Source organism: Acipenser ruthenus, chromosome 4, assembly GCF_902713425.1.
Source record: "Acipenser ruthenus chromosome 4, fAciRut3.2 maternal haplotype, whole genome shotgun sequence".
In the NCBI taxonomy this organism is placed as follows: Eukaryota; Metazoa; Chordata; class Actinopteri; order Acipenseriformes; family Acipenseridae; genus Acipenser; species Acipenser ruthenus.
Window position 1 is genome coordinate 14136608 of NC_081192.1, and position 72089 is coordinate 14208696.

Genomic DNA, 72089 nt, shown 5'->3' on the forward strand with positions numbered 1-72089 from the left:
GGCCAGCCACCTGACCTTCAGATGTAATACTGTGTAAAGACAGCCAAGATATGTCTGCGCAGCTACCTTTGTTTAGTTATCTTTGAGAACAAGTTTGTAAAGAAGGAAATTAATTGTTACAATCCATTTTCTAATTAATGTTTTTCCTTAACAAGACCGTGGTTCTATTTTGTGTTGCAGCTTCAGAAAAGACCTCCCCATTTTTTAATTCCATACACAGGGTGACGCAAACATCACAGGACAAGTACCAAAGCTTTATTATGTATTTAAAGTATTTTCAATGGATTGTTAATCATTCACCCACTAACTTAAGGCTTCCCAACCCTGGTCCTGGGGACCTCATGTGTCTTCTGGTTTTCATTCCCACTGAGCTGTAAATTACTTAACTAAACCCTTAATTGAACTAATAATTTGATTAATTAGACCTTTTATTTGTTTACAGCTCTTAAACAGTTTTTTTTTTTTTAAACTTTGTTTTATTGGAAAACGGTTGCAGATTTAAAGTCAGCGATAACATTTTATAAGTAACTTGAACTCTTCAACTTTTTAGGAGCTGAGAACAATTGAAAAGGTCAAATTAAGCAATATATTTGTTCAATTAAGGGTCTAGTTAAGTAACTCTCAGAGCTCAGTTGGAATGAAAACCAGAAGACACATGGGGTCCCCAGGTCTGGGGTTGGGAAGTCCTGCACTAACTCTGGAAGTAGCTCAGCCTACCTATATAAGATGTTTGAACTGCCACAGGGTTTGTCAATTATTTAATGTCACAGTTAATAAATCTACATTCAAGTTACCCTATCTATGCAAACCCAGTAAGTTATAAATTGAGGTGTGAGTTCTTTGAGTAAGATTTTTTTTTTATAAAACAATAACCCACAAAACAGCATGCTTATGTCAATTACTGCTGTTTTTTTTTAAAAGTATCTACCTAATAAAAAAATGTATGTATGTATGTATATCTATATATCTATCTATATATATATATATATATATATATATATATATATATATATATATATATATACACACACATATATACACATATATATGTACACACACACACACATATATATATATATACACACATACACACATACATACATACATACATACATATATATGACTTAGGAAATATGGAATTCAAACAAAAAACGAAAAACCCATGACTTTCACCTCCAGCACATTTTCTCGGTAACGCGCCCCACACACTCCCGCGTTAGTATTCGTGTGCTCGTCCCTGAGGTTCAGTCAGTGACTCAGTGCTGGTCTTGGTTGTCAGATTAGGAGCGACTGCTTGGCACTTTCTGCTCCGCCATCACCGACTTTCCAGCAAATATGTCCAAACTGGAGCAGATCCTCATCCTGGAACCTCCGGTCGACCTAAAATTCAAAGGTAAGGACACGCCGTTGCAGTCGTTGTGCGAGACGACATTCATAACCGACCTGAAACTGGGGAGTAATTCACTCCCCCCTCCTCCTTCTGTTATTGCTGGAAACGGCCATCGCCATTTTGAGAAAGATAGTGAGAGTCGGGGCAGGCCTCAGTTGTGCACCGGACTCCAGTAAAAGGTATGCAGGACGGAGAATTCAGCGTCAATGATTAAACGGAGGGTGCAAGTTTGACGAGGGAACGCGTCGTGGTTGTGTGAAGTGTATTGCCGGGTAGCTTGCGTCTGAACCGGCAAATGTATGACCAAAATACCTTCCCTGTCATGGATTAATCAAAGTACGTTGAGCGGTGACTTTCGGGGATGGGATACCGGCACTGAACAGTATATTATTAAATATTTATTACACTAGTTTTGTGTTTGCAGCAGATTACCGTATATCACACTCTCATTGATAAAATATACTAACTGTCTGCTTGCTATTTATTTTATGTTATGTGCATTTTTTTGTTTGAATGCGGGTCCCAAGCAGTACGGTAGCGGTAAACTGTGTGGCTTATACATTTTATGTTTTCTACAAACATTATTAATTATTTAATGCAGTATATCATTGACATGTTTTTTTTTGTTTTTTGTTAAGTAGTTAAAGTAGCTTGGAACATGTTAACATTAACAAATTATTATTATTGATGCTAAGTGCCATTGAATGGGGTAAATTGATAAAGCGATGATGACATGCATGCGATAAGTTACAAAAATATACATTTATGTCTGTAATGTTATTAGTAAACCGTATACATTTAAATCACCACATAAATGTATGCCATGGTGTCTGATCAATAGATAGATTAAAAATTACTTCTACGCCAAAATAATAATAAAAAAACAAAACCGTGTTGATGTAGGTAGTAACTATTTTTTTTTTTGTTGTTTTATTTATTTATTGCCCCATGTTTTTTTTTTTTTTTTCCGTAGAGCAGTGGGCACACCCTAGGGTGCCTATTACATAAATAATCGTGGTTGAAAAAAGGCTGCAGCTGTTCAATAATGTGGTCAAGTAATTGGTGGACTGGTTGAGGTGCAAACACACATGTTATGTGCGCAAACCAGGGCCTAGATTTGCTTTCTCTACTCTTTTGCCACAGTTTCCCCACAGTGATCATGCTGGGATAGGAGTGGTTTTCCCTCAGTGGTATATATGTATCTTTATAAAGCAGTGATGCATCTTTTCATCAACATGCATCTTTTGTCTAGGATTGCCCAGAAATCACACAGTATTGCCACTTATTCTTTCGTCTTAAATACTTTCATCTAATATAAAATGTTTTTTAAGGCGTCATTCCCTTTATTTTTGGCTGATTTACATGAATTCTCTTGCTTTTAATAGGGTGTTCAGGGGCAACAGGTAGTAAGCTAAATGCTAAATTTTTAGAATGATATCTCTTGAAAACACACTATTTTTATTTTATTTTATTTTATTTTTTACAACTGTAGATATATTGAATTTAAGACAATTGTCAACCGAACATTAGAAGTAATTTGTATCTCACAAGGTGCACTGTGTTTGCTTACTCTTGATTTTGAGTTGCTGTCCAGCACTCAATCCTCAATGTGGATGGAAATGTCTAGTTTTCAGCATGGCCAATTTAGCTGTACACGGTACCTGCTGTCTACCAGAGGAAGCCAAAGTGTTCAATAATCTTTGTTTTCACAAATGCCACAAAAATAAATGTCTATGCTATGCTTTCTGTGTGTTGGTATTGTACAGTCTAATAACGCATATAGTTTTAGTTAGGGCTTCTGTTTTTATTTATTTATTTAATTTTTCGGTTCTTATTTTTTAGCGGTGTAAGATACCCGGAAGACGTATTTGTCCGGGCTTTCGCTTTTTGTATACTGTATGAAATGATTGTTTTCGGTTACTTTCCAAATTTGCTTGGGCAGTTTTTTTTTTCTGTCACAATATGTATAGTAACTTGACAGCACTTGCACACTTAAGTTGTACCTTCTTTCCTTTGCTGTCTTCCACAACGAAATCCTTATGGTCATGGGCACATTCTTCTGGGGTTTTTGTGTGTAGGCGGTTTTTTACATTTTGCTACAATTTGTAATTCTGTTTTAAATCCTCTGTATCCTAACTGTAATCCCATGAACAAGCCTCCATTCCTAATTGTAATCTAATTTTAAATCTCGCAAGCGGAGTCTCCAATAGACATGTAAGAATTTGCTGCCACTCAGTAGTTGGGGTGGGTTTAAAGTATTCTGAACGAATCAATGATAAATACAAGTCAGGAAGGAAGGACATTGCCCAGCTCCACTGGAAAGGGCATTTTTTTGTTGTAGTAGTTTTTTTTTTTTAATGGGAAAGGGGTGAAGTCATCGTGAATTGGGTAACCATTTCCAGTGTTTATCTGGTGTTTATTGGCTATACACCAATTTTCATTTTTATTGTAGACCAGAAGGTCTAATTATAGTAAAAGGGTGTTGCTGTTATTTAGCCCACAGTGTTTAGATAACACAAATCTGTTTTTTGTGTTTTGGATGCTGTTCTAAAACTGCAATTTTCTACTTTTTGACCTTGTCCTTTTATGATTATAATAATAATAATAAATGTTGACCTATCAAAACTAAAGGCATGCACTCATAGACCACATATCCCAAGATGTCTATGCATTCAGCCATATTTTTAATTCTGTCGGCAGTTAAGAATCATTGTTTGATAATATTTGTTAGGTACTGACAGCATTTGAACATTTGAAAGATCCAACCTTTTATTTTAGATTCAATTGCTTGTCTTTTCTAATTCCTCAGCCATTATGAGATGTTATATATTAGTTTGTCCCAGGGATAATAACCAGCAGTGGAGAAACAATATAATGCTACAGTAAGTGGCTATGAACTCTGTGTGTAATAGCAGTTTATCATGTGAGTTACACACATCCTGCCAATACCAGAAAATTATCCTCTCGGACACTGATGCTTTCATTGCTCATTTGCTGCAGCCTTAACTTTTGTCATGATATAGTCGGATGATTGGATGACTCTCGAACAAATTGATGCCTTCCTATGAAATAAACTACCTGACTGCCATGATGGGCAAGTTTAGGTGAATGCAAAAAACATTCTGCTACAAACAGTTGTTGTGTTTTTTTTATTTTATTTTTTTATTTGTCGATCTATAAAGCATCATGCATGCCAATATTTAATGCACTGCAGTAATTTTAACTCCATTAACTTGCCTCTTTTTTTTAACCTCTTTGTAAAACTGCACAGATGAAATATTGTTACTGCTTGTTACTGAATTGCATGGCAAGATCAGCTGAAATTCTCCTGGAAGACTGTAGTGTTCTCAGATGTCCGGCACTTGCTGGTCAGACTTATATTATGGTTAGATTATGGTTAGAGTTTATAGTGGACATGATGTGGCTAATATTAATGTGCAACAAGACCCCAAAACTCTGTAAATGAGTTGTTTGTAATGGCAAGTGTGTGTATATATAATGTTTGTGTGTGCTGAAAAAATAACATGTAAAATGTCTTGGAATTTATCAAATTTAAAGCTATATATGACAACTGCCTCTACGAGTTTAGAAGAAATAAAACGAGACATCTTTAATAAAAGTTATGAAACAATGGTTGGTTACAAAAAAGCACAAATAATATAACTAGGGACCTACCTAATTCGCGATTTCGCGGAAATCGTGAAATTGAGGGGTCACCGCGAAATTCACCTCTTAGGGGCCAATGCATACAAACAAGTACGGTGAGGAAAAAAAAAGAAAACTTGTTTAAATGAACTACTGTACAACACAAGCGATGCAAACTATGTATCTTCCTTCTGTAGATAGCCCATTTTTATTCCTTCGGCGTCCCGTGTGCATTGCACTTAAGCAAAAAAAAAAATGTCCACAAGTAACATTTACAAAATAATTTCTCCAAAGCAGTTAACGTTCTTGTTTACTATTCAAATGACAAAGTTTTCAGCCTATCAGTGCGTCTTTACTGATTTTATGTGATCTGTACTGTGCAGGAGGGGGCGGGACAAAGTTGCATTGTTTTCATTTAGGTTGCTAAAAAAAAATCTAGTTTTCAGCATTGGAGGGAAAATAGTAGAAATGGACGACAAAAAAAGCAAAGTATATTTCGGCTGATGATCGTTTAAAGATATTTCACAAAGAAACTACATGCAGACTGAGGTAATTGTTTTCCATATCTTAATGTGAATTTGGAGAAAGTACGATCGATCGCTATATAGCTTCAAAATCACACATTAAACAAACGGCTACTTCAGAGGCTGCTGAACAAAACGTAAAATAAACAGCTTTCAGAAACCAAACTGAAAAGTCAGTGCAGACAAGAAGTATTCCTGTCTGCAAGTTAAATCAGTACTAAAACGATCTAGCACAGCCACCTCGCTTCAACCTGCTGCTTACATACAGTTGGAAATTTAGACCCGAATAGCCACGTCTTCTTTGTTTTGACTCGGTACTAATAAAATAAATTATTGGGACAAATAACATGACAACGAACGTGCTGCATACATTGCCTTTATTAAAGTATGCCAGATGCCCTTGTGTAACTGAGTTTTGGGGCTGTTTCTAATTGATTTCCACATCTTTATAACTTGGCAGGCTTTGCCTTAACTTCCAGCAATTCAGTGGATGCAGAAAGCGCAGTCTCAATGTATGGGCAAGTCAACTGCAGCAGGGGGATGCTGCATACTCGCCTTTAACAAATGACAGCACTCTGTTTTAGAAATGAAGCAAGTACAACTATTTTTAGGCTTTATAGTGTTCTGAAATACTGTCTACTTGGGTTTATTTAATGTTTAAACAGGTCCGCGAAATGACCTCGAAATCCTAATTTTATTCTGCAACATAGCCGTGAAAAATACGTAAATTTACCGCGATTTAGTAGACCCCTAAATATAACCAAATCTTTAGTAGCTTTTAAACTTTTGAAATATAGGCTACTTATTTAAAAAAGTGTTTAAAAAAAAACAAACAAACAAATTATAAATTGCGATTAAAAAAATATCAGCTTTTCCATACTGCCTACAGACGGGCTTATTACCTTGCGGATCACTTTCTGTCACTCCAAAAAAACTGCCACACAGGACTGATGCTGTTTCTTTTTTCTAAAATCTTTTCGGAAGGTTTCGTAGTTTCTGTAGTTGCCATCGCCATTAGCTCAAACGTTTGCCTTTACTCCGTGAATCTTACGTCACATGTTACAACTTCCCACTACGCAGCGCGCACAGATCACGTGTTGCGCCTCACGCAGACAGTTAAGTCCTGTCTTACTGCTTCAATGCAGAGTTACTGTTACACACAAGCATATCATAGTGGGTAACGGACGATAAAATGATTATCGATAATTATTTTTCAACGCAATACAATTATCGATGCAAAAACATTATCGATAATATCACGATAATCGATTATTGTTCCAACCCTAATATATATATATATATAAAAAATTACACACACACACAGTCACCTCCAAAATTATTGGCACCCTTGATAAAGATGAGAAAAAACGGCTGTATAAAATACACAGGTAATGAGCTGTATTTTATGCTCAAATATATGGGAAAACCATATTCTTTTATTCTAATACAATTGCTCAGAGTTTTTTTTTTATTAACAAGTAATAATCTTTTCTCAAAGATAGGTGTCAGAATTATTGGCACCCCTAAAGATTCTTATAAATAAAATCAAACAAAATTAAATCTGAATTAACATTCTACTTCTTTAAGTTCATCTCAGTCTTAAGGAACTGTATTGTGGCCTTCCATGGCTTCCTGTTTCACTGGGGTATAAAAATGAGGTAACACACATATGAAATCCATTTGTCATCCGTCACCATGGGGAAAGACAAAGAACTTACAAATGAAAAGAGACAAATGGTTGTTGACCTTCATAAATCAGGCAGGTACAAAACAATAGCTAAAAACTAAATATACCACTTACCACTATTAGGGCAATAATAAAGACATTCAAAACCACTGGAACAGTAGTAAACTTGCCTGGTAGAGGACGCAAGTGTATCTTGCCCCCACACACAGTGAGGCAGATGGTTCGGGAGGCAAATGGAAATCCAAGGGCCACAGTTGGAGAATTACAGAACTTGATTGCATCTTGGGGTCACCAAGTCTCCAAATCTACAATTAGACTCCACCTCCATGCCAATAGGCTATTTGGAAGGGTTGCCAGAAAAAAGCCTTTATTGAGAGCAACCAACAAACGTAAGCGCCTGGAGTTTGCTAAACGGCATTGGCAGTTCGATTGGAACCGGGTACTACGGTCAGATGAGACGAAAATAGTGCTCTTTGGCCACGCACACCAGCGGTGGGTTTGGCTTCGAAAGAAGGATGCGTGTGCAGAAAAGAATCTCATACCTACTGTAAAATATGGTGGTGGATCTTTGATGTTATGGGGCTGTTTTGCTTCCACTGGTCCTGGGGCCCTTGTTAAGGTCAACGGCATCATGAACTCTACCCAGTACCAGGACATTTTAGCCAAAAACCTGGTTGTCTCTGCCAGGAGGCTGAAACTTGGCCGCAAATGGATCTTCCAGCAAGACAAGGGTGAAAACAAGGATGCCAATAATTGTGACACTTCATTTTTTTTTTTTAAATAAATTTATAATTTGAGAAATGTGTAATTTTGGTTGATTCCGTTGAATCATTAATAAAGTCAGATATTATTATTAATTTCTTAGTAGACTCCCTTATCTAGGGCGACTTACAATTGTTACAAGATATCACATTATACATTATTTCACATTATACAGATAACACATTATTTTTACATACAATTCGCCATTTATACAGTTGGGTTTTTACTGGAACAATCTAGGTAAAGTACCTTGCTCAACGGTACAACAGCAGTGTCCCCCACTGGGGATTGAACCCACAACCCTCCGGTCAAGAGTCCAGAGCCCTAACCACTACTCCACACTGCTGCCTACATTTATTGAATGTATTGTATATAGTTAATTAAATTATACATGTAAAAAAATTTTTTTTTTAATATGCGTCTGTGGACTCCCTATATATTAATTTGAACAACTTGCATTGTTGAAATATTTATTGTTGATGTTCTGTTTCTAATGTTTGGTGAATTAAAAAAAAAAAAAATAATTAAAAGATTAATAATACAAAATATAGTATATAACATAGTTTTCAAACACTATCCTCTCCTGAAGACATATGGTGTATAAAGTACTGTATAAAATAATTTATTAGGAAATTATTTCACATTTACCTATATTATACAGATTTTTACCCAGTTTTCCAATCATAGTCTGCAAAGTAGGGAATATATTATCCTTTTGTACTTTTGTTGTATCATTTTTTTTTAATTTTTAAAATGTTTTTTTATATTGAAGGATATATAAAAGCACTTACTAAATCATGCGGAATGTTGGTGAAAGACAACATTGTACAGGAAAACAATGTGGCATTCAAAGTGTTCAGGCCGGTTTATATTCCATCGCTCGACTGTCGTTGAAGAGCAAGGGGACCTGCTATCATCGCTGTTGTGTCACTGTGCAGTTTATACTTTCTACCGGCAATCGCCCTGCTCAAACTGCAGTCGCTGACAACTGAACTGACCGCTATAGTTATTACAATGCCAAAATGGATGACCGGTTGTTTGTCGAAGCTGCTCAGTGTTTATCCCTGCATATATGCAGTCGATAATGCTGATTATAAAGATCAGATGAAAAAGGAGAACGCTGAACAAATGCAATCAACTTGTGAGTATTTAACCTCACTGAAAGTGTAACCAGTTAAGTTGTAATTAATACAACGACTGCTGTTTTAAACACTTTGTATATTACGAAGTGCCCCAGGTCCAACACGTTGTTGTTGTTTTTGTTACAGATTTTTTTTTTTTCTTTTTTAAATAGCACGTCCAATATTTTCTAAATAATAATAATATTTTGCGCGCTTCAAACTCTGAAAAAGTGATTTCAAATGATTGCTATTAAACTATAATGCAACCATGTTAAAGTAAACTCTTATTTGGTATTTAAGATTCATTTTGGGGAATTTACTATTTACTGGAATCAATTGTATCTTGAACTGACTTGTTTTAAAGCTTGAAAAAACATAGTAAGTTAATGCTTAGCAGATCCTCAGTCAAAGTGTGACAATAGAAAATATATAATTTTATTTTATTTAAATTATTTCTAATGATATACGGTTGATGAACAGAAAGGGGTTTGATGTCAGATGGTTCAACCGATAGCACAGTCAGAGGAGCTAGTATATGTATGATTCTGCCAGAAAGGGCTGGTGACTGTGCAGTTTGTGCCCATGCAGTCTGTGCAGAGGGCAGATGCCCCACATCTCTCAGAAGCTATATCTTCACTCATGAGGCAGATTGTTTCAAACCCTGTTGAGACTGCTCAAATGTTGCTTGTTTTTGCATTTTCTTTTGTCTTCGTTGCACCCCGGAACGATGTTGGGCAGTAAAATGTCTGTGTGGCCGGTGGATTTTTCCATCCACTAGCCATGGTGGCTAGTTCATGGAAAAGTTAATTTCAAGCCCTGATATTGTATTAAACCACTTAACTGTACCAGTGTCAACAATTCTGTAGACCTGACACTAATGTAGCCTAAACCAAAGTGCTGTGCATGGCTTCTCATGAAATTTTTCAAAGCAGAAACAGAGATGCTTACTTGGCTTTTTTTTTGCTGTGAGATACCAGTTTGCTTTCTCTCAAATGTATTCAGATTGGTTTATTTATGTTTAGCTCTTTTATAGCACACGATTCAGTAGGGAGGATTGGTGCCAGGCAGTAGAAAGGGATTTTTGCTTCTCTAAATCTAATACAAAGAGACTGCATACTAAAGTGTTATCTTCCCCTATATCTAGTGCTGTTGGTCGCAGAGAGAACTTGGAAACATGTTACTTTTTAAAGTACATTTTGACTTTTAACAGTATAGGAAATAAAAACTTTATGTATCTCAATGATTCTCTATACTGTGAAGTCTAGTGTTTTAAATAATTGCAAAAAAAGTCGAGGTTCAAGTTTTTGTAAATTGCTTATCTTGCACTGGGGACAGTGAGTGGTTGATAATTTGGTAACCTTTGTATCTTGATGGCTTTTGTTAATCTGGATAGATTGAATATGACAGTAAAGACTGCCATACTAGTAAGCTTTTAATTTAACAGTGCAGAGCTATTTAAGTAACCCTCTTATGAATTGAGAAAATAACTAGGCTTTGTCATTGTCACATTGCTTACCAGATGTCCTCACTCGGGGACCCCTACAAACTTGAAACTTTTAATATAAATAGAGTATATTGACATATTGAAAAATTGGATAACATCCAAGGATTCATAAATGTATTATGGCAAAGGTGTTTCAGAGCAGCAACTCAAGAGTTGTATCATTCAGCTTACTTTCCTGCATGTGGACAAAATGTAATTGCTTGTTGCAGAAAAAGCCAGAAGAACCTTTATCATTTGTTTAAGTATTTCAGTACAGTCAAAGGCATTCTAAAATGCGTGTGTACAGATAAGGAGTGCCAAAAACAAGTTAATTTGAAATGTTAGGTATTTCAGAGGGAAGAGTGAGAAGCCAACATCAATTCCTGATGTGTCCTATGTACTCTGGAGATTATCACCCATCAAAATATTTGAGCAGCTGCCCCAGTGCACCAAGTCTATACTGCAATAAAACACGTAGGAGTCTTTTATTTATACAAGAAATTAACCCATTGAGGCCAAGGCCTCATTTACAATGGGGTCCTTTCATACACGGACACAATCATACATAAAACACAATTAATATTTGTGTGGTCCAGCCTTAGTCAATAACAACAAATAAACAAAGGAGAGGTAATACAGCGTTTTCTTTCTTTTTAATCCAATGTGGACTATAAGGAAAGCAATGGCAAGGAGTTTTGAGCAAATCCCTAATACGCTCTTTATAACCAAAACATGAGAGGTTATCAGATTCCATTCTTAAACCATGTGAAAAAGTGTTCCAGATTTTTGGGAGTCGATAAGAAAAAGCCAATTTTAATCGTGTCTGTATCCTTAGGACTACCAAACTACCAGAATACTGAGATCACAAACTATAGCCAGTATTGACCTTTTTGACCAAAGTACTAAGATAATCAGGAACCATACCTTTAGATTTAAAAATGAAGCAATACCATGACAAAGCCTTCGATTTGTCAATGAGAACCATCCTAGTGTTTTGTACATCTGGCAATGATGTTTCAAAAAAGGACACTCTAAAACAAAATGGCAGAATTAATTTTATATTACAAAGACTGCTTGGAAGCAAACTGATAGATAAAATCACCATAGTCCAAAACAGGTAGACTAGTAACAGTCACTAACTTTAATCTGCTAGCCTGAGAAAATAAAAAACATCTTATTCCTAAAAAGGAAACCTAGTTTAGGTCCTAATCAGCATGAAGTTTTAACATCTACTCTCGTGTAATGGAAATCATTTATCAATGTGATAATTAAATGTAAAATGCTCATTGATCCATATACATAAATATTTATAGAAGGAAACTTTCTTAAGTGATTCATCACACAAAGTAGTAATAGCCCAGGTCTGATTTACTAATTTTCTTCCTGTTAGAACAAAATAATATGGTGTGTCTTAGTAGCATTTAGCAGTAATATATCTTGGAGTAGTTGTTCCCCACCTCTGACTCCACCATCTCCTCCCATATCTCTACCTGTCTGTCTGCTATTTCCTCCTGGATGCACTCGCATCACCTCAAACTCAACCTCTCTAAATCTGACCTCCTTTTCTTTTCCTCCTCCTCCCCCTCCTCTGATCTCTCTATCTCTGTTCCCCTGGAATCTGCCACACTCTCTCCCTCTTCCTCCGCTTAGAACCTTGGAGTCACCCTGGACCCCTGCCTCTCTTATTCCCAGCACATCTCCACTCTGGCACGCACTTGCCGATTCTTCCTGAGCAACATCCGAAGAATCCGACCCTTTCTCACCAACTATGCTACCCAGCTCCTGGTCCAGGCCCTGGTACTCTCCCGCCTAGACTACTGCAACTCCCTCCTGGCTGGCCTCCCTGCGTCCGCCACCCGTCCGCACCAGCTCATCCAGAACTCTGCTGCCCGCCTGGTGTTCTCTCTGCCTCGCTTCGCCCACGCTACTCCACTACTCCGCTCACTCCACTGGCTCCCGATCACCGCTCGCATCCAGTTCAAGACTCTTGTACTAGCCTACAGATGCCTTGACCAGACTGCACCCAGCTACCTCCAGACCCTCATCTCTCCCTACACCCCCACTCGACCTCTCCGCTCCGCCTGCACTAGAAGACTAGCTCTACCTCCGCTACGCCCCCCTGCCTCCAGAGCCCGCTCCTTCTCCACCCTTGCTCCACAGTGGTGGAATGACCTTCCTACAGATGTCAGGACTGCCCAGTCCCTGACCACATTCCGGCGCCTCCTTAAGACTCACCTCTTCAAACAGCACCTGTAGAACTCCTCTGTTTGTATCCTGGGACACTATCACCCTTCATTTAAATGTGCTTTATTTTGCTCTTATCTGCCCCCTATTTTACTGCATTTAATCCTGTACTTCAGAATACTGTAATCTGCCAAGTGTTTAACCTGTAGTATTTTGTATTTAGTCATATCCTGATGTAACTATCACTATTTAATCATATCCTGATGTAACTATCACTATTATCTGCTGTATTATTGAATTGTGTTTTGTCACACTTGTACTTTGCTTGAACAAAAGTTATTGTATTTCTTGCTCTTATTGTATTACTTGTATTGTAACACTTGAAATGTATTTGCTTACGATTGTAAGTCGCCCTGGATAAGGGCGTCTGCTAAGAAATAAATAATAATAATAATAATAATATCGGTCACAGTGCTCTTTAAAATTCCAAAGTATTCTACTATTTTATCCCTGGTAATTGCCTTTTCCAGAAGTGAAAGTATTTCCAACTATATTATTAGGACTATATTATTAGTTCATTTTGAAGCGCTTATGTGGAAGAATACATACCAAAAAAATAGTTAAATGATAATTGTGCAGTATCATTAGTCTTATTGCTTGTCAGGTATATTGCGTACATTAAATGTTTCAGTAGGCTATTTTTTTATATATGCAATGCTTTCTTGTCACTAATGAGGGACTGTTTTTAACTGATATGTGAATGATGTATGTCATTTAAAGTATGCAAAAGGGTCGGACTACCATGTGCTGGTTGGATTTCTTGGTACAGATTTGCAAGTTTTGAAATACATTGTAGTTTAATGCTATTGATGTTTTTCAGCAATTGCAGTGCTATGTTGCCTTATTTTTCAGCCTTGGAAGGACTCGTCTGCAATTAGGCCTACAACATATGGAGCATGGGGAACACAGCTTATGCAGTTAATTTGATTCACCACAGACTGCTTTTTCAACTGAGCTGAGATAGAGAAGGTATGAAGGTATGGGCAGCAGTGTGGAGTAGTGGTTAGGTCTCTGGACTCTTGACCGGAGGGTCGTGGGTTCAATCCCAGGTGGGGGACACTGCTGCTGTACCCTTGAGCAAGGTACTTTACCTAGATTGCTCCAGTAAAAACCCAACTGTATAAATGGGTAATTGTATGTAAAAATAATGTGATATCTTGTAACAATATCTGGATAAGGGCGTCTGCTAAGAAGTAAATAATAATAATAATGTCGGTACTAGTGCTAACTGGCTTTTAAATTGCTGTGTGGGTCTATGTTCACTAGAGCACTGGTTAAAACCTGGTTTACATGGTCCTGCATGTTGATGTAGCAGGATGGTACAGGCAGTGCTTAAGTGCAGCTTTGCTGAAACCTTTTCATATTATCTGCATCCAGTTTCTGAATTTAGCTGAGTAAACAATAAGTTAATTTACACCGGCTGTAGATTTATGAACACCTACTGATAAAAACACAGTAACAATATTTGTTTTAAAAGTTATTGTGGGCAGGTTGGATCAAGTTTCCGTTTTGTGCTGTCCTCACAGCAAATGCAACAAATGCTTTTAGTATTATAAAAGGCAGTAATCCATCCTGTTTTAGAATTGACTTGTCTCCAGCCCAAGTGGACTTAAACTCCCTGAAACGAATGTCATAATAACGAGCTAAAGAGGTACTGAATAGTTTAGAAAAAATTAACAGCATCTGTGTTTGTTTTCTCGGGACATATGTAGTGTTCTAGAGCGATGGCAACACACCTTTTGTTTAGAAGTAACTTAACGACTACATTAAGAGGAATGTAATTATGCTTTATTTTTTATATGTTGGCTACCTGTCTTCCTCTTTAGGACAGTAATGCTGCTGCTGATCATTGCAGATTAATTAAATGGATCTGGGAGGGATTTGCATTTCAGTGTGTATTCAGAAGCCACTGTGTGAGGTCTTGTATCATCTCTCATGGAAAATAAAGTAATGTGCCTTGGTGTAATCTGAACTGTGTGTTTATCTCTAAGGCCTTCCTAGGTCAATAGAATACTGGGTTTTCTGTACCTGTTTGAACTTCAGTATTTATACTGAAAGAAACTAAAGATGTAATCCTATCATCTTTGTGTGTTTGGCCATGCCATATTTTGGCTGAGGAAGCTAAATTGCTAGTAAATTGTGGAAGCAAGATTGACAGTTTGACCCAAGCCCCAAGTATTCAATCCTCTTGGCAAGATATGGAGGTTAGTGCTTTCTGTACATTTGTTTTTTCATGCAGTCAGTCTGAATCAGATTGAAAAAGATGCCTTGTCAAAATGTTTACATGTCTGCAGCATATAATCCCATCTACAAAATATCTCCTCTGTGTTTTCACCTTGCAAATTGATAGTCTCCTGTTGACCCAATTTTGTACTCGCTGTTTTGTATCCAACATCAGCCACATGAAGTACAGCGTGCAGTACATTTCATTTCATTGTCAGCCATGTATGACAACATTTATCCGTATTCTTTAAACGTCCTTGTTCTTGAAGGTAGTGTTAAATGCTTTTCTTATGTTCTAATTTTATTCGTATTGGGATTATCATTTATGTGGCATGTAGAACATGATGTACCAGAACTGTGTGAAAGTAGCAGGAAATAAGTGCCATTCTTATAAACAAATTATAGAAAAGATAGTAGAAGTGTATGTTAAAGTAACTCATATTTTCCAATTACTGCAATACTGGAGTTTAAATACAGAGAACTCTGTAGCAGCTATTAGACAAGTAAAGTCCTAGCTGCTTAAGGTATGTTAAAAATAAAATCATGGCAAACTTGTTCACTCAGTTTTTTCAAGACTATAGTGTGTTTGTTTTGGAATTAAGATGACCCATTTTACTTTTATATACCAAGGTATTATGTACTGCAAGTAAATCATCCCTTCAAAGCTTAAGACTGGATCTTGTGATCTTAACTTTTTAATTTTTTTTAGTACCATTTGAAAATGGTCAGAGTGTAATAAGGATAGCCTAATTAATGAAGAACCCTTTCTGAGGTTGTTTTAATTTGCAGATCATGTTAAGCCATTGCAAATCAAATCAACAATATTTAAATAACGATAAATAAATGGAAGGTGGGTTTTAGTGCATCCGCCTTTTACTTCATGGTGCTGGCATTGTTTCTGGCTATACGGTAGACTACAATTGTCTTACAAATGAGGACTACAATTCAGAAGCACAATAGTTAAAATAAATGAATGAAAACCTATTGTGTTGCTGCTGTTTACATTTTTTTTGTGGTGGTGTGGCTTTCTGGCATTTTAGTGCATGTACTGCAAACAGTCTTCAAACCTGGAACCTCTATCCTGTTGTGTAATATTGTACCTGTTGCATTAACTAGTTATTGAGCAACTGCTTGAATTGATGGTTTTACTTTTGATCGCTCTCATGTTTGTACAGTTCGGCAATACCCCAAGGCTAGTAATACCTGCTTTACTTCATTCTATCACACCTCACTTGAACTTTTAACTCTTCGGGCCCTATTTAGCACATATGTGTGCAGCCGCTTCCGCTTGGGCAATAATGACAGTGTTTGTGAACTGTAGCGATACCGCGTGAAAACGTGATTTAGAAGTCGGGTCTCATGCGTGGGCCAATCAAAGCACAGTGGGGGGAGTAAGGTTACAACCAATAAGGATTCAGCATTCCCTTTAAGAGCACTTGTGCGTCTGCGACAGCGACGGATGGTATTTTGAAACAAAAAAAAAAAAGGAAATTAAAAAAACACAAAAAAATAAAGAATCTCCAGCAGCCAAAGTGAGGAGGATGGCCAAGCCCCTCAACAAGGCTATGAAAAAAAAAAATAATAATAATAAGAACATAAGAAAGCTTACAAACGAGAGGAGGCCATTCGGCCCATCTTGCTTGTTTGGTTGTTAGTAGCTTATTGATCCCAGAATCTCATCAAGCAGCTTCTTGAAGGATCCCAGGGTGTCAGCTTCAACAACATTACAGGGGAGTTGGTTCCAGACTCTCACAATTCTCTTGTGTAAAAAGTGCCTCCTATTTTCTGTTCTGAATGCCCCTTTATCTAATCTCCATTTATGACCCCTGGTCCTTGTTTCTTTTTTCAGGTTGAAAAAGTCCCCTGGGTCGACATTGTCAATTAGAATTCTGAATGCTGGAATCAGATTGCCGCATAGTCTTCTTTGTTCAAGACTGAATAGATTCAATTCTTTTAGCCTGTCTGCATACGACATGCCTTTTAAACCCGGGATAATTCTGGCCTCTCTTCTTTGCACTCTTTCTAGAGCAACAATATATTTTTTGTAGTGAGGGGATCAGAACTGGACACAATATTCTAGATGATGTCTTACTAATGCATTGTAAAGTTTTAACATTACTTCCCTTGATTTAAATTCAACACTTTTCACTATATACCCAAACATTTTGTTGTTGTTTTTTTATAGCTTCCCCACATTGTCTAGATGAAGACATTTCTGAGTCAACATAAACGCCTAGGTCTTTTTCATAGATTCCTTCTTCAATTTCAGTATCTCCCATATGATATTTATAATGCATATTTTTGTTGCCTGTGTGCAGTACCTTACACTTTTCTCTATTAAATGTAATTTGCCATGTTGCCCACTTCTGAATGCTGTCTAGATCATTTTGAATGACCTTTGCTGCTGCAACAGTGTTTGCTGCTCCTCCTATTTTTGTGTCGTCTGCAAATTTAACAAGTTTGTTTACTATACCAGAATCTAAGTCATTAATGTAGATTAGGAATAGCAGAGGCCCTAATACTGATCCCTGTGGTACACCACTGGTTACCTCGCTCCATTTTGAGGTTTCTCCTCTAATCAGTACTTTTCTGTTTTCTACATGTTAACCACTCCCTAATCCATGTGCATGCATTTCCTTGAATCCCTACTGCGTTCAGTTTGATAATTAATCTTTTATGCAGGGCTTTGTGAAAAGCTTTCTGGAAATCTAAATAAACCGTGTCATATGCTTTGCAATTATCCATTGTCGATGTTGCATCCTCAAAAAAATCAAGCAGGTTAGTTAGACACGATCTCCTTTTCCTAAAACCATGCTGACTGTCTCCCAGGATACTGTTACCAAATAGGTAATTTTCCATTTTGGCTTTTATTATAGTTTCCGTATAAGTTTACATATAATGGAAGTGAGGCTTATTGGTCTGTAGTTATCTGGTTTGGTTTTGTCTCCCTTTTTGTGGATTGGTATTACATTTGCAGTTCTCCAGTCTGTCGGTACAACCAGTGTCAAGAGACTGTTGCATGATCTTGGTTAGTGGCTTGTAAATAACTTTCATTGCTTTGAGTACTATTGGGAGGATCTCATCTGGCCCAGGGGATTTGTTTATTTTAAGAGCTCCTAGTCCCTTTAACACTTCTGCCTGTTATGCTAAAGTTATTTAAGACTGGATAGGAACAGGTTGACGTGGAGCACGTTGTCCGTATCCTCCTTTGTAGAAACTTGTGAAAAGTAGTCATTTAGTATATTTGCTCCTTTTTTTCTCTTCCTCTATTATTTTGCCATTTGTATCTCTTAGATATGAATGTTCTCTTGCTGTTTATAATATTTGAAAAACTTTATGGAATTGGTTTTATCCCCCTTAGCAATGCTAATTTCTATCTCTCTCTTAGCCTTTCTAACTCTTAATGTATAGGGCTTTGTCTGACCTGCCTGGCACTTGCAGCATCTGCAACCTCCACCACTGGGGCTTCAAACCCTGTAATCTTTCCTCTGTAAGTTCAACATCACATCCATTACGGAGAGCTATGTTATGTAAAACACAACCAGCCAGGATGATATAGATAACCTTCTGAAGAATGTACTGTAGTGTTCCCCCAGAGACATCCAAGTGTTGGAATCACATTTTGAGGATTCCAAATGCTCGCTCAATTACAGTACAAGCACGTTTAAAGGTATTGTTATACATCTGTTCGGCAGGGGCCGTGGGGATGAGCAGCAGTGTCAGTAGCCATCGCTTCAGTGGATACCTGTTGTCCCCTATCAACCAGCTTGTCGCTGTCATCCCCCTGAAACGCAGCTGCCACCTGCAAATTAACAAGGATAAACAAATAATGAGTGGAGCCAGGATGGTTTGCATGCACATCTTTGATGTAGTTGTTGGCATCACACACTTCTTGCACGTTGACAGAATAAGTCCACTTACGATTTATGTAGAGGTGCTTATTCTGTGTTGGTGCACATGTGTGCAATCGATGGCTCCCAGGATACCAGGAAGGAAACCCATATCTCCCCAAAAAACCCTGCTTTGTATTTTGTTGCAGCTCGTGTGAGACAGGGAAATGGATGAATTCTCCTGCCCGCTTTACTAAAGCTGCAGGTACATCTTGCTCTGCACGTGATACAGCCGACTACAGTATGCTGTAAAGCCATCAATATTTGCGAGCCTTTTATTGTGCGTTGTTCGTGTATGAAATCAAATTCCACTAATAATACGTACTTCGTATATTGCAACAGGTAGCCAACATTTCTGGAGCAAAATAGGTTTTATGGGTGTGATTCGCCAAATATTTGCCTTAACAGTAACCCAGAGTACGTTGGAACGTGCCAGTGGCATGAAACGTTAGTGCAGCGGGTACCCTTAGTGCTACAGGCAAACAGTGTGATCTCCGCATCAGGTCAGCCTGGGCAGATGTCAGTGATTGTTTGTCTGTTGAGGCAAAATTACTGCATACGTTTATCAGACTGGCTCAGAAAAGACAGATGACTTCTTAATATTTGGGGACGTCTAATCTTCTCTCTCCATCTGGTCATGTAGAAATCTAGTGTGCACTCTATATTTCTTTTATTTATCTTTTTTTTCTCTATTTTCTTTACCTGCTTCCCTGGTAGTTTCATCAGTATAGTTGACCATGTAATTTGCACATAGTCTAGACCTGTTTTTCACATGTCAATTGAAACGCAAACGATAACACCTTTTGAGGGTTTGCTAAATCGCAACATTTGTATGTAAATGAGGACACTCCCCCAAAGTTCAGCCCATGTCCAGTACTAACACTGACTTGCCGGGTGGGACATGGTTGCTAAATCACATAGGTGGGCAAAGTCTATTTGCCCACACATGCACCTGATTTTGGTACGCGAACTGTCTGCAAAAGTGTTTTGCAATTGCCTTAGGGGTTTGCAGACGTTGCTAAATAGGGCCCTTTGTGTTCACTGTTTGCACTGGCATTATTCAAATATGAAATGTAATTAGCTGCACTAGTTATACTGCACATTGCACTTTGTAAAAGGTAAACATGCTCAGATTGACAGATACTGTCTTCCATGCGGGTTGTAAATGAGGTATGATATATTGGTGCTGGGACAAATATCCGAACTAACCATTTATTTTTTTATTTATTATTATTTTTACATCGAAGGCAAAAAAAAAGTCTGTGTCAAATGATTTTATCTGTGTGAGATTTTATCGGTGGGATTTACTCTGCTGGAGCTGCTGCTCGCTTTCCCATGCTTGTCACTGTTGCTGTTGTGAGTCGGGGGTATGTCCTGCCGGCGCCCCATTGTCAGGCACGGAGCAGTGGGGGGTATTCTCCTGATGCGCTCTGACTGTCAGCTAAGATCAGCCCCACGCGCTGGTGAGTTTTGCTGTTCACTCTGTTTGCTTGGATTGTTACCGCCGCTACTATAATTGGGGTCTGTTTCTGTCTACAATATGATTACAGGTCATACTTGCAAAAGAAGTGACTCGTATAGTAATCAATGTTTTAATTTTCTTTCATGATGAAATCCTAGTTTTTGTTAAGTGGAATACAAAAAAGAGAAATAGAACAGTAAATATTGTATTTTTTCATTGTACAATGCCCCCTTTTTCACTCTTATTTTATTTGAAGCATTCAAGTTAAAAATGAATGTTATTATTTTATGAAAACGAGTGTGGCCACTTTGTTTATTGCGAAGACACAACAATGGCAGGGATTATTAAAAAAAAAAAAAAAATAAAGAAATAAAAAAAAATAAATAAAACTTAGTGTTTAGTGCTGGGACAAATATTTTGTATTCGTATACAAAAATCAGATGTACGTATTCACTAGAAATGACAAAAATACCTTGCACTTATTTACCACCTCACCAGAAATTGCGCAACAGATTCAAAAAGGCAAATGAAAAAGAGCTCTTGAGAGCTACTCGAGAGTATTTATTTATTTATTTATTTATATATATATATATATATATATATATATATATATATATATATATATATATATATATATATATATATATATATCTCACAAGATCAGCAGCAGCTTGAGCCTCTATTTAAAAGTTTTAGACAGAAAAAAGTAAAAAACCACATTATGCGTGCACACGCATAGTTATCTCTATGGAAGGCCATCTGGGTCAAAAATGAGTCGTGCTGGTTTAGAGCGAGTCAGAATCTCATGGGACAGATAAAAGGCAAGCACGTCATTCTGAAATGCCTCGCATAACACTAGAACGTCACGGCAGTCATTTTGACGGTTTGAGGTCTTCAAATTTAAATTACTGTGCATGACTTTTCCTAAATACATGTATTAAATACCCTGACGGTGTTTGAAAGACAGGATCGTGAAAATAAGGAAGTTATAATCCTGCCAATCTAGAACCGCCAAAGCAGTCATTTTGACTGCCTTTTACAATACATGTTTTTATTTTGAATATAACCTACACTATTCAATTTGTTTTATTATTCGAAGTGTTAAGTAAAATTTCAGTTTCCGTTTGCTTGTTCAGCTACAAAAAGGCACAAAAATTTGAGAGGCATTGTGCCTTCAGTAGTTTTGCATTCTGATATTTTATTGAAGCAATACAGCCGCGTAATACCCTGCTCCAATGCAGGGTGGCTGCGAATGCGTCAGCGTTTCATTGAATTATGTCTGTGTGATTTACTTATGCTATTCATTTATTCATCGCCAGTTTAACTGTGAACTTTCGCTATAAACAAAATGTACTTTTTAGACATAAAAAACGATTGCGACGCCCTCCCAAGACGATGATTCGCAAACAAGTAACCTGGCTTTCACAATTTGACTGGCTGCTGTAAGTCTACGCCTTCAGAAAATAAGATGTACTGCAAGGTTTGTGTCCAGTATGACAAAAGCCAGAGTGGCACATTTGTGACTGGGTCATCTACCTTTTAAGAGAGTCGATTTTAAAATGCATGAAAAATCAAGTAATCTTTAAAACTGTGTGAAACTGATGAAGGCAAAGACTGTCAAACAAGGCACATCAAAAGTGTAATAATTACTACACCCCATAAACACCTGTGATTTTAAAGCTAAATGTGTTTTAGAACAGCTCACGTCCTTGCAAAGCATGCACGACTGTATTCTGATTTTGAATGGATGTGTGACCTGGATGAGGCTAAAGGATTAAATGTGGGAAAAACCTACAGAAATTCTAAACCGGCACAGGAGTGTATACACACTATTGTCAGGACCCAGCGTCCAGCCCAGTTAACCAGAATGGGAACTGCTAAATATTTGTCTTATTTTGAGCGGTTCTACAGATAGTACCAGTACTGAGGCAGTGAAATGCTACGTGAAGTTCTCCACATATACTTTATTGGGGTTTGGAATGTGGGGAAGGCAGATGCAGAAACCCTATCGATGTATCTGAATGAGCATTCATGTTTATTGTGTCTTTTTTTGATACAATAAAAAAATCTACATTTTAAGTGATTTTTTTTTTAGGAAAATAACATTTAAGCCTATATTTTAGGACTAGTACCACAATTTTGTTAGTTTCTAACGCTGGACAGTTTTGAAATCCTAAAATCATCTTCAGTTTGTACCCATATCATTGTTCTGTTGCATTAAATTCTTCCATACAGTGAATGGTTTTTAAAGTCTGTTTGTTTTTTTTTGTTTTTTGACTGTTCATAAAATAAAAATGACAATGAAAGTAATTTGTAAACAAAAAAAAACAGTTTGACTCCTGTTTTAAACAAGACGAGTCACATCTTTTCTAATTGTCAGCCGTCTTTTTTTATTCTTCTATTCATGCAAACTTTGTTTTTCAACAACCTCAATTTCTGGATTTTATGTAGAGTAATCTGCACTCTTGTGTAACACATCTGAGGGATGCATGCTGCTTCATAATGTGAAATCCAGATGACCCCTAGGCTAGATTTCGGTGAGCTGGGTGTCGGAGCACAGCAATCTGCTTATTGGCAGACATGATTTTTAATTTTTTCTCTTGCTGCATCCCTGACCCATTCCTGATCACTTCACAGGTCCCTTCACAGATGTTGTCACTACAAACCTAAAGCTGAAAAACCCCTCAGACAGAAAAGTATGTTTCAAAGTGAAGACCACGGCGCCGCGGAGGTACTGTGTACGGCCGAACAGTGGGATGATCGAACCGGGGTCTTTCATAATCGTCTCGGGTAAGGAACAACCCCCCCCCCCCCATATCTATATGTACAGTGTGTGTCTATATATAGATACATATAGAGAGAGTGTGCGATATATATATATTGTTCTTTTAAATTTATTTTATAATTGAATAGTTACCTCAGAAGCAGTTCTCATAAGCCTGCTCATTTATGGAAAACACATGTTAGTCCCACCAGAAGCTGTGTTTTTTTCCACTGACTCAGGTACATGTATCCATACTAATCTTGCCTCCCTACTGGGTGGTGTACTGTTGTTTTGTAGATTTTGGTGGAAATATGCATGTCTCTCAATTCTGATCTACTTGCTACTGAATTCAAATGTGCATTTTATGTCCTAATGTAAGTTGATACATACACCACATTTGTGGAGTGCAGCCGTTTTTCCATTTGCTAGCATTACAGTAACATTAAGTTCCAGAACATGTTTAATTTTATAACTATAACGTTTATAATTTTATAAACGTTATAGTTTTAATGTTGCAAATAAGTACTATTTTTTCTTTTGCAGTAATGTTACAACCTTTTGACTACGATCCCAATGAAAAAAGTAAACACAAATTTATGGTACAGACCATCTTTGCTCCATCTCATGTTACAGACATGGAGGCAGTGGTGAGTAAAATAAATAAATAAAATAAACTTTCAGCTGTACTTGTTACATTTTAAATGAAAATAGCAACAATGATTAGTTGATCTTAGTTGGTGGTTCACATTCAGTGAAAGAATTGCATTTCATTTATATTTATTTATTTCTTTATTTATTTATTTTATTTAAGGAATTAAACTTTGGAAAAGAACACCTTTTTTATTTCTTAACAGGGAAGGCACCATGTTGTGAAGTTCAATTAAATTGCTTTTAACCACATGTGCTGTACATTACTAGGGCTTTAGTTAAACACTTGTCAGCGCTCCAGATAAGGTTTTGGATCATTGAGGAATTTATTCTCCAGTTTTGAGAATGCAACATTACCTTGAAGTCAGGAGTACTTTCAATACATACTAACTTATGAGGTATGCATTACCTACGTATCTGTCATGTTACTTTGAACAATTTCATTTACAAACATTCAACATGTAGACACAGGGCTTTCCTTATATTCTACCTGAAAACAATAATATTTATAGTATTATAGTCTGGGAAATTGTTGTTCTCTGAGTCTCCTCTCACTAGTACTACTTGGCTGTTTTATAGTTTTTATTATAGTTTGTTGTAGTGGGTGTGGTATGGCATACAGTCCACATGGTAAGAAAGTTAATGACAAGCGTTTTTTTTCTGACGTTTGTTATATATTTTTTAATAAATTGGCATCTCTTAACAAAGGAACGAGGCAAAGCCATGTTTGGAAGTATTTTGAGGCCCTGGACGAGAGGACTGTGGTATGTAAATAATTATGACAAACAAAATTGCCATACCACAAAAACACAAGTTCAATGCTTCACCATTTGAAATTAAAACATTCAGAAATGACTGTGGATGGAGCTACTGATGGCAGTAAAAAGCAAACATCCAGAAAGCTCTAGATGGCGACTGACTTATTTAGCCCTTGCATCCCTGTGAATACGTATAACAGGATCCCCCCCCCCCCCCCCCCCCCCCACCAATATTAATCCACAGAATGCGTAAGTGTAAATAAATTATGTATTGGCTTTAATTTACCAGTACACTTTTGTGCAAATCATTTGTTAAAAAAAAAAGTCCTTGATCTATGTAATTTGTCAACAGAAGGGGATATTATTATTATTATTATTATTATTATTATTATTATTATTATTGGTTTTGTTCTTTTGAATAGAATAGTTTAGTTTATTCGCTTTGTGCCCACAGGGCCAGCACAGGTACATCTCATTAGTGCAGCAGAAATACAGAGAGACATTTACTAAGATATAAATAATACAAATGCTTTTAAAAAGACCAAATTCCCAACAGGCTTATATTTTTCTAGTATTACTATGCAGGACCGTCGTTATAAGATTGTTACCTTTATTAAAAATGTGCACGGATGAATCTAACGGTTAATCAACCAATGCCCATAAATTAACAGATCAAAAAAATGTTTTTGTAGTTAAGTCTTTGCGATGTTAAAACCTTATTTGCTTATTTCTTTGCTTACAAAATACTAACCAGGGCTGTCAGTATACATCGTAATGTAATATGAAGCGTGTGTGTGTGTGTGTAGATATGGTTTAAATGCTGACAGCTGCATAGCATTTAAACATAAAAATGTACCCAAACCACATCTGTATTACTTAGGTAAAAATGTGAATACCAACTTTGTGTGAATTGGTATTTCACATTTTTCAAATCTTGTATATCCCTTTTAATTTCCACATATCATGTTTTGTGTTTTTAATTAGGATGTAGATTTGGTATATGAAATATGGGTTGGTTAATTGGCTCATTCAGTAAAGATAGACAATTTTCAAGTTTTCCAATCCTGTTTGGCAGTATGATTTTATGTTTTTGGTACAGCAGAGGGCAGCATTGCATGAAAAAATAAAAAAATAGAACTAAATTCAGCTACATTAAATGTACTCTTCCCCTGATAGCAGATTTTATGTCATTCATTAATAACACTGTGTAACAAATTTTATTTTTTTTTTTGGTTCCTGGGTAGTAAGTGTTATTTCCTAATTGCTTATGCCTCAAAAGTATAGAAAATGGCTATTATTCCCCACAAACTTTGCTTTTGTGACCAGGACAGTGATATTTTGAAATTTACCTATTTTCCAGAACATTCCAGATAGATTCAGTGCTGAGTAAACTTGGAGTAACTTCTAGAACTTTCTAGAACTTTCCAGTAATATAAATAGTAGTATAAATACAGGGGCCTTAAGCCCACCAGTTCACTTTAGTTCCAGCTGCCTAAGTGGATACATATCTGCATTTTTCTGAGATGGCATCAAGAGGCTGCAAGCATCCGGCAGACGCATTTTGCTTTGTCTGCGGCCAACTTATCAAGACAAGAGCGAAAAAGTACTCTGTGGAAGCATCTGCTAAGATGTGTGAGGCGGGACTGGCCACAGCGGACCGAGTTCTCTGTGGGGAGGAACAACGTCAAGTGGGAGCCACTGGTGGACCCCCGGAAGGTGCTGATGCCACCACTGCACATCAAATTGGGCCTTATGAAACAATTTGTCAGAGCTCTAGATAAGGAGTCGGCAGCCTTCAAGTACCTTCAAGACGACTTCCCTAAGCTGTCTGAGGCAAAGGTCAAAGCCGGTGTCTTCGTCAGACCACAGATAAAGAAGATCCTGGAGTGCAATGAATTCCCCAAGAAGCTCACTAGTAAGGAGAAAGCGGCTTGGAACAGCTTTGTCGCAGTGGTTCGGGGCTTCCTGGGCAATCACAAGGCCGAAAACTATGTAGAGCTGGTTGAGACTCTGGTGAAGAACTACGGCACAATGGGCTGTAGGATGTCCCTCAAAGTCCATATCTTTGATACTCATCTTGATAAATTCAAGGAGAACATGGGAGCGTACTCGGAGGAGCAAGGCGAGCGCTTCCACCAGGATATACTGGACTTTGAACGCCGCTACCAAGGACAGTATAACGAGAACATGATGGGAGACTACATTTGGGGGCTGATTCGTGAAAGTGATTTACAGTATAATCGTAAATCTCGAAAAACTACTCACTTCTAAATCTTTTGTAGTAATTTTGTATTACTTTAGTATAAATACATGTTAATTTGGATTCATATGTTGTTTTTTTCTGACTTTATGTGAACGAAAAGACACAAATTCGCCCGTTTTCTCATTGGAAATAGGTAAATTTCAAAATATCACTGTCCTGGTCACAAAAGCAAAGTTTGTGGGGAATAATAGCCATTTTCTATACTTTTGAGGCATAAGCAATTAGGAAATAACACTTACTACCCAGGAACAAAAATTGTGTTACATAGTGTAATGTGTTTAATGTGGCTGTTTTGAAAAAAGAATGCCTTTGTTGCTTTAATAATTGAATCACCAGCCTGTTAAAGTTGTAAAGGTCTATAAACGGAAACAAAATACTGAATAAGAGACAAGATCTGAAAATTCAAATTTTAATGTATTGATTTTTAGAGCATTTTAGAGCATTTTTTTCTTTCTTTTTTCTACAGTGGAAAGATGCAAAACCTGATGATCTCATGGATTCCAAATTAAGATGCATATTTGAACTACCTTCTGAAAATGATAAAGTGGTAAGTAAAATTCTTAGGCCCTGCAAAAGAAGTGTAACTTACTTTCTTGCTGCCTCGTTTTATACAGTGGTCCTTTATACCGTGGAAATGGGTTTCAGGTAGTATGGTGATGACTTCCATTGATCCATTTTATTAGTGCTGCATGACATGAATATTTAATTAGTCAGATTGAGCTCTCCGCTGAAAATCAGGTGCTGACTATCAGGTTAGTCATTGTTGTTGACTGGGCTAACTTACTATTAAAAAAAAAAAACAAGTGAAGAAACAGCTGCTTGGATCTGTTCCCAAATAGTAGTATTACAAAATATGAAGTACATTTTGATAATAGTGGTCACCTGGAACTGTCAGACTATAATACGATCAGCCTTTTTCAGTCCATTAGAGGCCCATCTTTGTCTTTTATAAAACATTTCAAATGCATATTGACATTCAATTATGAAAGAACTGCCAGTATAGAACAATAACACAAATTGCTCAAATCAAGAAATTGCTCTCGGAAAACAACTGTGCTAAGTGATGAATCACTCTTGTTACTGTTGTTCAGAATGAGCTTTGAGGATTAGGTGATTTGTCATTTGTATTAAACATGGTTTGTATAACACATTTTTGTAATCTATTGTAGTTTAGAATACAAACAAACAAATTATGAAATATTTATTTAGCTGATTCCTCAGTTAAGGGTAAAACATAACTGAAAGTAATTTTAATTAATTTAAGTGGCAACTTGTATTGTGGAATAGACCAAATAAAAATGAACTGAGAATTCTGACTTTCAACTATAGTCAGCTTTATGCGCTCAATACTGACTTTACAGACAACTCCAGGATATTAATTAAATAGTTCAATATCTTAATACTGAAAAATAAATGTATTTCCTATATCGTATACAGGACTGTAGTGTCCAGTACAGCACTTGGCTTGAGTGGATATCTCGGTAATGTCTATGAGAGATTACAGAAGAACTAGATGCCTTCAAAATTAAACTGTAAAACAGGGTTTTCATTAATGTCTAATTTACAGAAGGAAATAAAACAAAACATACAATAACCTCTTTACACAAGAGGGAATATAATATTAATTAGCATAACAAAATAGTTTGTCTCTGCACATGTCTAATCTGGTACTAATTATGAGGTAGTGGTTAGGGCTCTGGACTCTTGACCGGAGGGTCCTGGGTTCAGTCCCAGGTGGGGGACACTGCTGCTGTACCCTTGAGCAAGGTACTTTACCTAGATTGCTTCAGTAAAAACCCAACTGTATAAATGGGTAATTGTATGTAAAAATAATGTGTAAAAAATAATGTAATTATATGTAAAAATAATGTGATATCTTGTAACAATTGTAAGTCGCCCTGGATAAGGGCGTCTGCTAAGAAATAAATAATAATAATAATATGAATATGAATATAATTCCAGTACTCCCTCACATAAAATATACTACACCATACCTGCCCCTGGGCCCCATTGTAAAAACTATATAAAAAGTAGTATTAAGTTATTATTATTATTATTAGTTTATTTAGCAGACGCCTTTATCCAAGGCGACTTACAGGGACTAGGGTGTGTGAACTATGCATCAGCTGCAGAGTCACTTACAATTACGTCTCACCCGAAAGACGGAGCACAAGGAGGTTAAGTGACTTGCTCAGGGTCACACAATGAGTCAGTGGCTGAGGTGGGATTTGAACCGGGGACCTCCTGGTTACAAGCCCTTTTCTTTAACCACTGGACCACACAGCCTCCTATTAAGTGTAACTCATCCAGCTTGCTTGCTTGCTTACTTACTTACATCTTTCTTGTGCATGATGCTTCTTTCTCCTAAATAGAAAAGTAGAGTTGAAGAACAGAGACCAATAGTCAGTATTTTAGTGACCCCGCAATCTTCCACAAAAGCCTTTATGTTCAGTTCAGACAGTGAAGCTCGCTTGCTGCCACAGGGTGCCCCAACACCAGGGGATGCTCCTGAGCATCGTACCACCTTCAGCACCAGATACCTTCAGACCCCATTGACTGTTAGCAGCAAGACTGATCTGCAGGGATTTGTGTCAGCCCCCAGCAGTGAGATCAAAGGGGAGAAAATGCAGGTTTGTTGTTGGGAGAGTCAAGCTGTTCTAGGCATAAGCTTTGTTGTAGTGCTTTTAATGTAGCGCTGTAGGTGAGATTAGATGTGTACAACTCCTTTTAAATGTCTTGGGTTTGGTTGTAGAACTTAGTCAGTTTTACTTTGAGAAATGTTATCAATTATATTTCTCTTACAATATTTCCATCCATTCCTCATTTCCCATTGATGAGTTGAGCGAGCTAAAGCTTTATACTGTGTGTAAACTGTGTGTGTGTGTGTGTGTATATATATATATATATATATATATATATATATATATATATATATATATATATATATATAATATGTGTATATGTATGTATGTGTGTATATATATATATATATATATATATATATATATGTGTGTGTATATATGTATGTATGTATGTGTGTGTGTGTGTGTGTATATATATATATATATATATATATATATATATATATATATATATATATATATATATATATATATATATATATAATGTATGTATGTATATGTGACCAATTACTATTTTTATTTATTTTTCTCCCAATTTGAAATGTCCAATTATGTTTTTTCTCCTCACCGCAGCGGGTTCTCACACAGCACAGACATTCTGAGGGCATGTGAGCATCCTCCGATCTCACAAGCCTAAAGCCAGAATCGCTTTGACGCTGAGCAATCCAGAGCAGAGGTGGACGGGCTACTGATCTCGAAGAACAGAGCTTTTATCCACTCAATGTTCTTGGTGTCTGGCCAGTAGGGTTCGCTGTTGCGCAATGAGGAGAAATGGTCCCTGCTGGTTTCCCATCCCACACCCCGGGTGCGTCAAAGTCAATGTGACGCCCCCTTTGGAGTCCCCAGCAAAGTTCGGCCTTTTTGCACAGCCCAAACGCGAATTGGAGCCATCCGAGCTGTATGACTTATCCTGCGCTCCCAGCGGCAGCGCTTTAACTGGATGAGCCACTTGGGGACCCCCTGCAAATTATTTTTTAATGTGGCTATTTGAAATATTACGTGCTTGTTGAACCCTGTAGCTTTGAGATGTGATATACAATTGAAAATTTATAATTTTAAAGTGAAGCAGATCCAAAAATATGAGTTTGTTTATCACATGCTTTTCACTTCCAACGTGCAAAACAAAAATTAATTGGCTAATTTCCTACCCATTTTAAAATGTGCATTTTTGTCAGTACGGTTGTCTCTATCTTAATATGCACATAATAGAGTGTAATTTTGAAACTACATCCTTTAATTTGCAGAAGAACTGGATCATGTCATTTATTTGCTTTTATACGCTAAAGGCATTTGGAAATGTGTGCCAGTAATACCGATATTTTGATAGCATTTACAATATGCAAAAATGTAAACCACACTTGCCCTTTTAAAGTTGGTGATGAAGTAGGTTAAAACACTCATTAGTCTACTGCGCAACAACCAGGACATCTGTTTCCTTATGATTATACATTCCTGTGTAGGTTCCTTGTGCTATGTACATATCTTTTGGTGCACTGTCATATGCTGTAAAGCAGCTAATATGTCAACTCAAAAAGATACTTTTTTCAAACACAAAAAACAGCATTGCTTAAAAAGGATTGTAATTGTTAATAGAAACAGTACACATTAATGACTTTTAAGTAATGCTGTAGCTATTCAAATATTTGATTAATCGATTTATTGGTTGGTTGATTTGATCCATTTTGACATCGGTGTAGGTGTAACAATTCCCTTCTAATATTTGCAGAATGACATTGAATCAAGCAAAGCTACTCCAGTCCTTAATGCATCTAAGCAAGACGGTTCTTCCCTGCCAAAACCCACTAGCATGTCACTGGACGACACTGAGATGAGGAAACTCATGGAAGAGTGCAAGAGGCTCCAATCTGATGTGATGAAACTCTCAGATGAAAACCGGCAACTTAAGGTACATGGTTATTGCTTGTGTCAAATCAACTGTGTATACCTTTTGTTTTCTTATGATCAGTGAAGACCAGGGGCTGTATGTATAGAGGTTGTTATGGGGTTTGTGGTCAAAACCGTAGTGCTGTTCATTTGTCTAAACCTGGCTTGTTTTGGTTGCGACCTTCATAAGAAGTTGTGAAGGAATGCTACACAGCAATATTTTGTTTTCAGCTTGTTTTATTAGCATCTAGTATGTCGACGTGTGACCATTTTTGTATTCAAGTTCAAGTTTCCAAGTTTGTAATGTATCGCCGTGAGTTTTCAAACACGTAGGTTGTTAGGTGCTGGTCCCAACATCTATTTAATCAGAGATGAAATGTGGGCTGATTGGCGGTTTTCCGCTTTCACTCAGAGTGGTTATAAACATTCTGTTAAACAGTGTAAAATGTGAAAAAACTAATAAACCACCAGGGTTACATATGAAAAAAAATTGGCTTAACAATAGTAATTTCTTTCAAACAGTCCTTTTTAAAGTTTTATGAATAGGGCCCCAATTATTTACTGATGTACAGCACACTTTGTTAATGGTTGTTGTTTTTTGTGTTTATTTTTCAGGATGATGGTTTGAGGATGAGGAAGGCACCTAGGTCAGACAACATGCCAACAAACACAGGAGGCTTGATGGGTAGAGACAACAGTTCCAGCTCTCTTCCTTCTCTCCTTGTTGTACTCGCAGCCATTTTCATCGGATTCTTCCTAGGGAAATTCATCTTGTAGAGAAAAAGCATGCAAACGTGCTCATTTAGGCCTGGAATTGTTTTACCGTTGACCTGCCATAACATTGGTAGTGTGGCCCACAGTGACCATGTTTGTGTACAGCATCATAAACAGGCCTTGCCTTTAACAATATCACGCGGTTAGTACACACAAAAAAAAGAAAACAAGATTTTCCTTTTTTCAGTTCTTTGGGGGGGGAAATTAAAAAATTGTATGTTGTCAAAACATAAATAGCAGGTGTGTCAAGGCACATAGAGCCCTTGATGAAAATTCGTAAATAAAGAATTGTTCTCTTTCTCGCTCTGTGGTTTTAATAAGAGTTGAATGGAATGTTGTGTCTTGTAAATGTTATTTTAATCCTTTTAAAGACAAATTTTGCAACCTGTTGACTCTTGAAATTCGATGTTAGTCCAATTCAAGAGGTGTGCCAGGGAAAATGGTGCCTCTCCTTCCTTGTAAATCTCTCACCCCTTTCCTGTCCCTGCTGATACCAACGCAGATTTTTCTTTTTGTTTCTTTCTTTTCTTTTTCTTTCCTGCCACAGATTATAACCCTTGAGGCAATTGTTGACTGAAAAAAGCTCCATTCTTACAATTCTGTCTCATGGTATTTAACGTTAAATAAAAAAGAAAAAAAAAATCACTAAAACTGTTTGTATTTCTTTCACTAATAAAAAATAGTGCAGATGGTGCCCTATACTGACATAAAACATGTTACAAAACTAGAAAATATCACTGATTTAGTCATATACACGTGACCTACCTTAAAGCATAATCACTCTGCCAGTGTTGTATTTTGGGAGATGTATTTGTTTGAGTTTAATCAGAGGTTGGATCTTGGCCAGGACTGTAATCTCGCAATTCAATTTGTGCACATTGTGAGACACATGTCTATGGAAATTAGCAAATTGAAAAAAGATTTTATAAAAGAAAGGTAATACAAATAATTGCAAATAAAGAGTGGCTTTAGTTGGTTTAATATGCTTTAAACAGGTTTTATATTAAATCAGTGTCAAATTGTTATTTATTGGTACTCAATAGTTGTGTAGAATGGGGGCAAACAAGTGAAAGACTTGAAAAATCTTAGTATCGTACACCAGTAGTTTTTAAATATAATATCAACAGTATAGGAGTAATGTAAGGATACACGCAAAGTGATTTGCGGATGCAAACCCTCCTGTAAAACGTGTTTAGCAGCTGTAAAGTCTGATTTTACTGGCCACTAAAAATGCTGCGTATGTAAAGAATGGTGTTCACCTGGTGTTCTGCACCTGCTATGAAATTTGCACTTTACCATCATTAATCCATTAAAATGATATTGAAATGCATTCAAATGAAGAAAAAAGAATGGAATTGGGCTGGATCTGGATACAAAGCAAGCGCAAACATAATGTAATGTAATGCGATGCCTTGCACTTGGGCAATTGCTGACCCTCCAAAATCTTTACACCTCTTACAGGTGCAAACCATTGTAGAAGTGAGTAACTAAGCTGTATAAAAGCATACACCTACAGAGACCTGTCATTGGCTTCAGGATGCTGTGGTACACTTCCTGATGCGGCAACACCTGGCTCTTGTTGAGGCACAGGAACATGTTTGGAGAAGGGCAAGACGAAGAAGACCCCGCATATTCAATCCCTGAGACATTTTTTTTGGGGATTCCGAAGGATGCGGTGCTAAAGCATTATCGTCTCCCTCAGCACGTCCTCCTAGACTTAATAGCTGAATTGAAGTATGAGGTAGACCTCAGAGTTGATCTAGGGACTGCTATCCCTGCACATGTGAAAGTGCTGTGTTTTCTACATTACTTCGCCTCTGGTTCATTTATTCCCAAACAAAAGTGATGTAATATTTGCATGCAAAGCAAACCCAGCTTTTAACAATGTTGATATGCTTAGTCATTGTGGCTTTGCAGCTATCCTTTTGTTTACCACAGCATTGTTTATTGTTCTCAATGCTTCTCTTCTTGATTATTGTCCCTTGAGAAGCAGTTTCAGCATGGTTCTCACAGGAGCTAAGAAATATGCTTTCCAAGTTGCAACCACCAACTGGGGATTAGGGAGGTCATTTTGTTCTCAACTAAACTTACACTCCTTAACATACTGTGCTGCTTCCATCATGTGGAACAACTAGGTTAATATGTAACTGCCCAGTCCCCTTGTGACTTTTACTAACTGAAGTAATTAACTCTAGGGAAACCTACTTTGTTGGGTTTTGTGAAATAGTGACAGAGCAATTACATTTTGAATGAGCTATGGGCAATTCTCTTTAAGTAAGTGTATATATATATATATATATATATATATATATATACATACAGTACTGTGCAAAAGTTTTAGGCAGGTGTGAAAAAATGCTGTAAAGTAAGAATGCTTTCAAAAATAGACATGTTAATAGATTATATTTATCAATTAACGAAATGCAAAGTGAGTGAACAGAAGAAAAATCTAAATCAAATCCATATTTGGTGTGACCACCCTTTGCCTTCAAAACAGCATCAATTCTTCTAGGTACACTTGCACAAAGTCAGGGATTTTGTAGGCATATAGTCAGGTGTATGATTAAACAATTATACCAAACAGGTGCTAATGATCATCAATTCAATATGTAGGTTGAAACACAATCATTAACTGAAACAGAAACAGCTGTGTAGGAGGAATAAAACTGGGTGAGGAACAGCCAAACTCAGCTAACAAGGTGAGGTTGCTGAAGACAGTTTACTGTCAAAAGTCATACACCATGGCAAGACTGAGCACAGCAACAAGACACAAGGTAGTTCTACTGCATCAGCAAGGTCTCTCCCAGGCAGAAATTTCAAGGCAGACAGGGGCGTCCAGATGTGCTGTCCAAGCTCTTTTGAAGAAGCACAAAGAAACGGGCAACGTTGAGGACTGTAGACGCAGTGGTCGGCCAAGGAAACTTACTGCAGCAGATGAAAGACACATCATGCTTACTTCCCTTCACAATCGGAAGATGTCCAGAAGTGCCATCAGCTCAGAATTGGCAGAAAACAGTGGGACCCTGGTACACCCATCTACTGTCCGGAGAAGTCTGGTCAGAAGTGGCCTTCATGGAAGACTTGCGGCCAAAAAGCCATACCTCCGACGTGGAAACAAGGCCAAGCGACTCAACTATGCACGAAAACACAGGAACTGGGGTGCAGAAAAATGGCAGCAGGTGCTCTGGACTGATGTGTCAAAATTTGAAATATTTGGCTGTAGCAGAAGGCAGTTTGTTCGCCGAAGGGCTGGAGAGCGGTACACGAATGAGTGTCTGCAGGCAACAGTGAAGCATGGTGGAGGTTCCTTGCAAGTTTGGGGCTGCATTTCTGCAAATGGAGTTGGGGATTTGGTCAGAATTAATGGTCTCCTCAATGCTGAGAAGTACAGGCAGATACTTATCCATCATGCAATACCATCAGGGAGGCATCTGATTGGCCCCAAATTTATTCTGCAGCATGACAACGACCCCAAACATACAGCGAAAGTCATTAAGAACTATCTTCAGCGTAAAGAAGAACAAGGAGTCCTGGAAGTGATGGTATGGCCCCCACAGAGCCCTGATCTCAACATCATCGAGTCTGTCTGGGATTACATGAAGAGAGAGAAGCAACTGAGGCTGCCTAAATCCACAGAAGAACTGTGGTTAGTTCTCCAAGATGTTTGGGCCAACCTACCTGCCGAGTTCCTTCAAAAACTGTGTGCAAGTGTATCTAGAAGAATTGATGCTGTTTTGAAGGCAAAGGGTGATCACACCAAATATTGATTTGATGTAGATTTTTCTTCTGTTCACTCACTTTGCATTTTGTTAATTGATAAATATAAACTATTAACATGTCTATTTTTGAAAGCATTCTTACTTTACAGCATTTTTTCACACCTGCCTAAAACTTTTGCACAGTACTGTGTATATATAAATATATATATATATATATATATATATATATATATATATATATTACTCAACTTTCGGTAGGGATCAAGATTTTTCAATGAAGAGGATTTTCATACTGTGCCATTTATTTAATGGTTGATTTCTGTTAATATGCAGTTTAACCTGCTCCAATTTACGAATGGCAAAAAAGTGAGTTTGACAGACTGTTCGAAAAATGTTTTATAACTGCATTTTTATTCCAAATGACAAATGTGCTGTTTGTTTGTAGTGTCTAAAAGAACCAGAACGACATGGAAGTTCATTATTTATTTTATTAATTATTCTGTATGTATGTTGAACTCCCTTTTGACAAAGTTAGGTTTAAACTGTGTGTGAACTATTTTTTAAAATTGTATTATTATTACCACAGTCGTTTCCGGACAGTTTTTTAATTATTAACTGTTACTAAACTTTGAAAAAACGAGCCTTTGAAAGACTGAGTCCACAACAGCAGGTGAAGTGCATAAACTGCAATTTCTTTATTTAAAGTGCAGAACAGTGATATCCAGACGTATAACATTCAAACAACACTCCAGGATTTAGGAAGACAATAGTCTTGGCAGTTTGTCTTGGCAAGAGAACTTGTCAGCATATCTTCTTAAACTTCTTTGTTGATTTTTGCAACAATTATTAGAGTAATTACCCTCAGTTAAAAAAATGTAAATGTTTTCTAAAACCTGTTCTTCCATTTTCATGTACTGATTCAAAATGAAATGTGACGTGGCAGAGATGGAGAAAAAATATTCTAGCCATGCACAAATGAATTTGCATGACTGCGCATGTGTTCTGACTAGAAATGAGACTCTGGGTGCGTTCACGGAGATCATTCTGTGCAGATTCTGACCAATTTAGCCAATGATCTTCTAAGAACGATCTCTGTGAATGCACCCATTGGCTAAATTGGTCAGATTCTGCACAGAATCTGCGCAGAATGAGCTCAGTGAAAGCGCCCACTATTCTTCTGATGACAGTATTTGGCACAACACATGGTTCGCACATCTACATTCTGCAGCTGGTCCCCTGTGTGTTTCGTATAAGCAATGAATTTGATCAGTAACATTCCCACTCATGAATCATTTTAATTAGCGGTTTTTAAACTATAAATAACCTGGCTAAACGGTGGTCGGGAGTTCAGTTTGAAGCGATAGACAAATCAAGTGCGAGAAGGAGAGCGGGTCATGTGATGGGAAAAGGGAATAGGCTTGCTCCAGGTTCGGCTGCAGGAGCGGGGCTGAAGTGTCTCGTCTCCCGGAGAAAGCCGCAGCTCCTCTTGCAGCAAAAAAAGGAAATACATTAGAAAGATAACCAAGTAATAGGCCTAATGTTTATTTAGTTATAACACTAATGCTGAATAAGATGTCTGTGTTATAAAGTGCCAGCGCAGCTTTTCTTCAGTTCAGATACTGTATCAAAAGGGAGAGACAGAAACGGAAGTTAGACTGAAAAGTTGTTTACAGTTTGAACAACACCGGTACTGTAGTTACTGTAGAAATATTGCATGAATCACTAGTATAGGGACATGCTGTAGGAGCGTTATATCCGAGGCGTGTTATAACCAAGAGCCTTATAGCGAGGGAGCATTGTACAACCAATACTGTGCTGAATAGGGCCGATTTTAGTATAAACCTTAAACTAACAAGTAATATATTGAGTTGCATGCCATTTTATTTTAGTTTAGTTTAGTTAGCTGAATATGCCATAATTAAGACTTGGACTATAAAAGAAAAATCAACTTGCTTGCGACTCGGATGATAAGATTTACTCTTAGTACTGCCGTGAAAGGAAAGCACTGAAGAGCAAATCTTGCAAGTTGCAGTCTTTTTTCCTTTCTTTGGTAAAATGTTGGGTATATCTCTGACTCCCTGTAACCAGTTTGCCACTGTATTTCTAGAATTCTTTCTCATGCACTGCTTTTTGCTACACAATGTGGGTAGACAGATTCATCAATCATTGATTTTTTTTTTGAATTGATCAACACTCACAATGAATCGATTTAAACCCTCCTACTCAACACTAATCGAAAAGGTCACTCCCCTTCCCCCCTCTAGACAGATAAACATTTCTAGTTGGACCCAGTTCTACCAGGAGAAAACAGAGCCTTTAAATAAAAACTCACCAAAGCGTAATCCTACTGGCTGTGATTACAATTCACTTGTGAAATTCAGTTTTTCCATCTGCACCACACCCTCTGTAATGACTGAGTTACACAGTTGCTCAGCTGTGGTCGATCCATGCTTGCAGGCAACATGCTGTGCAGTTAGATTGAGGGGACGGTATATAGTCACTGGTGAACCTTCCCACTTTCCATTGCTGATCTGTGACAACTGAAAAGAATAAATGAGAATGATCAAACTTATATTTGTGTTATTTAGGTGTGATCTCCCACCGACCTGTTTGTAGTGTCTTTAACAGACTAGGAATCTCATTTATAATGTTTCTGAGTACATGTGACAAAGCCCTGTTGTCTGAATCTGTATATTACAATATAATTTTAATACTGCCAGGACTATTTACATGTGATACGTTCTGCATTCTGCAAAGAAGAAAATATGTTGAATCAGTTATGTGAGTTTCTGTCCCTTGTTAATGGCCATTGATTACCCCATCCTAAAAAAATATAGTTACTTCTTTTTACATTTTGAATGCTTTATCTAATACATATGGCAGTGTAGCTTACTAGTTCCACCTTTGCTCACACGGTAATGTTTTTGCTTGACCATGTTCATGCATTCTTTTTTTGCTGGCTGATACTTGGGTACAATGTTTGGCAAAATTATGAATTATTTGAATGGTTGTGTACAGAACTCTGCACAAAGACATGAGGTAATTACTTTTGCAGATTGCAAAATGTATTTGGTACAAAGCTTTTTTTGTTGTCCAAAAGTGTTATATAGTAAAAAATCATTGCTTCACTGCCGCACTGTTCTAACACCTGCCATTATTTTAACCTTTGGACGTATCAATGATACATACTTTGTCTTGAAGTGATGCCTCTGCTTCTAACTACAATGTAATTACTCTTTCTTACAGTCACTATAGAACTTTCAGTTCTCCAATTTTTACGAGATTTCTTTTTCGAACATTTGACGCCAGGATCAAAATATCAGTATGGCCACTACAGGGCATCCCTTTCAACAGGATTAGTTTTCTTGTGAATATATGCTGATGTCCAAAGCAAACAAGTTTTTCAGTTTGCCTCCATATTTATAGTTGCCTGAGAACCTATAAATCAAAATGACAGAAGTATTAAATACACATTAATGATAAATGGGGTATGTAAACTTGCTGAACAATACTTTTTTTTTTTTTTTATCTTGAGAGCCATAATCCAACACATATTATATATTACAATATTCAATGTGGGCATCCCTTACGTGGGTGAAAGTGGCCAATTACCATTATGACTGACATCCTAGACGCCCCGAAGCTCTGGGGTTGTTCATTCTCTCAGATGCATTCTGAGCCATTTTAGAACACCATCAGAAGCAAATCTGAACTTGACTAGATAAAGAAATTTAGAAATTACTTCTTACAACTTGTCATTTGATCAGATGGATCAACTTGATACATCACACATGAGGCTAGTTAACAAACATTGTTTTTTAAATGTTACTCATCAAACCTTTTACATGTATGCCCATTTTACATAATATTCATTTTATAAAACCTCAGCTGCAAAAATCATATACAATCTCTGCTTACCTCAATCTGATGTTGTAAATACAGGGTTAATACAGTTTTTTTTTATACAAAGTAACAATTTTGAAAGACCTAATTTAAGGAGTTTGACCATTTTCAATGTTGACAACTAATAATCAGCTGTAAAAGTAAAGCTTTTGCATTAACAGTTTATTTAACTGCATAACAAAACTCTAAATTATACTCATTTTTCAAGAATAGATAAGCTCTGGACCAGTAAACGTTCTTATTCAGTAACACAGAGTCGGTTTTGGTACCTATAGGTGAGTGTTTCATTCTAAAAGCAGTACAACAATTCAGTACAACAATTCTAAAAGCAGTACCTAACTTTGTTAGGGAACATCCGTAACCCAACGTTCACTTTCAATTCAAAGACGACCACCAACAATACTTTTGGGAAGTATACCAAAGCCGTCGCTAGGGAACGTGAGTGGAGACAGCAGACGAGGGACGTCTCGAAACTGCAAACCCAGAGTTAGCGGTGTGAGTGTGCAACCTCAAAGACCCTTGTGCCTAATGAAGGTATAGAGGGATCTACCACATTAAGTCGGTAGAACCTGGTGAAAGTATGCGGGACAGCCCAGCTAGCCGCAGTACATGTCGGATAGTGAGGCTCCTCTAAAGAGGGCCCACGATGTAGCCACTCCTCTTGTAGGATGTGCGCGGCCACCCGCCCAGGTAGGGGTAGGCCGACATTTGTACATGCAGTCGAAACTGTGTCCACAATCCAGTGAGACAGCCACTGCTTTGAGAGGGCTTGACCCAGGGTCCCATGGCAGATGAAGAGTTGGTCAGACTGACACAGAGTTCTTGTTCTGTCAACATAGCATCTCAATGCCCGAACCAGGCAGAGGTAGTTTAGTCTCTGATCCTCCTCCAAAGAAAATGGAGGGGGATGGAAAGCCTCCAGCTCCACTGACTGATTTAAGTGGAAAGCTGTAACCACCTTAGGGAGGAATGCAGGGTTTGTGCACAACAATACTCTCTTTCCTTTGTCCCAGGCGCGTATACAGGAGTTGTGCACTGACAGAGCCTGTGTCTTCATAGAGAGGTGTTTCAACTCTATGGACTGAATGGCCTCAAACGGGGCCTTAATGAGAGCTTCTAGGACATGGTCTAGACTCCATTTGGGCAGTGCGTCCCTCCTAGGTGGACGCAACCGCTGAGTGCCCTTTAAAAAACGGATCATCAGGAAATGGACACCTGGGGACACTGAGTCAATAGGGATATGGCAAGCAGATATGGCTGCCAGGTACAGATATGGCTGCAGCAGTGGAGGTAGAACCATAGAGGGCAGTGAGTCCTTTCAAACTGCTCCCAAATGCGTTCCACCACTTGAGGGTGGAGCCGCCATTCTGACAGGTGAGGACCCTCTCGAGAGGAGGTCCGCCACCCAATTCACTACTCCTGGAGGGATAGTAGGTTCTTTTTTGACCACGTCAATAGCCGGAAAGCAATGCAATGTAATCCCGGGGACCGAAGTCCTCCCTGGCAGTTGACATACGCCACTACCAACATGTTGTCTGTGTGGACCAGGACATGTCTCCCCTGCAGTTCCAGTGCATTTTATGTGGATGGATGTCCAGCGGCCCGACCAGGTGCCGTGGACTCTGCCTGCCCAGACTGCTCCCCAACCGAAGTTGGACGCGTCTGTCATCACTACCTGACGGCTGTGGATTGCCCCTATCATTATACACCTTTATGCAGGTGAGTTTTTCCTCCACCAGCGTAGGGCTTCCCAACATGCGCGGGACATGGCCAGCCGACAGTGTTTGTCGTGCTTGGGGTGTAGCCGGAAGGTATTGAGCCATGCTTGAAGCGGGCACATATAGAGTAACCCCAGCTGGAGGGCTGATGCGGTTGCGGCCATCAGACCCAGCAACCTTTGGCACAACACCAGACTGTTGATCCTTGTTGGAACTAGGAAAGACAGTTTTGTATAGCGGCTACTCTGTCGTCTGACATAAGAACATAAGAACATAAGAAAGTTTACAAACGAGAGGAGGCCATTCAGCCCATCTTGCTCGTTTGGTTGTTAGTAGCTTATTGATCCCAGAATCTCATCAAGCAGCTTCTTGAAGGATCCCAGGGTGTTAGCTTCAACAACTGACAGGTAGACTCGCATTGCAAGGGAGTCCAGCTGGAGTCCCAAGTAAACCGTACTTTGCACTGGTCTTGGCAACGTTGAGGGTGAGACCCAGCCTCGACAGATGCTTCATCACGATCACCGTGTGGGTCACTGCTCCTTCCTGCGACTGGGAACAGATCAACCAGTTGTTCAGGTAGTTCAGTACCCTGATCCCTTGCAGCCGCAAGGGAACCAGAATGGCATCCACACACTTTGAGAACGTGCAGGGGGCTAAGGAGAGGCCAAATGGCAGTACAGAAAACTCAAAGACACTTCCCCGAATAGCGAAGTGGAGATACTAAAGGGACTAGGAGCTCTTAAAATAAACAAATCCCCTGTGCCGGATGAGATCCTCCCAACAATACTCAAAGAAATAAAATAAGTTATTTACAAACCACTAACCAAGATCATGCAACAATCTCTTGACACAGGGGTTGTACCGACAGACTGGAGAATTGCAAATGTAATACCGATCCACAAAAAGGGAAACAAAACCGAACCAGGTAACTACAGACCAATAAGCCTCACTTCTATTATATGTAAACTCATGGAAACTATAATAAGATCCAAAATGGAAAATTACCTGTATGGTAACAGTATCCTGGGAGACAGTCAGCATGGTTTTAGGAAAGGGAGATTGTGTCTAACTAACCTGCTTGATTTTTTTGAGGATGCAACATCGACAATGGATAATTGCAAAGTATATGACATGGTTTATTTAGATTTCCAGAAAGCTTTTGACAAAGTCCCGCATAAAAGATTAATTCTCAAACTGAACGCAGTAGGGATTCAAGGAAATGCATGCACATAGGGAGTGGTTAACAAGTAGAAAACAGAAAGTACTGATTAGAGGAGAAGCCTTAAAATGGAGCGAGGTAACCAGTGGTGTACCACAGGGATCAGTATTAGGTCCTCTGCTATTCCTAATCTACATTAATGACTTAGATTCTGGTATAGTAAGCAAACTCGTTAAATTTGCCGACGACACAAAAATAGGAGGAGCAGCAAACACTGATGCAGCAACAAAGGTCATTCAAAATGATCTAGACAACATTCAGAACTGGGCTGACACATTATTATTATTATTTGTTTATTTAGCAGACGCCTTTATCCAAGGCGACTTACAGAGACTAGGGTGTGTGAACTATGCATCAGCTGCAGAGTCACTTACAACTACGTCTCACCTGAAAGACTGAGCACAAGGAGGTTAAGTGACTTGCTCAGCGTCACACAATGAGTCAGTGGCTAAGGTGGGATTTGAACCGGGGACCTCCTGGTCACAAGCTTTTTTCTTTAACCACTGGACCACACAGCCTCCTTGGCAAATGACACATGGCAAATGACATTTAATAGAGAATGTGTAAGGTACTGCATGCAGGCAATAAAAATGTGCATTATAAATACCATCTGGGAGATACTGAAATTGAAGAAGGAATCTATGAAAAAGACCTAGGAGACTCAGAAATGTCTTCATCTAGACAATGTGGGGAAGCTATAAAAAAGGCCAACAAGATGCTCAGATACAGTATATAGTGAAAAGTGTTGAATTTAAATCAAGGGAAGTAATGTTACAATGCATTAGGAAGACCTCATCTAGAATACTGTGTTCAGTTCTGGTCACCTCACTACAAAATGGATATTGCTGCTCTAGAAAGAGTGTAAAGAAGAGCGACCAGAATTATTCTGGGTTTAAAAGGCATGTCATATTGAATTTATTCAGTCTTGAACAAAGAAGACTACGCGGCACTCTGATTCAAACATTCAAAATTCTAAAAAGTATTGACAATGTCGACCCAAGGGACTTTTTCGACGTGAAAAAAGAAACAAGGACCAGGGGTGGAGATTAAATAAAGGGGCATTCAGAACAGAAAATAGGAGGCACTTTTTTACACAGAGAATCATGGGAATCTGGAACCAACTCCCCAGTAATGTTGTTGAAGCTGACACTCTGGAATCCTTCAAGAAGCTGCTTGATGAGATTCTGGGATCAATAAGCTACTAACAACCAAACGAGCAAGATGGGCTGAATGACCTCCTCTCGTTTGTAAACTTTCTTATGTTCTTATGTTCGTAAGTTAAGTATTACTGAAAATTAAAATGGTCTGTCTGCCTGTCACTATCTACATGGTGAACATGATCACTGAATTGGTTTTTCACTAACTTTTATTTTATTTTACACTCCCAGCCTTCTATAGTAGATTCCGATTTCATTACACTATAACTTTGCCCTTATTACATGATTATAAAGACCTGTATGTGCCTACACTGGTTTAATTTATCCATTTAGAACTACTGTGGGATCAAATTAGTTCCTGTTAGAACATAAGAACATAAGAAAGTTTACAAACGAGAGGAGGCCATTCGGCCCATCTTGCTTGTTTGGTAGCTTATTGATCCCAGAATCTCATCAAGCAGCTTCTTGAAGGATCCCAGGGTGTGACAATGACTCCAATAAAGAGACAATGACTCCAATGAAAAGTCAGTTTATGGCCTTGGTACATGAGTACTGCAGTAACAATGTCAGCACCCAAGATGTGAGGAATATTTGCTTCCAGTCGTCTTTTAAAACACTCCAGTTATTTGCCATTGATTGGTCAGTTGTAAAGGCGAGGGAAGGACAACATTTTGTCCAATCACCATGTTAATGAATGGATTTATTGAATACCTGCCGATAAATACTTCTTAAAGGCAATTATTAGTACAAGCTTCTACAAAAACCTATTGATAATACGTTATTTAGAAACATAGTTAAACAATACCTAGGGCTGTATTTTTCACAGTTAAACATTGCTTATTTCACAGCATTTCAAGGTCTAAAAATAGGTATTTCAAGATACTTCATGATTAAACATAATATTTATTAAAGCAGAAAAAATAGCATTGTCACATTCAAAATGTATCATTATCTGTAGCATTATTATACAACAAATGTTCCTAAATATTTAAATGCTTACCTGAAAAACAGTAAATGCTTAATTGTAGAATATTTCACTTTTTTATGACTACCTTTTAAAGACATTCTACATTCAGTGAATTATCAAAGAAAGTAAAAACACAAATAAATATAAAAACAACAACAGACAAGTGAAATGTTCCCCTCTTGTACTGGACAGAGTTATCTTTAGCAGACATATTTCCAATATTTGGTGCAGCTAGTGTCTTTTTCGGTGAAGACATTTCAAAGAAATCACGCAGTGTGTTCAATCAGTTACTGGAAGCAAACTAAACCGTCTGCCAGGTTCCTATATGCAGTGTAACAGGAAGTGCGTCAATAAGGCAAACATTTGCTGTATTTATTTTTAAGTGATAAAAAAATATGGATGTTTACACTATTGTAAACACTTAGTGAAAACACTTTCAGAAATGGGAATTTTCACAGGAACTACATATTACACAAAAATGGGTAAAATCCGTGATAACCATGAAAAAAATACAGCCATAACAATTGCACCTAAAATTGGTCACAATATCTGAATTGTTTCCATATCTCTCTCTGTTGATTTGTTGATAAATAACACAATATTTATTTGAAGCTTGGGCTGTTTTGAGTTTCCTTGTCAATAAGCAACTAAGGGGAACATGTATCAAGGTCGACCGATGCAGCGCTAAATTGGCGGAGTGTAAAAATAAAATGCATATTTTTCATGGTAGGAAGTCAAATACACAACTTCCGTGAAATTCGTGATATCGTGAATCGTGAAGTGTAAAGTAGCGCTCTGCCATGCACAAATGTCATCCTCAGGGAGATCAGAAAGGGTAATGCAGACCCTAAATACTCTCCCTTCTTCTCAGCACTCTCCCTCTATTCCTGGGTTGTTCAGGAAGGTTAGGAGTCTGCACTCTCCGTCATAAGAAGCCCCTGAAAATTCACGATATCACGAATTTCACAAAAATCGTGTATTTGGCTGCCTACAGTGAAAAATATGCATTTTATTTTCCTTACAGTATTTTACATTACTGTACTCTTCATCTCCACTGTTGATTTCATACTTTTATGACGTAGAAGCAGCGCTACAGTAGCTGTACATGGTCCGGCTCAATGCCATGCATTTGGTTACTACGACAACAAGGTCAAACAAATACTGGCTTCATGATTGGTGAATTCCTCATACTGTACATATTACTAGAAATGTACAGTATGTATGAAGGAAAACACAAAATTCAGACTTCATTTACAAATGAGCCCCACCTACAATTTGCCCATGCATATAATTAAGGCTTGACACACCTTAAAATGCAAGGCTAATGAGCGGCGGAGCGCATTTTGGTGGTGCTAAAACGGCCTTAACTTGCCAAAAGTGTCACGATACACACGGGCCAGCATAAACTCAGAGCTATGGCCTTAATGCCGTCGCAAACGCTTGATACATGACCCCTATTGTGTTCTAGTTGTTGGACCAAGTGCCTTCTTTACATGCATGGATATTCCAGCTCATCTAAAAAGGATTAATACCAGGCACACACTGCAAAATGTCTCAACTAGGCTATACTGGTTAAAACTGGTTTTATTCCATCACTTTTTTATGCCAATACCCTGCAGTTTTGTTTTGAGTTTCCATGCTCCCCTGGACCGGTACATGGTACACAACCAATGTTTTAGGCATTCTAATGTCAGCTTAGTTTTATATTTCCAAGCCTGTGTATTTGGACTGCCTTAGCAGTGAATTTTACATTGTTTTCCTTGGAGTCGTTTTTTAAGGGAACATGTAAAACTTCAGCTTCACCGCTGAAAACCAAATAAAGACAAGAACTGAACACTGAGATAGCTCAAAATATATTTCCAAATATTTAATTTATATAGTTGATCTAGTTCTGCAGACAAACATTTTACAAAGCCACCTAAACCAAGTCTGACACATAATCACAAACAGTGGTAAATTCTAAAGTACTTTCTCAAAAATGCCAGTTGAATCCAGTCGGGCTAATTGTAATACTAAACAATAGTTTACAGAAAACTAAAGGCACTGATCACATAAGAGGTTCACCTTACAACAGCCCCTGAAAACTTGTGAATTGTTGTTTAAACAGACTTTGAAATTATATAAATAAAATAATGATGGAGACCCTTTTGTAAAATGAATAAAAGAAAGTGGCACTAGAATTTCACAACACAAATCTGCTTAATTATAAAAGATTAAGAAGAGCACAAAGAAAAGTTTAGATTTTAGCTTGTTTGCTGTGCACCCCAAAACTTGCTGTATCTGGTCCTTGTACTTCCCTTTGTACAGTTTCTGGAATTAGGTTAGTTGGTTCTTCTACAAACATTAACTATCAAGTCTGAGAAAAAAACAGCGATAGCGCCACATTCTTCAGGACAAATCTGGATTATTAGGCACTATCAGGCAAGGGTTTAAATGTTTTTTCCTGATTGTATTAAAGCCAATACAGTGAAAAAAATGTCAAAACAGGACATTTCAACTGTAGAATTATTATTATTATTTTTTTTTCTCTGCCTTAAGCTGCCCCCCTTCGGTCAACACCAGCTGGAAATATAGATATACATCTGCTCCAGTAAAGTGCAGTTAATGTTGTGCAGCAGTTTCAAGTCCAAGCTTGACTGGATAGAGTTCAAATAAAAAATAAAGAAAAAGTTCAAAGGAATGTCTTTCCTCCCTCTCCACCACCTCAGCCTCCCCCAAAAAAGAGTTCTGAGGCATTCAAGTGCATCAAGTAAATAAACAGACTTCCTTTGAGGAAAGGGGCTACGCAGCCATGGTGTATCTCTGTTTCCTTCTAATTTTTGGATAGCCACCAGGTTTGGCTGCCTTGTTCTTTATTTATTCTTTAGCTTAAGAACAGGAGAAGGTAGACCATGGTGAGGATGCTGAGAGTTCCCCGGCAGTTTGTGTCTGAGCCACTGTTGATGCGGTGGGCCCTATCGATCTCATGTGAGCTCCTTTCAGAGCCCTGGCTGGTAGAGGAGCACTGGCACAGCGGAGTCTGGAAGGAGGTGGCCCTTTTCTCAGGCCGATCAGGGCTGGAGCCGTCGCTGGGTCTCTGTCCATTATAGAGCAGGTAGCGCCCATGAGCATCCTGCTCCATGCGGAACAGCTCGTACTCAGTGTGGGGAAGACGGATCCCCAGTGCCACACAGCCATTGGTGTGTGTCACGTCCTGCTCTGCCCCAACCTGCCAGGAGCCCTCCTCTCCACACTCATTGCCATTAAAAACATTGAGGAGGGAGGCAGTGGCTACATCCATGGGTGTCACTTGCATATGGTTCACTGTCAAAGAGAGGAATAAAAACACAGGTGAAGGACGATGAGGAGGAAAGGGAAAGGGGAGCTGGGTGCTGGGCCAATAACAAACCAGATACCTCCTATTTCCTTAGCAGCTAGGCCAATATGCTGTTGTAATACCACCTATCCAGTGCCAATGTATTCCCCCAGTTTATGTAACACTATCTCAGTCCTTTATGTACATTATTTATAAAAGGCCACTCTGCACGTCCTCATGGTGTGTTTAATTCCCTGCTTCCAAATGCTGCTACTGAAGTATAATACATGGAATTACACATGGTGCTGTGCTGAGGTATCTTGATCTTTCCCTTTTAGGTTGGACGGAATGGAAAATTCTAATTCCACCCCATTGCTTTACAGGCCTCACTGTTAGTTTTTTTTTTCCTTCAGATTTTTTTTTAATTTTTTTATTTTAGTTGACAGCTATTAGGATGTGGATTAATGCTTCAATTAGAGACTGGACGAAAGACAGAAACATTGTCAAATACAGTTTTCTTTTCAATCGGTTAATTGCATCCATTTTACCAAGTGTGTTTCCAGTATGTTTCAGACTTGGCACATTCACCAGCGTGAGAGGCCTTTCATGCAACTAAAATGTCCCACGCAGGAAAATCAACACCAATGATCTAGTTTCTTGAAATTACACACACTGTGCTTTAAAACATACATATTTACAAAAACTGCTAAATTATTGAATACAGTCAAAAAGACCAGTTAAAAAAAGGATCAATTTGGTGTAACTAAACTCACGTGTGTTCAACAGTTAAAGATGCATGCTGCTAATTATAACCACACTGAAACTCCAAATGTCTTTAATTCTGGGGTCAAATCAGAAACCTTTTGCTTTGCCTGCTTGATTGCTAAAAAGAATAGCTGCAAGGCTAGTCCCATCACTTCTTATAATTTGTCTGTGTCTGCAAGTTACATACTCACCCATAGCAAGGAGACTTGCATGACATAAACAAATGTACCACACTGCAGCATGCACATTATCTTCTTTATTCGATTTTGAGCTGACAGGCACATAACAGGAATGCAAGCCAATTTCTCTTCTGTGCATTGTTCTTACCCTGTACTTTTTCATAATTTGTATTCTGTGCTACCCCTAACATATGGCAAACTGTTCATTTGCTAATGACAATAACAATCCAGACTTTTTAGAAATGTGTATATTTATTTCAGTAAATGTTTGGGGCTATATTGTGTTGCCAGTTGTTCTTATGATTATTCCTGCTTACCTTTGAAGACAAACTCTGTCCCTCCCATGACCTTGTTGGAGTGCACCCCACGGCTATAGCGGCCTTTGGCATAGATGGTGAAGGTGGGGTGCTTGCATACAGGGTCGGAGTAATGGTAGTAGTTCCCCTCCCAGGTGTTGTTCTTGTCATGAAAAACAAAGTGTCGGGTGAGGAAGAGCACCTCCGGCCGCACCTCACACCGCTGGCTCACCCACTGGCCGTGCAGCCGGATGGTCAGGTCTGCCTTCGGGGGCAGGATGGGCGGGTGGTGCTCGTCAGACCGATAGATGATGCGGCACGCAATACACGTGTGGTCGTGGTTCTGGAATATCAAAGAACAACAAACAAGCATCTTACCTGGATTTTTCAGATAAAAATAATCTTACAAAATGACTTTCACTGTCTTTGAGATGTCACGCACAGGGATCTGAAATTTTATTTATTTATTTATTTGTTTAAATGTAAACAATTACAGTATTTATAAGCCTTCTCTGGTTTTTCTGAAATCATTCAAAATGGAAAACAAAAATGCATATTGGACAAGACAACCTTTTCATCCAATAAACAGGGTCTAATAATTGATTTTCAGTTCAAGCCTGATTAATACAAAGATTACCCTTTTAAATATATCCAACTAGCCTCTTGACCTTATTAATAATCCTTGCTGTGGATTTTGCATTACCAAGCCAAGTTCTGTAGGAACATGGGGTAGAATAGACACTTGACATCACCTATGACAATGGGCCATCACCTGTTTGTTTTCCTGAACCTTAATATTTAGTTTTACTGCAACTGCTTCACATTCTGGTATGCTTAGTTACATTTGTGTATTGTAACATGGCATGCTTTAAGAAGGTGAAAGTGGGGTTTATAATTTTTAATTCCTTTTGTTGAAACATATTTACAGTAAATGCCCAGAGTTTGGTCAAAGGAATGTGTTTTTTTTTCTTTCCTCTCTGGAATGTTGTCATAGTGATTTCCCTGGAGCTCAAAGTCTCCCTTTCAAGCTAACAGTTTAAAAATAACCGACAGTTTTGACCAAAATGTTCTTTATTTTGAAACAGTTTTTCTTGTATAGATTGTGTAATATTAGTTACTTGAAGCAACTCAGGGAATCTCTCTTTCAGAATTGTTTGACAAAACAACAAACATTCAAAAGACAGGTGGTTACCATCTGAAAACCCCTGTAGATCCGATATATCCCTGCTTTTGAAAGACGCAAAATCCCAGTAGTGCTTTTAGTAAATTATATGTGTCTACTATGCATCTGAGTCCTTGCTTTCACACATTTATTTATATAAAACACTGAAGCTGCACATTTCAAATACACCAACTGATTCACAAACCAAGTTTAATCTTATCTTTGTTTGAGTTTAATAAAGGGTCCATGAGACACTGTTTTTTCCTCTCAAGTTAACTTACATATTTTAAGTAGGAGATTATCATGATGTAAAAGGCTGATTTTAAAACAGATATTATACTTATTTCAAGTTGAATTTTTTTTAAATCTACGCAGGTCCCTTCATTTATGTGAATGACATTTGAAAATTACTGATACTCTCATCTGGTCTCACAGACCCACCTGATTTGTGCTTGTTAGGAATACACTACCTCCTGTAATAGATAATCCTGATTAGTGTTCATTGGGTGGGTCTTTCATCCAAGATCAGTGCTAATTGGGGTTTGAGAAACCAGTTGTAAATCTCACTTTGGCTTTCGTGAAAAAAGGAATTATCCATTATTAAAACCACAACTTTATATAACTTTATATTTTGGGTGATTTACAGGTTGGGAAGATGGGGAGGAATATGTTTTTGTATAACTTGTCTGAGGCTACTGGTGGCAATTTAACACATTAGATGTGGACTTTTACATTTCAGCAGTTCAGTAAACCAGTGAAGCCCTGATAAGGCAAAGGACTGCATAATGGACAGTATAGCAAGTACTGATCATCAGTTTAAAGATCACCCTGGCACTTCACTTACTGTATCTACACCAAGAAAATTGCACCAGTAAAACTTATCTCCATCAAGAATGAGTGTACTAAAGAGCTGTAACCAAAACAGACAACAAAGGTTGTCTGTTCATGACTATTGATCTTAATTGCTTTTCGCTGCAATTCACTGCAATATATTCTAACAGGAGCATGACTTTTATAACAAAGCATTCCCATTGTCCAAATATGGGATAGGTTTGCTTTGGAATTTTGGCAGATAGACAGGTGCATACACTTTACACTGTACTGCATAATTTAAAAGGAGCTAAAGCATCAATTTGGTTGCAAAAAAGGGGGCGAAACAAAAGAAATTGTAGCCCCAACTGTAGCTGTGGTTTTTCTTTCTCTAAAATTGACGTGGCAGCAGTTTTTAATTTGCCGTTCATCTCGCTGACCTAATTAAAAACACTGCAAGGGAAGTACAATAATAGATGGCATAGCGCTGGAGGATAAGAACAAAACACAAATGTAAAAACGTTATTAATGTAATCAATGCGTTAATTCAGAATAGATCTATGGTCTCTTTTCCACTGGATGATCTGTCTAAATATATAGGGGGTGACTTTTGGGTGGAATAGTCAGGTCAGATACAGATAGGATAAGTATAGATAGGATGCTTTTTGTAATAACTTAACAAAACACTAAAGTAATTCAGAACAAGACCACAGTTGTTTTGTTTTTGTTTTGTAAAAATACTTTTCCCAAGTGAATTCCAAATTGTTTGCATCTATTTAATGCTTGTATCTAAAGGACATTATTTTAAACAGCCCAGTTGCCATTAACATTATGCTAAAACATTGGCTGAGTGCTCCCTCACTAAATCACCAATATAAACTGCAACACTGACCAGATTGTGATTCAGGAATCTGTGTGTTGTTTACATGGGCAAAGTTTACAGTTTGAGAAGCACACATTTTTACCACTAAGAAAATGATGATTTGGGGAAAAAACAACATGAATCATCCTAAATATGTGGCAAGTCTCCACATCATGATCACTGTATGTTTCCTGCTTTGGTGTGAAATGAACTGGTGAGGTATCTTTTTCACATTCAATCAACAAAATATTTGCAAGACGACATCAGGTGTGTCAATTAGAAGAGAGCACTTCTCTTGTCTCAGTAACAAGTTTACACTTGATTTAGCCCTGTAACATTAACCCTATGCACATTCATTAATAATGAGTACCATAACATTCAATCAAAAATCATATAAAGGAGAGTAGACTTCTTAGATCCACTTAACACTAAACATGTAGCCATTGTGGCTCTGATTCTACCACCCAATGTTTTTGATTCTTACAATGTTTAGGTATAGTTTTACATTTTATGTACTACTTAAACAGAGATTTTGCTAAAGATACCAGTCAGATCAGTGTGTACAGTTAAACTGTTTGATAAGAAATACTGTGCATTTAAAAAGCCTTTATGAGTTACCTGTCCTGCAGAAATGTAATACAATGCTTGTACAACGCTTGGTCTAACATCTAAAATCGCCCTATATTATGACCCTACCCAAAAATTTCTAGCTTGTTTAGCAATATCTGTCCAAAAATATTATTTCTACTTATGCTGAAAAAGGGAAAAGAGTACACTACAGATGCCAAAGCAGGTTGGACCTTTTCCCACAGACCAGTTCAAACAGAATTTTTACATGAATTAATGCTAGCTTTCAGCAATGCAGAAATGTTCATTATATTGGCCCTCATTACTGCAAAATAGTACTGCTTACTGTTTGTTTGTGTTTCTTTCAACAGAGGGCACTCTAATACTAACTGCACGAAATCCGTTGGGCCATGTGAGCTGTTTAAATGCACTTGATGGTTAGTGGCTCATCCTTCCCCTGCACTGTTTTAGTGTATAAAAAGAGGAGAGCAGACATGATACACAACTTGGTGGTTTGTGCTCTGTACAATGCTGTGCAGCCCTTCATTCTGCCTCTTGTCTCATTCAAGGAGTTGGGCTAGGATTCAATTGCCATTTCGGCAGCACATTGTATTTACCATTCTGTGGCTAAGTCACTGAAGGGGTTTGGAAGTGACCCAATTTTATTTGTTTATAGTTGAATTCTGTGGATTTGGCACGGACTCAGTCATTCAGCATTCATTTGCTTTTAATTAGAATTCATTTACACCACATAAATATCCAATGTAGGGTTCAGAGCATCAAGCTGTAGAATAAACAGAGAGCTCTTGGGACAGGGTGGAGCAAGTGGTGAATGGTGTGCTTTTATGTTGCTGACCCAGGGTAGCTAATCACTGACTGGTCTGAGCCCAGTTTCAGCATAATAGCTATTGAATGACTAGATATTGCTGCTATAGCCTGGTCTTGCTGGTGTGAAGTCTTTAGCTGGTATTCAGTAATGTCACATTTCTGTAAGCTGCACAAGCACAAGCTACAGGTAAGCATAGTGATGTAGCAGAGTAACAAAGCATGTTTTTTTCATATTGTTCAGTTGAAACACATTCTGGAAAATACAGAAGAAAATTCCTGTGTACTATTTAGACTTCAGGTTAATCACGATCAGAAGCTAACTGTCAAGTTATTCATTTTTTTCTAGCTCTAAATACTGGCACATGTTTTTTTTTTTTTTAATGGCAGGCAAGTACCATGCTTTTTTCATATAGACCAGATGAAAAGTTACAACATTTTACATTAAAGATTAGCAACATTAACATACATGATTATTATTAACATTTGGTGGTACTTTTTAATGTTAGACAAGACTCATTCTTTTTTTTTAATTTTATTTAAAAAATCCAAAGGCATTTGGAAATATATATATTTTTTGTCTGAGTAGGCCGCTATGTGCTGTATGACATAAAAGCATATCTTTTTGGGTGTCTTATATATAATATGTGCTCAATTATTGTCATTATTGTTACTGTATAAGGAATAACTTTCTAAAGATTTAATCTACTGATTAGAATAAGGAATGTGTAATAAAATAGCCTTGCTATATTTCCAGTATTTAGATGTTAATGTGTTTTTTGTAATAACTTAACGAAAATCAAAATAAATTTGTTTTGTTTTTGTTAAAATAATGGAAGTTAATTCCAACTTGTTTTTATTTCTTAGAAAGTGAAATACTTTAAAACATTGTATAGATAAAAAATATATACTTGGTATATATACTTATGATATACTTAAGATATTTATTTATTTTTTCAATTTCTTGATTAAATAAGGGTATTTTCTATTCTATAAGTTTACACATTTTCTTACACTGTTTAGAATAAAAATGTAATGTGTCGTTGTGTGGACCAAACTAAAAAGCCTTGTCTAGTCTTTGTTTTATGTTTCTCCAAGATCATTAAAAAATAAAATCTTTGGAAAAGCTACAATAAATGTTTATTGTAACTTTAATATACTCAAACACTTTTATATGTTGAGTACATGTCTGCAAATATAATTCTGTCTCAAACAAAGGATTGACATCTCTGTAGCCAAGACATGGTGTTGTTTTGGCTGGTGCTCCTAAATTGTTTCTTGTAATTTCATTAACTTGTTTGTATTGTATCTGAATTTGTGTGTTTTTTGTATATGTCACCTTCTTGATAAGGTCTCTCTTGTAAAAGAGATTTTAATCTCAAAGGGACTTTCCAGATTAAATAAAGGTTAATAAAATAAAATATGTTTTTTAAATAAAAGGCCAAATCGCAGTTTGTGCAAATGTACTTAAACAACAAAACTCATCGCTGGTAATTAAGTTGAAATATAAAAATAAAGCAGATTCATACTGTAGTTTTGTAAAGAGAGTAAATTTACTAAAAATCCACTAAGTTTTGAAAATAACTGAAATTATTACCTGCACAGTACTATACATGTGCTGTTTGCAGTAATATGTAGTCACCTGTATGCATGCATTTCAATATACATGATAGCATGGTTCACATCACAGGTCAATTCAGAGCACTAACTGTGGATTTGTTAATCAACAACATATCTGCCCCACATTCCCCTTCTCTTCAAAGCCACTCAGCAACTTTTAGTTAGAAGATTCATAGAATTAATAAATCAAAAGATCAAAGGGTGATGTCAAAGAAATGTTTTAAGCTAAGACTTTGCTTGCTTCCCGAGGGGTGCTGTACTGGATTCAAAGAACAGCAATTTATTTAGTCTTATTTCAAGTTTGTACAGAGTGGCTGGTCTTTCTCCAGCATTTGGTTTATTTATACTGGGCATGCTCAAGCCTAGTCTCAAGGCTCCAAAGAACATGGAACTCATATAGTAGATTTTTGGACATGAACCAAAGACATTACAATTCAGAATACTGAAACACACAGAATTGGAGGTTGTTATCATAAACAGTAACAGTGACACTGGTTTCTTCTATAAAATAACACAAATATTTTGAGAAGGACAGAACCAGAAGATAGCAAGTGAAAGTTGAAGTGATGTGCAGTAACTTAAATAAGTAGACTACTTTTATTGGAAAACTGATTCTGGACCTTTTTTGACATAGTTATGCCTAAATGGATGGTTAAATAAATGGTGTACATTTAACTATAAAGGCCAAGAATTATCAAGCCAAAAGACAACAAAACAGTGCCATTTTGAATAGGCATTTAGCTAGTGGGCCAAGATCTACACTCCCTGTATGTAGTGTGTGAGTATATTTTTCATTAATTCCTGATTTTCTCCCAATATTGGAATTATTACTCAACCTGGCTCACCGCTGCAACCCCTGAACTAACTCTGGAGAGACGAGGATGAGCACGCTTTTTTTTGCTCTGCAAGCCTGCCGTGCAGATATCTCAGAACTTACAGCGTCGTAGGACCATGCAGTTCTGAATTGCATACAGACAGGCTTGCAGGCGCCTGGCCAACGACAGGGGTCGCTGGTGTGCGGTGAGCCAAGGACTCCTCAGTGGACCTGGCCTCTCCCCACCTGGGCACTGCTTGGCCAATTGTGCGCCGACCCCTGGGAACTCCCGTCCATGGTTGGCAGTGGCATAGCTTGGATTCGAACTGGCGATCTCCAAGCTATAGGGCGCATCCTGCACTCAACGCAAAGTGTCTTTGCCGGATATGCCACTCGGAAGCTCCCCTAACTTCAAGTTTTTAATGTGTCTTAAATCAAGAGGGATTTATTAGCTCTGCGTATTGTTATGTAAATGTATGGAGCCTTTACTAAAAGTAGTGATGCTGATTTTGACTGAGCAAAGGTGCATGTCACATTTTAAGATTTTTTTTTTGTCTAATGTTTTAAAATACTTTAGACGTGATTTGAGATAAGTGAAACAGTCTAATTGCACTAAATAGCACTAAAATAAATATTCTGTTTAACATTAACAATTTTTTTTTCTTCAAATCTGCAGTCAAATATACATGTCTGTTATTCTTCATTTTGAAACTAGTTTGAGCTGGAAAAAAAAAACGAATTTGTATGGATATGTAGCCAAATCATCTTCCCTTTTTGAAAGTGGTAAAAATTACAGTAGAACTGAGTTGCAGATTTAAACAGAAGGTAAAAGTTACTTGTGTATTCTAAACAAATAAAATAAAACGTTATTTGATTTCTTGTATCACACCACAATAGAATATTTTTATGAAAACAAGCATATTTCACAAAAATAGGCAATAATAAACATTGTGTGTTCATTGTGTGTTCAAGTTATAACTATAACTGATGAACATTTTTGCTTTTGTTTTTATTGTCAATGTTTAGCTTTAGAATTCCAGAAAAACTGGGAACCCTGAGTAGCCCTTGTACAACATGACAGATGGAAGAAAACAAAAAGTTTAATATGTTTCAGGTTCCCGAGAGAAACAGTATATGGTTGCATCAGACGTCAATCTGTGAAGTACATCGCTCTGTGGGGCCTTTGTGTTTGTTGTTGGACTTTACGTCACTTCACCCCAGCAGTGGGTTAAAAGTCAAAATAGATCATTCAGATGTGGAAATATATATTATTATTTATTTCTTAGCACACGCCCTTATCCAGGGTGACTTACAATTGTTACAAGATATCACATCATTATTTTATACAATTACATTATTTTTTAAACATTATTTTTACATACAATTACCCATTTATACAGTTGTTTTTTTATTGGAGCAATCTAGGTAAAGAACTTTGCTCAAGGGTACAGCAGCAGTGTCCCCCACCTGGGATTGAACCCACGACCCTCCGGTCAAGAGTCCAGAGCCCCTAACCACTACTCCACACCTCTGCCCCACACATATTTGTGTGAGACTACATTTTCTGCAATGAAATACCTGAAGTCAAAGTATAGATCACGCTTATAGATACTGTATATATGTATTAGATATTTCTAAATAAATTAGCTAGGGGCAGATACTTCAGACTGTGAGGCCATGCCTTACCTTGGCATTTTGCAGAGCAGCCTGGTAGCTGGAGGGCCGGTAGTACATTCTCTGGGCAGGCTCTGTGTGGATATCCCCCAGGAAGAGCTCCTCCACCAGGTGGTCCAGGTTGTGGTGCAGGTACTGCTTCTCCACCCGCATCAGCTGCAGCTCGTGCATTGCGAAGTTGAGTGCCCGGGAGCAGTCGCAGCCCATGTCCTCGTTCCACAGGTCGGAGCTGACGTTGGGCTCCAAGGAAGCCTCTCCTCCCATCACCCCCCGGCAGCTGCGGTTCAGCCGCTGGCTCATCTCTTTGGCCACCGACTCGCTGTGGCAGATGATCTGGATGCGGTGCAGCTGGTAGTCGGCCTCAGTGCCGCCCCGGATGATCCAGGAGGCCTGTCTGAGACGCAGCTTCCCCCGGATCACCAGTGTGTAGGTGGGTGTGGTGCAGTGGTTGTCCCTGTAGTAAAACTGGTAGGCCTTGAAAGTGTTGTTCTTGTAGAACTTGTACGACCTGGTGATGAACTCGGGGCCTGACCTCACTTCACAGCTGCAGAGGGAGGTAAACAAATCTGAAATTAGTTTTTTAGAGACATTTTGTCTACAGCAGAGGGAGTAACCTTATATATTTTTATTGCGGTAGATCATGGTAAAAGCACACAAAGTAAAACTTTATCCAGACTATTATACAAACACTGCTGTTGTCCGAACAGACCCCTGGTAACCTGACCTGTCTGTGCCGTGATCTTCTCCCCCACTGTCATAGAGGAAATGTACAAGCTACTGTAATGTATTGTACATTACATATTTCTATTCGTTTCCAGATTAAGAATGTCATATTAACTTTATAATTTTAGTCATAAAATAATTAAAAAGCAAAAATGTGATTTTCCAATCAAATGCATTTTTGAGCTTTTGTCCCATTTAGTTAACATGATAGCATTTTCAGTGTATGCTCATTATAGCTTTTATGGCCAACAGAATGGCATAGTGTATAGAGGTTTGGATTAGGAACAACATCTGAAATGATTATTCAGGGCTTGGTTTGCCATCTGTCCTGATTCTATAGTTACAAAAAACTATGATGGGAATCATGGAGTTGCTGAGCACCACTGACCACAGATAGAGTGGTGACAGACACTTATAAGTGTATACACATTCAGCTGTGACTGGTTATGTGAGACAAGAGCCCCTATGCTGAAGGGTTGTGTGGGGAAAAAAGACAGCTCATTCAAAGAGTAAACGCTGGGCTGCAAATGTATTGAAAGTTTCTGTAAACGGGGTTAGACACTAAACTTGTCCTAAAGAAAATGTTTCAAGAAATGTTTAATTAACAAAAGTTAAAATATATTGTGTGTTTGAGTTGCATATTTTGTTACACCATCAGATTACATGTTTTATGGCAAAACAAATGTCGGACCATAAATGTCACCTGATATGGTACAATCTTTTAATGTTATTTATTTCTTCACAGACACCCTTTTCCAGGGCGACTTACAACGGTTACAAAAGATCACATTATTTTTATATACAATTACCCATTCAAACAGTTGCGTTTTTACTGGAGCAATCTAGGTAAAGTACCTTGCTCAAGGGTACAACAGCAGTGTCCCCCACCTGGGATTGAACCCATGACCCTCCGGTCCAGAGCCCTAACCACTACTCCACACTGCTGCCCCGCACTGCTGTTATTAACCAGGATTTGTTCCTAATTCCTAACACACATTGCTTTTGGTGCATTTATCTTTTTGTGGGGTAGAGCGTGATGAAATTGTCTGATTCACTTTATTTGAAGGAATGCTCTCCACACTTCTTGTTGTTCCTTTTGGGTGGATTTGTTTCGAGAAAGTAAGAAATCAGATTCCCTCTTATACACGAGAACCTGACCTCACGGTCATCAGGAAAACCAGCTTACTTAATAGTGTTAGACACTGGTCATGGTCCAGTGTGTTACCTCAATACCACACAGCGGATACTGTTTGTTCAACAGGGAGATATTGTTCTACTAACCTTTAATATTGCTGAACCGCTTTCCACACTGAGTAATGTAACTGGAGTGTCCAGAAAGTATGGTCCGATTCAGTCCTTTCATAGCACACACTTGTAATAAAGAGTCTCATTCACTGCATTTTTAACTCACACTTTATTTAGGGAGTCTTTTTCATTTTAATACAGTTTTGATTATAAATAAATATCTTGGCTTTTTCTAAAGAGGGTTTGGAGTTCAGCTATTTTTTCAGAAAACTTTTATTCAGAAAGCATTACTGAGATTTAATGTGTGCATGTGTGTGTGTATATATATATATATATATATATATATATATATATATATATATATATATATGCATAATATCACTTTCAGGAGGAAATATTTAACAACACGCCGTTTGATTAAACAAAATTCTCACATTTAGCACAATACTTTAGTAAATGCTTAGGTTTTATTTTTTTGTTAAATAATGAAATATACATCATTGTATACATACGGTATATAACATTTTATCTGTATTCTTTTTGATGTGAAATGCTCAAGATAAAATGATAAATGCAATAACTACAAAATGTGTCTACTTAATATTTTTTTAAAACACCTCCTCCTTTATTTCCATTTTTCGATTCGTAGCAGCCTGAGATAATGAGCTGCTATGGCCAATGCATATGACAGCTTTTCAAAAGCAAGCTGAAATACACTGCCTCTGCCAGTTGCTCTCTCCTTCCTGTTACATTTCATGTAGACAGCTGTTATTCCAAAGGCGGTTGGGTATTTATTTGCAGTAATTTCAAAGGGGGAGAGGACTGGACATCAAATGTTCAAATTGTTTTGAGGCTTTTGAAGCAGGACAAGGGCACTGCCACTGAGAGATATACCGTATTTATGAGAATGAAGCAAACTTTATAGTGGCCATGAACCATAAAACCGTTGGTTTACCATAAGCTTTTGGTTACAGGTATTTTGTCTCTCTGTAGCAAGCATGCAAGCTGATAATGGTGTTTGTGATCCAATTTAATTCTACTGATCCAATTAAAATAGTAATAGTAAATAATTATGGAAGCCAGGCTTCGCATATGCTTCCCTCTTATTTCCTATGGAGGCTATCTATGCAATGTGCCCTCTTTTTTAATCTCATGCCAAGATAGTCCCCTCAAATACTACCCATGATCTTGAAAATGTGAGTATTTGATGCAAGTTTTCATTGCCACTATTCTATTTACATCCAGATACAGTTCTTTCAGCACCATACCATAGCCTTTTATAGTTAAACTAGTTACTAAACAGAGGTACTTCCCCGGGAATGGTAAGTGTTATGGATACTGAAACTTAACGTTACCTGTTCTTCACTCAAGGGAAAAGTGGTCATTGTAGGCAGATGGTCTTTATATCCAGAAGATTTACCACATGGATTATGTCACATAGATATTGGTCATTATAGATAAGTGGTCACATTACACATACAGGTTTGACTATAATGTTTAATTCTCACCTTGTAGAGACCCAGTGTCCCTCAATGTTAGGTGGCATCTGCACTGTAATCCTGGCTCCATTGTGCAGATGTTTCAGCATGTGATGACACTGGAAATCCTTAGGCAGCCTTCCGACATTCTTCTCCAGTGACAGAGGGTTTGACCTGCTGTCTGCATAGTGTAGCAAGGTGCACTCTCCTATACCTGCACAGCAAGCACACCCCACAAGAGAGGAACAGAGCATTAAAACAAGTGTATAATTTATGCCATCAACAATTTCTCACCTGTTTAATATCCTGTTATGTGTGTTTGGTATATTTATCTTTTGCTGTTTCTGACTTTGATCAGTGTTTGCCAGGCTTAGTAATGAATGCCCCATTTTCAATAAAGGTAGCTGCTCAATTTCTGAAGTGAGGTGTAACTGTAGTTACTGCAAGTTTGTAACTGGAAAAATTCAATCGTAAATCACAGTTACACAGAGTGGATAGTATAGATCACATCCAAAGTGATAAAGTCTTTTCAGAAGCACGATGTTTTTGCTGTAATGGTTAGTAAGCACGATAAATAAGCTGAAACAGCAACAGCAATTTTTAGATGACACACATAATATGATATTTAACAGGTAACAATGTTAAAATGTATAAAGTTGTAAAACCCTTTTTGCTTGGTATATTCTAAAGGCACTAACCCACTTCTAAAAAGTAGTAAAACTCAAGGAGACAGAGATCAGCTGGTTTCTATGTGTAAGCCCATTGGCGTATTTGCAGACATATTTCTATGCAGCTGGTATTATCAGATAAGACAAGTAATGATCTGATATTACCAGTGGATGCAGCTGTACAGAAAAGGATTATTTGTCTCGCTCGCTTGTTCGGTGCTCCTGTTGGTGGAGGATGATTGTAAATCTTCACATAGACAGATTTGTTAAAAGTGCCTAAAAACCATGAATTGTCGAGCAATTGAAAATTAGACATTTTGTGTTTGAAAGAGGTCTCGGTGTGCACAGGAGTCCAATATGGGTCAAAGGTCAAGTATAATCTTCTAGATGAATATGCCATTTTGACGTCACTAATGTGGTATTATGCCTTTTTTTCAAATGGCTCAGGGTGAATATATAGCCTTCATCCATGAATTATACAGTATATATATATATATATATATGAACACAGCGGTTCCGAATAATTTTCCTTTAAGATCTCACTGAACCGACACACTTCAATTGAAAGCCGGTTAAACTTTTAAATCACACCATTAGGTTGTGCTGTGTGTATAATCCCCAAAGGGCTTTCAATTAAAAACAAATTGGCGCCTTGTAATCTGTAAACAGGTGAGTTTTGCAGAGCCACATTATAAACACATCATAACAATAGTGTGGAACGTCTTCAGGTAGGGTTTAAAAAAAATTCCTTTTGTTACAATTCTTCGATCTATTGATGTTTAGGTTTAAAAGTTTTAAACTGAGATGAGGCAAAACATACATGATGATAATTAGCCAGTTAAAAGCCTACAATTCCCGTTGAATCAAAAGCACTCTGCAGAACCTCATGACATCATTTAAGAGCATCATGTTCAAATTAAATGTCGGTTCCATTTTCTTAAAACCTACATGATAGGTATACCGGTATTTATTATTTTACTAAAATATTGTGCTCAGAATAATGTCAGATCATTTTGTTTAATGGCAGATTTAATTGCAAGGCATGTTATTAAATATTGCCTCCTGAAAGCGATGTTATGCATATACACACACACTAACACACACAGCAGCAGCAGCTTGTGGTCATCAGTAACAAGTTGGACCCCCTACTACATTTGCAACATCTTGGACACAGTTGAAATGGCATCAATAGGCTGGAAAGTATTACAGGGACAATTCATCCTGTAAAACCCCTAACCTAGTTTTGTAGGTTGGGTGGTTACCTGGCCCAAAATCCCCAGTCAAATGTATACCCTAGGATCACGGTTTGATTAGGTTCAGCTGACGGGACATGGCAAGGCTGCTGTTTGAAGGCTCTGCTGTGTTTTTTCAAACCTGCCCAGAACCCGCAGCACTGATGGTGAATGGGACAATTGTTGTCTTAAGAGTACCTGTACTTAAAGCCGGGTCTCAAAACATTTGAAATTATGTAAACAGAGTGGAAATCAAAAGATATTTTTCATAGTGCCAATTTTTATCATGTGTGTGGTAAACACACAGTGACAAACACACATATAAAAGAGGATTTAATACTTTAGGATAAGTAGGCACATCATAAGGTAATCTTTTGCAAAGATGTTGAACTGTACACGTGTATGTACAGCCAGGCTTCTTTATGTATCCTGTGATTACAATACTTTCTATGACTGTGGTTAATAATGTTATAACCAAGTTTGATCATACTTGAATAAGCTGAAGTCTGAAGTGACATATGGATGGATGGATGGATGGATGGATGGGGGTACGTAAGTAGGGGGCCCCCTACTATATCCTTTTTGCTAGGGCTATGAACCTGTAACAGGGGGTAATAATTTCTGTTTGGGATTAACAAAAAGGTTCAAAGTAAAAATTACATGGTCTAAAATGATAAAAAGAAACAGCAGTAAAGAGATTGAGGTTTTTGTAAGTAACAAAAAACTTTTAAAAAGCAGCCAAATACTAGAAGATGATATTTTATTTGAACTTGCTATCTGGGTCGTTGGGCTATATCATATGATTTAAATAAGTATAGGTTATATTTAAGTTAACTTTTGATGTGAATAAGTACCAGATAACTACTTAAGATGGCCCTTTATGGCTTGGCTCAAGTGCCTGATTTGAATAGATGATTCCTGCAATTACCAACCAGATGTTTTGGCGTTGGCTGTTTTCTCTTCCCTCAACCAATAAATAACTGGGTGTTCATTTACAATGAATGTTTTAATCACTGAAAGTAGAGATTTTACAATAAAGAAATCCCAATACTAAGGCAACTCTAAAGCGGTTGCAATTAAATAACAGAGCAGGTTGACACTTTTCATGCTTTTAAAATTGGTACTGCAAAACAGACACTCAAGGAGGCATTGTAATACATATTTTGTCAGCTGCTTCTCACTGTGGACATGCAAGTAAAAATCATACATCTGATGAATCGAGGTTCTAGTTTTATAAGAAATCCATTAGCCGACTACCGCGGTCATTACGAATACACAGGGTTAAAACAGAACAAACAAACAAACAAACAAAAAAGTATATCTTATTTAATTTAGCCCAGTTCTCTCAATCACCTTTATTTTAAGGCTGATCCTTCACACTATTTAAAAGAGTACTAAACATAAGTGTGGTCATCATATTCACTGTAAACCTACCACCACCACTTTTTGTTCTCTTAATCTCTGATTTATTTCACTTCTCAGTCTGAAATTGGCACTAATTGGAACTAATCTTCTTTTCCCTTAACTGTTAACTATCTTTTCCAGCTTATGCCGAACAAAATATGCCCATTTGGTTTAACCTGTAGCAAGGTTTCTATCTCGGGACAAGTCTACCTATATGATAACTAAATTCAAGTCTTGTGTTTGTTTGTTTTTTTTTTTGTTTTTTTTGTTTCTGTTAGCTGCACAAATACTGTAGTGTGTTCTTTTTTTTAACGTGATCTAGCTCCAGATAATCACGTTCATTGAGCTTTCCTGGATACGAAAATATGGATTATTACCATTTATATAATATTTTAAAAAAACTATTTTAGTTTTATTTTCTTCATTACGTAGAAGACATCTCCACTTTCTATAAACTAGCGCATAGTTCAATTATATATATATATATATATATATATATATATATATATATATATATATATATATATATATATATATATATATATATATATATATAGGTCTCTATCATTAATCACATTACGTTTGATTTAAATTGTAACTCGCGGGATTAGCATAACCCACCTTTACATTTACACTTAACCTATTTTTTTTCACAGCAATGTGGAATACAACGTATAATGTGAATACCTACTCAGCTTGTACATGTGATTAGTCCCTACTGCCTAATATCGTTAAATAGTATGTTTACTGTACTCTCGTATAACATAGTGAAAATATTTATCACAACTCAAAATGATGTATTTACAATGTATTACCCCCAGCTACAATTCTGTATTAGACAACAGTGCAACCATTAAAAAATATACATATATTATACTCACCATTTATGATAATAATAAGGAAAAGAGAGACGTGAACTCCAATGAAGGTAGAAAATGACATTTTTCTATCCTGTCAAGTCTCCGCAGGTTTAAACAAAACGTCTTTCTGTCTTCACTTTATTAAATTTGACCTCCTCTGGTTAATGTATAATCCTGCTGATCTATAAAGAAATCTGGACTGCTTCACAGCCTTCAACAATCGGGATATACACAAAAGGGAAAGTAAATAAAAATGTTTTATACTTATATATGTATATATTTCTGCAACACTGTCCTGTTGAATATTAAAATTCGAATTCTTTTTTTCCAAAGAACATTCAGGTTGGAGCCCAATCCCGAAGAGAGGACACAACACTACTGACAGCAGCGTGCGCTTCAAAGTGAACTACAAAGTGGTATTGTGGCTGAAACTTTAAAGGTCTTTGATCTCAGAGGCGGTTGTTTTATTTTTTCCAGAAACCAAGAGTCGAGTCCATCTTCTTGTATAGTCGAGGTGTGCGTTCCCTTTGAATAAGTATTGTGCGGCAGCGATTATGCCCGAGATCCTTTGAGTTTCTCTGCATGCTCAAGATCCTTTGAGTTTCTCTGTTTGTGGCCCATCTACTGGCTCATATTCGCATTCACATGAAACTGCAGAGGAGTAGGAGGAAGATCAGGGGTGGGGACTCGGAGCTCTCCATCAAACTGATGAGAGATTTCCCCTTTTGAAATCTGAATCTAAATTCAGCACCAGGGGATTAGGCATCAAACGAAACTGGAAGGTACTGTATGAAACACAAATATAGGTGGTTTTAACTAGGACACACTTCTCCTCAGCTTCACCGTGATCCCGTATGCGCAGGACGGTATTAAGAACATAGAAATATCAAAAGCACTGACAATCACTGTGTTGAAGATTAGATACATTTAGATTAGATACATTTGCAGACTGTGCACTTTTAAAAGCAGTGTAAATAAAATAGTATCTCCCGAACTTTTGAAATGTAACTCCTGGTGTGAATGCTGTGTGCAGTACGGGCATGGTTCCCATAAAAAACAAAACAAAAAAAAACCAGCCAGAACTTTCCGACTTTTCGTTTGCAATTACTGTTGAGATATTTATAGTATTTTATTGAAGTCACTGGCAAGCAAAACAGAATAGGCAGACATTCATAAACTATATTAGACTAATTATGATCTTACAATGATTTACTATTAGGCCATGACACATGTGAAACCCAGCCTATTTAATAATTTCAGTTAGGCCTAGTTGTAAGTGACAGAACCAGATGTACTTACCTCAGAGAGGTTGTTTATGATTAGGGGCAGGGCATTACAGGTTTAGCGCCCTTGATTGCCAGCCTGACTGCCAACTAAATAATGACATTAACTCACCCACACATCTGGGAAACAAATATCTAAATTCTTGTCAGCCGATTTATTTGCTAGTTTCTGGGAGCATTACGTTGTGTTTTTAGCATAATGCTAAAAATCAGAAAAAAACAAGACAATAAATAATAACATAAAAACAGTATATTACAATTGCATATTAAAGTAAACACTTTAATAAAACATGCATGTTACAATTGTGCTAGTGTAGATTTTATATAGTATTGCTATTGCATTAGTTTAATTAGTGTTGATTCAGTCAGCACTAGGATATCCGTTACCCAGACACATGTCAGTCGCGTTTTACCGCCCTTGTATTAAGAATAAGATCAATCCCCATTATATCTATACAGCTAGCAGTGCTAACCAAGGAATATTCAGGTTTTGGGGTTGCTCACTAATGATTGGTCAGCTGTCAGAGCTTTGACTTTCCCAGTGGTTGCTAAAGGAGGGCCTTCAAGTGAGGCAGAGAATACCCTGGGAGATTTATGGCCCGCTGAAAAAGGTCATTCTTCGACTCGCCTATTGGTTAAACTCACTCAAGCCCTTCAACTGAAACGAAGAATACCCTCAACTGTTTTTTCTAGCGTCTGGTCATTGTTTTAGACAACGACCAGACGCTAGAAAACTTCCCCAGACAGGGGAAATGAAGATCTCTTATTGGCTCATCACATCCGCTTCAGGAAACCCCTAGACCAGGGGTGGGCAATCCTGGTCCTGGAGGGCCGGTGTCCCTCCTGGCTTTTGTTCCAACTATGCTCTAAATTACTTAATTGTACTGATTATTACCAATTATTGGTCTAATTAAGTAATTTAGAGCACAGTTGGAACAAAAGCCAGGAGGGACACCGGCCCTCCAGGACCAGGATTGCCCACCCCTGCCCTAGACCCTTAAAAAACCTCTAGTAAACCCTGTAGGTCATCTTGGATAAAGGCATCAGACAAATGAACAAATAATAATTAGAGTAGTATGCTTTATAGTATAAGCAAGCACACTGTACGCAAGTGAGTCAGACAACGTAATGTCATTTGACTGACGGTTTACTTGGCACTGTCTTGTCAGCAGAGAATACCTTGAAGGTCCTGACGGCACGCCACTGTGTTACAATTCGAATATCCGCCACAGCCCACGTGTTTCTTTTTTTCCCTACATGGCTGCGCTTCCTCCAGTTTCACCTGAAGAAAATGCAGCCAAAACAAAGCGAAGAGACAAGCTACGGTAATGTAACAGTTCATCATTTTAGATACTGCGATGTACTTTTTTTTAAACCTCTGACCTTTAGTTGTTTTTTGTGCATTTTCATTTGCAAGTGAACTGTGACATTAGGACTTTATCGAGCACTATATTCTGCAATTTTGAATACTTACTTTAGATGCTGTTTTAAAATGTTTTTGTTGTTGTTGTTTTAATCTTTTGCTAAATTGCATTACCTTTTACGTTGTACACAGTTCTGTGCATGGGTAACATTTTGATTTCATTTTGCTGTTGGATCGTTAACGGGGAATTTTACATACTGCTACAATACGTACCAGTGAGGTGTTATTTTCAGGTTTGGGGATAAGAAGTGGTACGCAGTGCACTGTGCTTGCTCGCGTATTCCTAACATCTTCTAAACAACTTCCGCTTAGAAAGCACGGGCGTGCCATTCAAATCTGGTACGTTATCCTGTTTTCAGTCTTTTTCATCTTTTTTAAATATATCATATTTTTCCACCATGAAGAAAATAGTACGTGCATATTTATCATATGCATTACATTGGGTCCTGTACATTTTTTTTTACTTCTGCATCTTTGGGGTGGACTTCTCATTTAGTTTTGTTGGTCGTGAATTGTTTTGTTTGTTTTAGAGAAACTGATTGTCTGTTTCCAGATTGTTTGCAAAAAAAAATATGTATAGTAAATGGTTTGCAAAAAAATAATGTATAATTAATGGTAAATGGACCTATAGAAGACACATCACATTGCAATTGATTGCACCTGTACCAAAATCTCACATCGTACCACTTTCTAACATTACATGGGTCAAGTTTTGGTATGAGTACCACATTGTGATGATATACCACTTTATAATACTACAAGTATGTACTGTATTATAGTCCATGTGACATCTCTTTTGGCAAGTGATATTTTCTGAATCATATCGTTGTGTATTAAAATACTTCCTCTGTTGAAAATATAGTACTGTGCCAGCAAAACCAATACAGTACATCTAAATGGAAGCCTACTTTTTTTAAAAACACAGTCCTTTCAGATATGTATGTTTGATACTGTATCTTTTTTGTGTTCCCTGAAAAATGGACAAGGGTTGGAATGGGCCAAAATGAAATAATCAGTTATGTGTCACACACGTTTAACCGTCACTGAAGTAAAAAATTTCTAGTGTAGGATACTTGAGTGCTTACTGTATACTGTACCTTTAAGAAATGTAACAGCTTTCCTTTGGAAGCTGGTGACTATCAAAACTACTTGTGTTTCCAAGGCATGTGTAAGATACCCACAGCTTTCCCACAGATAATTATTTATATATATAGTACACAGAAATGTTAGCAAACACAAACACCCTCGGAACAAACTATTGAACATAAAAATGGCAACATAGTTAAATAGTAATTTGAACGCACTCCCTAACCTTTTTTTTCAGCCTCCTTGAAAAACAAAACAGGTTGCCATGGAAACCTGACCGCAAAAAAAAAAACAAAAAAAAAACACAGAACTGGTACACAGCTAAATTTTGATCAAGTTATTAAAGTTGTTACTATCAAATACAATTCTTTATGCAGTTCACTCTGTGTCTAATAACTCACTAACAGGTAGAGTAAGCCCCCCACAACAAGCAACATGGAACTTTAGAACTGGCAGGAAAATAATTGCTCACCAGAGATTATAAAAAATACCGCATGGGGTAGTGTGTGATACATGAGAATTTAATGTCCACCCTCGGGGTGGGATGCTTGGATAACTCTCTTGGGTGTGCATTAAATCATTAAATCCTCATATTACACACTACTTCCCCATGCAGTATACTGCAATATAAGAAGTATTTATATGCCTGATCACATCACCTGCAGGGTGGTTGAGGTAAATGTGTTTGCTACTGGTGAATGATACAGTAAGGTCCTCAATAATATGTTGCATTTGTGTATTTTCAGGTCAAACCTGTGATAAGGTTCTGAATCAGCAAATTTGCAGCTCGATGGAAGGTATGCCACTTCATCATAAATACCACCTGTCTCTATGTAAAGGAGCACTAGCTTGTGAGTTTCAGGGTTCAATTGTAAGAAATCTCCTTGTGCAAGTTTACATGCTCCATAACAACACATAAAGACAAAAGAGTAAATAAATGATATGGTTTTGAACATATAGAAAGTGATTTTTTAACAGAAGCCAGAACTAATTAATATTACTCAGATTTCCATAAAATATGTGTATGAGCATTCAAACTGGATTGCATGGGCCTAGACTACAAGTTAACACAGGGCTAGACAGGTTTTTCACTCACCCCAATATGCTAAAAAGTGTTGTCCAAAAATAGTCCTTGCATAAAACGGTGTAACAGGGTATTCTCTATGAACTAGCAGCTCCTAACCCAGAGCAATCACAACATCCATATGGAAACAAAAACAAAATTCCACAATGAAGATAAAAGGTACAATTAGAAACACCTGGAATAGGAGTTTAAGAAGTTAAATATGTTAATACTGAAAATACTGGCACAGGCAGGCAGATTTGGGAAGATTGCTCCCATTATCTGGATTTATGCCAAAAGCTGATCTCAACTTCTGTCATAATTGAAAAAGTACACCTGCTGGAAATTCCAGCAACTGCTGGTTTGATGCTGACAGTAGCTGGTAATTGGGACACATGTACTGGTTTCTGGTTAGTTACCTTGCTGGTTTCCAGTCCGTAAGAGTTAGATGTATGTATTGCCTTGAATAAATCCAAGCAGAGCTGCTATGAAGTAAAACCACTGCACCACCAAGACTGTGGGATATATTTTGCAACTTTTCTCTGCAGATTAGTGCTACTCATTTGAAGTCTTTCTCTCACCACCCTTTTAAATTTGTTCCAACAATGCTTGGTTGGACACAGAACTGGAGATCTAGGTTGTGGACTACCATGCACTTTAATGCATTTATTCAAAATCAACATTTATTGCATGCAATTTAAGGGAATAATATTGAATCTGATGGAGGTATCATCACTTATGGGCACCACCGCATATTTGAATACATAGTTCAATAATTTCAATATAAAAATAGCTATTAATAAAGAAAGGAATTTATGAAACAGTCACAGCTGAGCAAGGATGCTAGCCGAGGGATTTAACTACACTCTCAACTAGTGATATATTAGGGCTAATGTCTAAGCGTTTTGACATTTTCTATTTGTTTTTTAGGCTAAAAAAGAATGCATTCTTACCAATACGGCAAGATGTATCTGAAAGATTTGTCCCAGACCAAGAAACTAATCTTTTTCACATTTTCACTGACAGGGAAGTAAACAGAGATTGTCAGTCAGGACATTAATAATCCACTTAATAAGACATGCCAATAGATCATATTGCTGTTCACATACTGTCTAAAGCTATGAGGTAAAGGAATAGCTGTGTAAAGACATTTGATGGTATGATTTTCCCTTAGGCTGACTGAAAAAGCTTTTTTGAAATGATGCAGTTGCAAATTTATTTTTATTTATTTCACCTGGAAGCAAAATCCTGTTCTATTTGCACCACTGCTGTTTGGCTTAATTAGTTAAGATTATGAAATGAGAAAAAACAATATTTTAAGTTATAACATGTTATACAAATGATCTTAATTTGTTTCTTGTAAGCTGTATACCTTTTCAAAGTGTTTTTCTATTGGAAACTGGGTCCATAAAACTACTGTAGCAAGAAAACTTAAGGTCACCTGACCATGGTTGTTTTGCTTTGGCATTCCAGTAAATAAAAGCAGATGATAGAATAATTTTCAAAATAGAATCACGGGTGAACAGTCCTGTGCCAGGATTAAATCAAAACTATGGTGTTGCCATATCCATTATAAACTATAGGTATGGCAGCACCATATATTTTGATTTAATTCAACCCCAGGTCCGGTTTTACACAACTGGTGTTACGTGAACCTCAAACATGGGTTAACATGCATTCAGGGTACCAATTACACAAGCTTGTGAATCTATAAAATATACCTTTCCAATATCTTATAATACACAGCTGTACTACAGTGGAGAGGTCATTACTGTACATACTTTAACTGCTCGTCCACAGCACAGATACATACTTATCCACACCCCATGTTCAACCATTCTTAAATACAGTAACTGAGAATCAAACCCCTGTATCCAGGTTCAGGGGCTGTCTGTTAAACCAGAAGAG

General features: G+C 37.6%; 2 protein-coding genes and 1 long non-coding RNA gene across 6 annotated transcripts in view; 2 read left to right on the forward strand and 1 right to left on the reverse strand.

Moving 5' to 3' along the window:
* The first annotated feature begins 1213 nt into the window (after nucleotides 1-1213).
* LOC117400658 (vesicle-associated membrane protein-associated protein A-like) lies at nucleotides 1214-32815 on the forward strand. Of its 4 annotated transcripts, none has more exons than XM_059022044.1 (7): nucleotides 1214-1393; nucleotides 23069-23221; nucleotides 23739-23842; nucleotides 27331-27411; nucleotides 29348-29494; nucleotides 31233-31412; nucleotides 32006-32815. In XM_059022044.1, exons 1-7 carry the CDS (start codon nucleotides 1336-1338, stop codon nucleotides 32165-32167), a joined length of 885 nt encoding a protein of 294 aa, XP_058878027.1. In that variant the 5' UTR covers nucleotides 1214-1335; the 3' UTR covers nucleotides 32168-32815. The 4 variants fall into 4 exon arrangements, with proteins under 4 accessions (XP_058878027.1, XP_033856807.1, XP_058878029.1 ...); XM_059022046.1 differs by lacking the exon at nucleotides 1214-1393 and adding an exon at nucleotides 1445-1569; XM_059022045.1 differs by lacking the exon at nucleotides 1214-1393 and adding an exon at nucleotides 1595-1726.
* An 11948-nt stretch (nucleotides 32816-44763) lies between these two features.
* Nucleotides 44764-65985, reverse strand: LOC117399872 (protein APCDD1-like). Its single transcript, XM_033999288.3, has 5 exons — nucleotides 65348-65985; nucleotides 61193-61376; nucleotides 57729-58260; nucleotides 49404-49725; nucleotides 44764-48150 (listed from the first exon to the last, which is right to left on the reverse strand). Exons 1-5 carry the CDS (start codon nucleotides 65406-65408, stop codon nucleotides 47711-47713), a joined length of 1539 nt encoding a protein of 512 aa, XP_033855179.3. The 5' UTR covers nucleotides 65409-65985; the 3' UTR covers nucleotides 44764-47710.
* Nucleotides 65986-67658: 1673 nt separating this feature from the next.
* Nucleotides 67659-72089, forward strand: part of LOC131736824 (uncharacterized) — a 9457-nt gene continuing 5026 nt past the window's right edge. Inside the window, exons 1-2 of the long non-coding RNA XR_009328407.1 lie at nucleotides 67659-67934; nucleotides 69865-69915. This is a non-coding gene — a long non-coding RNA (uncharacterized LOC131736824). The remainder of the gene's footprint in view (nucleotides 67935-69864; nucleotides 69916-72089) is intronic.

Excerpts from the sequence above, each read along its gene's own strand:
- LOC117400658 (XM_059022044.1), top strand. The coding sequence starts at position 1,336 with ATGTCCAAACTGGAGCAGATCCTCATCCTGGAACCTCCGGTCGACCTA. Across the intron at positions 1,394-23,068 it reads GGTCGACCTAAAATTCAAAG|GTCCCTTCACAGATGTTGTC; the intron begins GTAAGGACACGC and ends ATCACTTCACAG. Across the intron at positions 23,222-23,738 it reads GTCTTTCATAATCGTCTCGG|TAATGTTACAACCTTTTGAC; the intron begins GTAAGGAACAAC and ends TTTCTTTTGCAG.
- LOC117399872 (XM_033999288.3), bottom strand. The coding sequence starts at position 65,408 with ATGTCATTTTCTACCTTCATTGGAGTTCACGTCTCTCTTTTCCTTATT. Across the intron at positions 61,377-65,347 it reads CCTTATTATTATCATAAATG|GTATAGGAGAGTGCACCTTG; the intron begins GTGAGTATAATA and ends CTTGCTGTGCAG. Across the intron at positions 48,151-49,403 it reads GACAGAGTTTGTCTTCAAAG|TGAACCATATGCAAGTGACA; the intron begins GTAAGCAGGAAT and ends TCTCTTTGACAG.